Source organism: Gouania willdenowi, chromosome 7 (genome assembly GCF_900634775.1).
Source record: "Gouania willdenowi chromosome 7, fGouWil2.1, whole genome shotgun sequence".
Lineage (NCBI taxonomy): Eukaryota > Metazoa > Chordata > Actinopteri > Blenniiformes > Gobiesocidae > Gouania > Gouania willdenowi.
The window spans coordinates 2872850-2944938 of NC_041050.1; positions in this window are offsets into that span (position 1 = coordinate 2872850).

Genomic DNA, 72089 nt, shown 5'->3' on the forward strand with positions numbered 1-72089 from the left:
TATATATATATATTAAAAACCGCCTTCCCCCAACCTAATTATAGGTCACATTATATATTAATATCCATCAAATTAACACATTAAGCCGACTTTTAATGTGATGTCCCATTGGATGTATTTTATTGTAACTAACTGACATTTTTGTTTCTTTTTTAATAAGAAATTGAAGTAAAACCTTAAAAACAAAAGGGGGGGGGGGGGGTGGGGGGGGGGGGGGGGGTGGGGGTGTTCAGCACTTTTTTCAGCCAAAATATAAAACACTATCTGTGCAAAACTAGGAAACTAATTAATTTTCTGTTATGGAAAGAAATACCATATTTATTTTTGACATGTCTCAAACAACAGCAGATATTGGTGGAAAAATGACAAAAAAAACCCCCCAAAAACAATCATATAAGAGGATATTTACACCAATCTATCCCAACATTCTGCCCACTGACAGGTGAAGGTAAAGTATCACTGATTATCTCGATTATTTATCCTGTTAGTGCCTGGAAGGGTCGCAATGGGCAGAAAATGCAGGAAAATGTGACTAACGTGAAGATTTGTGTGAGTTTGACAGGGGCCAAATTATAATGGCAAGAGGCCTGTGTCCGATCATGTCTAAAAAGCTCTTGTGAGGTCTCACTGGTCTGGATTTAATAATGTTCAGAGGAAGGAACCAATGATTAGAGTCTGGGTAACAAGGTTTGTTGATGCACCTGGGGAGCTAAAGTGGCCAGGAGTGATAAAAACCCGTTTCCTCTTTCAATACGTCAAGGGAAAAGTCAACTACCCGACTATTGTTGCACAAGGTAGAGAAGTTAGACAGCGGAAGCAGGGGAATGGTTTGGTTTTGGGGGGGGGGGGGGGGGGGGGGGGGGGGGGGGCAACATTGAACCAGAAAACATCATTTGGTTTGGAAAGACGTTGAAATCTGAGCTGTGTCCAAATATTCCCTCCTATCTCCTTTCCGATCCACTTTTCCTAAACCCCCTGAAGTGTTTAAGTAGCGGCCATGATAAGGAGCGTTCCAATTCTCTTTAAGCTAAGGAAAGGAGGCTCAATGCTTCCTTTATAACCTCCTTTAACCTAGGAAACACTAATGCATCCTTTACCAAAAGAGAACACATAATGCTGACCCACAATTCATTGCAACGGCAACATTAAAAGGGACGTGCACACCTGAACGCTTACTCTCAAGATAACTGAAAAGGGACAGAGATCATGTACAGTAAGTTACCAATGTAATAATATGCCTTGAACAACTTTAAAGAGTAACTAAACCCCTGCTTTCTGCTGATCTACCACTAGGGGGAGGAGTTCAAAAAGTGCCTTGATTATGGGTGTTACTCCCGACACAGTAAAACACGCCCACTCACAGCGCACAGTAACATCTGTGATCAAATACTATAGTCACACACACACACACAATCCCCACATCAAGCTGCACCCACGCACACACAACACTACACACACTATCACTGGCCTTCCAGCGTCTGTTCATGGCTCAGTGGAGGCTGGAACGCTGTTTATACACACACGCACACAGGAAGACGCACACACGCGAGAAAAACGTCCGCGCACACGGAGAGACAGACGGGAATACACACATGATGAGCAGACAGCTTGATAAACACTCTGATTAGTGCAGAATATGCTCTTTATAGAAGCGCAGAGTCAAAACTGTCAATCAATGCTCACTGAGGGCTGTGATTGGAGGAAACCCTCATCCCTCCTTTCAAGTTTTAAAAGAGGGGCGGGGCCAACAGTTGATGACAAACGGGACTCTTAAAGAATCCATTTCAGCCAATAGCAAAATTCACTTGTAATAACTGGCGTTCAACCCTTAAAGGCCAGAAACTCTGTTATTTTACAACTAAATATGCAAAATTAAAATACTTTTACTAAAATGTGAAGAGTGGGACTATAATTAATAAACAGCACTACTTAATACCTTGAAAGAAGTGGGTTTGGGGTAGGGTAAATAATCCAAAATCCATATCCAAACTATGAATGTTACGGGGATGTTGTAATACGAACACAGTAAAGTTAACTTTTTGTGCAGGGATAAGAGATATTTTTAGCCCCATTATGTTTTATTCAACATATTTAATTCACCTAGGAATGCTTTGTGTGGTTGTACATGTGTATGTTTACAACGTTATGTAGGCCTATATCTGTCATAAATGTAACATATTCATAAAATCATACTTATTTTTGATAAATGTTGAGTAGTGATTGGAAGGTGAGTGTGAGCAACCATTCTCAGTGTGACTTTTGTTCCTCGTAGCCTCTTTTCATTTGATTATTTATATCAGCGGTTAGACACACAGGGGAACGTGTTATAAATGCGCTTTTAGGAGTTATTTTTCAGAAATGTGTAGTTTTTTCACCTAGTGGAAGTGCGTCTGATTGTCAAAACAAAGTGAACCATACATGAACTGCTGAGTGCAGTGTCGTTTCACCATTTATGCAATTACGCAATAGAAGAAGAACCAACCTAAAGTCTCAAAAGTTTGGGACCATATCACTGAAAACTTATACTACACACCTGAGGCAGAACTAACATCTGTGACATGAAACTAACAGTAATATGTTAGAATCAAAGCTGCAGAAAACTATTATATATATATATATATATATACATATATATATATATACATATATACACAGTATATATAAATTTGACCACGAGGGGGCAATGCTCCGCCCGCCCCCCTGCCCCCGCAAACTCTGTGTCTGAGCTAAATCTAATCAAAATATAAATGCAAACCACAATGTGCCCACACAAAAACACACAGGCATTCACACACACACGCACTCCCACATTTTTGTGTGAAATTGTCCATGATGTCACACCAGAGGTGGGAATCTTGATGGTTCGATGATTTACAATGAGGGCGGCTGATTCATGACCTGCACACACACACACACACACACACACACACACACATACACACTCAGAGCATCATCATCATCATCATCATCGTCAGAGAGGGAGCAAGGCTCATAATTGGACGGAGGTGTCTGTAGATAATGAAGCCAGACCTCACACCTGCCAAACCTTGGGGATTTCACTTTACTGGCCACTTAAATCTTCCTCACTCTGCAGGTCTGGAGGGCAAGAGACTGAGTAAGGAACTAATGGAAAAAAAGCATGCGCTACAGGGAGGATCCCTGTCAGCATGAGTGTACCATGGACCCCCCTCCCTACACACACACACACACCTCACTTCACTTCACTGTAAATCCTCTGGTGTCAAGGATTTCAGATGGAAACGGGGAAATGCTGCACCAGCTATTTTGTTTCAAACTCTCAAAACACTCGCTTCTCTCCGACTTGTCTTTGGTGACAGCGCGCTGTGCGGGATGCGTATTGTGCCAGCTTTTAGCGGGGTGTCATTCGAGGTGCTGAAAGGAGAATCGGGTAGATTTCCCTTTCAGCAGAACGGGAGAAATATACTTCCCCAACGCAACGTGAAAAGTTTACCCGACAGTCATCAGTGAAGGTGTGACACGATATCACTGCTAGCTAAAAGCTACACCAATTAGGGCTCGAGTTTACGCTGGAAAAATCTCAAAAATGTATAAGTAACAAAATGGGATTTCACTTCATCTTTCCTCAGGAAGATTAACTGACAAAGTTCTGTCTTTTTTTTTTTTACTGGAGAATGGTGTCAGTCTGTGTGTTCTTCTTAGGAAGAATAAACTGTCGTATTTAACCCTCCTATTATCCTCAAATATTACTAACACAATTTAATCTTGGGATCAATCTGACCCCAGGGATATTTGCCTCCAGAAAATCTTTTTCAGAAAATTGTTGACCAAGTTTCTGTGTCAGTTTTTTTTTTGTTGAATACATAAATAACCTCTTGGTGTTGAAGCCTGAAAAGCTTGGGGTCAAATTGACCCCAGAGGAACATGCAATATGAAATATGAAAAAAAACATCATAATTATAATTTTATGGCTAATCAATTGTATCCATCAGATTAGGAGAATTCATGAAATATGAAGCACAAAATCCATCCATCCATCCATCCATCTTCTCCCGCTTCGCCGTTTCCGGGTCGCGGGGGCAGCATCCTCAGTAGGGAGGCCCAGACTTCCCTCTCCCCGGCCACTTCCTCCAGCTCTTCCGGGGGGACCCCGAGACGTTCCCAGGCCAGCCGAGAGACATAGTCTCTCCAGCGTATCCTGGGTCTTCCCCGGGGCCTCCTTCCGGAGGGACGTGCACTGAACGCCTCACTAGGGAGGCGTTCAGGGGGCATCCTAATTAGGTGCCCGAGCCACCTCATCTGGCTCTTCTCGATGCGGAGGAGCAGCGACTCTACTTTGAGCCCCTCCCGAATGACTGAGCTTCTCACGCCCAGCCACCCTACGGAGGAAACTCATTTCGGCCGCTTGTACCCGTGATCTTCGGTCATGACCCAAAGTTCATGACCATAGGTGAGGGTTGGAACGTAGACCGACCTGTAAATCGAGAGCTTCGCTTTTTGGCTCAGCTCCCTTTTTACAATGACGGACTGGTGCAGACTCCGCATCACTGCAGACGCCGCACCAATCCGCCTGTCGATCTCTCGCTCCATCCTTCCCTCACTCGTGAACAAGACCCTGAGGTACTTGAACTCCTCCACCTGGGGCAGAACCTCATCTCCAACCCGGAGAAGGCATTCCACCTTTTTCCGGTCGAGAACCATGGACTCGGATTTGGAGGTGCTGATTCTCATTCCGGCCGCTTCACACTCGGCTGCGAACCGATCCAGTGAGAGTTGAAGGTCACGGTATGTTGGAGCCATCAGGACCACATCATCTGCAAAAAGCAGTGATGCAATATTGAGGCCCCCGAACCGGACCTCCTCAACGCCCTGACTGCACCTAGAAATTCTGTCCATAAAAGTTATGAACAGAATCGGTGACAAAGGGCAGCCCTGGCGGAGTCCAACCCTCACCGGAAACGATTTCGACTTACTGCCGGCAATGCGGACCAGCTAAAATTGACGTGGTCTTCCAGTATCCACCGTGTGTAAAAGATTAATGCACGGTGAGACAAGAAAAATACACAGGCAGGAAGACAGATATACTGTATATACGTATATATAGTAGTGTTATACTCAAGACCACCTTTGGGAGTCAAGACTGAGTCAAGACCAAGACTGTAAAATAAACAATTTTAAAAACCATGACAAGATTAAGCAGTTCAATTGCATTCTCTCTCTCTCTCTACTTATAGTTTTCTTTTAAATACATTTGACAGACAAAAACAAGGAGTCTGCAACTCTTTCAAAGCACAACATACAAAATATTTGTTGGACTAAAGTTTGGTTAGAAAAAAATCAACTTGCATGTATTTAAAAGCCACTGATGAGTCCTTAATTATTTTAAATATGTGGAAATCAGATGTTTATTAGTCAGCTGAATGAGGCCTAAAGTCAGTGATGAGATCAAAGTAAACTTCCTGAAAAAAGTTTTCTGAATAAATGAAACTTTAACACAAGTGTTAAACTCGATATAAACGTCGTATTTGTGCGTCTCTCCAGGATCTCTGTTGTGAAGTTTCTTGCAGCGCACACAGGGGGGCGGACTTCACCTGCTCAGTAGCTGATTCTCTTCTACAGAGCGTTCAGGAAGCAAATATTTGTTTTGCTTCACCTCTAATGTGAGGATGTTGATTTTTATCTTGTAAATCAGAGATGGGCAACTTCTATCACAGCGGGGCCACAAAAATGTGATTGTCTGATTGGAGGGCCACATTATCAACATTCATGTCAGCATTTATTAGACAAGATTGAAAACACATTTTGTGTGTTTTAAAATTCATTTGGTAGATTTTCTCCTCAATATGGTGCATTTTTGTTGCCTTTTGTGTGTTTTTTCAAGACTTCGTGTTTTTGTTATATTTTTTCTGTTGTTATGTTGTGTAATTTTGTTTGTCTTTGAAGTTCTTCTGTATATGTTGTTGTTGTTTTTGTATTCATTCTGTGTGTTTAAGTGCTTGTTTAGTGTGTATATGTTGTCATTTTGTGTGTTTTATGAATAATTGTTTGTATTGTTTGTGGTATTTTTGTTACTTTTTGTATTTTTCTTGACATTTTGTCCATTTTGCTATCCTATCGGTTGTTGTTCTTTGTATAACTTCCAACTTTATGAATTGCAATGTGGTTTTGGGGCCCACACACACTGAGGGCCGTACATGGCCCCCAGGCCACCAGTTGCATATGTCTGTTGTAAAGGTTTATTATCTTGTTTGAACTCAGTGGGCGGGGCCTCAAAAATAGGAGGGCGTAACAAGTTAATGACGATCAAATTCAGCCACTGCATTTATCAACACCTGATCATTTGTACGCCGGGATTGGTCGGATACCAATGTTTCATGAATCACACGTTGGTCCTGTTCTACGACACAACGTGATCTGAGATTTGCTTCGGTTTTCACGCAAGGTTGATAAATGAGAGCCACTATGTTTTTTTTTTTTGTCCTCCAACGTCCAGGACAGCTAGCCGAGCCCAGGTGACAGTGAAACACAGAGAGTAAAAGTTGAGCAGTGGAAACAGCCCAAACCAGGCTTTAGTGGAGATGGATGGACCTTCACTCTGGCTCTGACCCATCATGGACTGATAAAAGCGCTGGAGCATTGCCAGATTCCCTAAATGGACTGTAACCATAGAGGCCTGATCATCGCCGCGCCATCCTTTACCAGCTCCACCTGCCACGGTGGTGGGGTGGTGGGGTGGGGGGGACACTTTAAATATGTGCTAAAGTGGATCTTCTTTCCGAACGATAAGCGACACAGGAACAAAATCAGACGGAAACACAAAGCTTATCAAGATGAAACTCTGCAATAATACAAGAATTATCCATCACCATCCGTCATGTATTTGTTTGCAGGAAACCGATTACACGGGTCTTAATTGAAATATTATTTTACGTGCATTTGAATTATTTATGGCCTCACTGACTGCCTTCATACCTCAGAGAACAACACCAACACATGATGCAGAACGTATGTGTGTGTGTGTGTGTGTGTGTGTACTTTTCTCATTTATTATTCAAAGTGTAGAGCAGACATAGGCAACTGGCGGCCCGGGGGCCACATGTTACCCTTAGTCAAAAATGTTATCGGCCAAGAAGTTGGAAGGAAGATGAAGTACACAAAAAATGACTCATAAAATAACAACAAAGACAGACACAAAAACCACTTAAACAAACAAAATGAATACCGAAAAACACAAAACAACATGTTAGAGAATAGCTCCAAAGACACACAAACTGTTAAAATGAAACAAAATTACAGGAAAATTCAGAAAACCACAACAAAAATACAGAAATTCACCCCAAAAATGTACAAATCGACAAGAAAAATGCAGAAAATGGCAGAAAAATACACATAATTAAAACAAGAACACAAAAAATCCCCAAAAAACATACAGAAAGTGACCGAAAAAATGCAGAAAATGACAGAAAATATACATAATTAAAACAAGAACACAAAAAACATACAGAAAGTGACCAAAAAAATGCAGAAAATTACAGAAAAATCCACAAAATTATAAAAATATCAAAAACACTCATAATGACCCTTAAAACACACAAAACGACTAAAAACTGAGAAAGCATCAAAACTACATGTATTAATGCTCTGACTGGTCATCATTCCAAATGCTGACATAATTGTTGATAATGTGGCCCTTGGATCAGATCAAATATTTTTTATTTTTGTGGCCCTCGCTGTGATAGAGTTGTCCGTCCCTGGTGTAGAGGAAGACTTTAGTGTGGTGTAACCATATGAAAGATATCAAAGGCCTGTCTTTGATACAATTTACTTGAGATCCACTGGCCAGAGCTGAGCTGTCCGTTGGTTCTGCCACTGCTAATGAGATCGGGGGGTAAAATTGAGAGTGGTGGGCTGGCTGTCATCTGCTAGGTGATGGTTTTAAGACTAAGCAGTGATACTTCATTAATTAACCTTCACATTCTATGTAGATCTGCTCATCAAGATGCAGTTAATTAAAGAAAGGTCATTCCAAGGGCTGCTGGGAAGCGGCATTATTACAATGGAGGGATGGCTCTGCTTTGAGCGAGATAACACAAGCGAGGGGAGGCGGGGGGGGGGGGGTGTGATCACCTAGTGAAATGGCAGACAGCTTTCCTAAAGCCAGCTTCTTGAACTGAACTATGTGGACTTCTACGGACAAATGCATTTTTCAGTTGTTTGTGTTTTTTTATTTCTTATGATCCTCCCTTCACACACACGGAATGATACTGTTGAAAAAGCTCTAATGGAGAGAAAGCCCCACTAAAATATTCATCACACTCAATCGACAGCATCTATCTTTTAGCATCAGCTCATCTCGCTATAGTTTCCCCCCCCACCAACTCTTTATTTTCGCTGCCTCGTATTTCTCTTCGGAAGTTTTTTTTTTTTACTTTTCTCTGACCTTGCTCAGCCATCCTGAGTAAATAAAAGGGCAGGAACGCTGCGGCATATGAAATAGTCATGTGTCATCCATAAAGTGAAATCCACTTCTGCCTTGTTGACTTATTTATTTTGATTCCTGCCGATATCTGAATTTGTCTTTGTCAGTCTCTGCTCGAGCGTCGCTCAAACTGAACGAGGGCTTCTTTTTTTTTTTAGAAAGTGGAATAAGTGGCGCTCGTGTATAGAGACTCTCCTCTACGGCTCGTATCAATCACAAGCTGTGTTTCCAGTACCCTTGGAAATGCGCAAAATCTTAATAGCACAATAAAATCTGGTGGTGGAAACACCTGAATTAAAAAAAAAACACTCAAATATCATACTTTTTTTTTGATTTCATGAGAAGGTATTTCAGACATTTCAGTATTGAAATGTATCGCAAAAGCTCTAATGAAACACTTTTTACACAAATACACGTCCAGTACGTGACGTACCTGGTCACATGACCACTTCTCTCTGAGGAAACATGGCGTGGTACGTGTGGACAGAAGAGGAGACGCAGACATTTCTTAGCATTAGACTAAACAAGTTTGGAAGAAGTACAGCGGGGCCCGCAGAACGTCTCCGCCCAGAATAGCACGTACCACATTCCCAAGAATTCAGTCAAACGACGGTTCCACCAGGCGCCATTTATATATTGGTATGTGTCAATGATTCGGTACCACCAACTGTTGCAAAATTTGACTCATAAATCATGAGAAAACTACTTTATTGAAAATTGAAGGGGTCCCAAATCGAATTGTGCGAGGCATAATCATAATCTACGTTGAATTACCTTTGAAACAATATATCACACAACTATGTTCCCATACAATTGGAAATTTAAAAAAAAGGGCTCTGTGCGTCTCATCATATTCATTCATAGAGTATTCATACTCGGGACCCCCTGGCGTCCCCCGTGACACGTACGGAGGTAATGGGCTCCATTTATATATTGGTATATGGGCCAATGATTTGGTACCACCAACCGTCATAATATTTGACTCTCAAATAAATGAGAAAGTGACTTTTGTTTTTCGGGCTCTGAGCGTCGATGCGTACACGTCCATAGATTATAGCTACCAAATTTCAGCCCAATCCATTCACGAATAACAGAGGAGTAGTGATTTTAACCAGTGTACACAACAACAACAACAATAAAGTGAGTGGTGTTTTGACTCACATTAAAACGACCGTACAAAACACATAAGAAAACAACAGGAGGCACTAGATGAGAAAAAAAATTTTAAAAAATGAAACAAAACAATAAATGACACCAAAAAACACATGAAACAACAATACAAACGTATTGTTGTTTCCTGTATCAATGCGCAGATTGGTCATTATTCTAAATTCTGACATAAGTGTTGATAATGTGGCCCTCGGATCAGAAAATTACTTTCTTATGTGATAAAAGTTGCCTACCTCTGGTCTATATATTTAATTCTCAAACTAAGCCATTTCTTCCTGTAAATGCTTTTGCCAACTTTTATCTTTTGATAATGGCCGCCCCCTCCGCCTCTCGCCACTGTCTTGTTTGGAAGCTTTGCTGTCATTTTTTATTTTTTTCCTTCTAAATGTTGCTTCACTGCAAAATTGTAGCGAGACATCAGCGCCTCCCCTGTGTCCACTCAGTCCTGCTGCACTCATCCCTGAGTGTCTTTTGGCATTGCTTTCAATGGCAGGTGTGGAGACAAACGAGAGGCAGGCCTGCATTCAAGCGTGTGTGTGTACGTGTGCGTGTGTGTGTTTCTATACAGTAACTGCTGACCCCGGACACAGTGCCATTATGGCAGAGCGGGGCCGGGCTCCCCTGGCAGCGGCTGGTTGCTAGGTGGAGAGACATTACCGCGGGCCTCTGCAATAATTTATCGTAAGAGCGCGGCGAGCCGTCATGTAGCCCCCCCTGACAGAGAGCTGCAGTACTTTATCAGCCTGCCTGTAAATCAGCCATGTGTGGGTGCAGACGGCAACATTGTTTGATCTTTTTCAGACACTCTAATAATCTGCTCCCCTCTGATTGATACCTTCACACAACAAAGCACATTACACCAGTAGAACCACTGCTGCAGCCATCAGTGCGTGTGTGTGTATGTGTGTCTGTGGTAATGTTTGTCTATAAAAGAGTGTACTGTGTGTGTGTGTGTGTGTGTGTGTGTGTGTGGTGGTCATCTGTATCGGCAGTAGTCAGGGGGAAGGGATGAATTACTCTTCTGCAGAAACACAGGGAACATTTGGAGTCGCTAAACTGACGACAGGCTAACGGGTTCAAAACGATGACTGGATGAAAGGAGGGGCTCAGAGTAGAGCAGAGAGAGAATACACACACACTACAAAGCCAATTTTACAATTTTAACCCCACTATCATCCTTGGGGTCAATTTGACCACAAGGATTATCATTTAAAAAAACCACAGTTGACTATTTTTCTCTGTTTTTCCGTAATTTGATGGGTACAATTGATTAAGCATAAAATGACCATAATGATATGTTTTCAATGTGTTGAACACATCGGAATGTGAAACTGGCTTTTTTTTTGAGAAAGGAAATCGGTAATCTTCTAGTTATGCTGCTCTAGGTTTAGCTGCTGGGGACTTTGTTGTATTTAGCATTGTATAAATAAATAAATAAATTGAATTGAAGCCATACTAGGGTACCACTCATACTAAGTTTAAAGTCAAAATGTAGTGCATTCACATTAAATAGTATAAAAAGATTGAGTATGTGAGAAATACCTAAATATAAATGTAAACTATATGGGGACATTTTTTAGGTATGCACGGTGGGCACACTAGTCATAGGGTGTGTCTGAATATTCCCTTTTATCTCCTTTTCTATCCACTTCTCCTTAACCCCCGGAAGTGTTTAAGTGGCGGCCATGATAAGGAGCATTCAAATTCTCTAAAAGCAAAGGAAATGAGGCTCAATGCTTCCTTTATAACTTCCTTTATCTTAGGAATCACTGATGCATTCTTTACCAAAGGAGACCACATAATGCTGACCCACAATTCCTTGCGGTGACAACATTTAAAGGGACCCGCTCATCAGAGTGTTCAGGGAAACTCATGAAAACTGAAAACAGACACTCTGTCATTTAAGATAAAAGGGATTAGAGAAATGTTTAGCCACATCATGTTTAATTCAACATATTTAATTAATCTAGGAATGCTTTGTGTGGGTGTACATGTGTATGTTTACAACGTTATATAGGCCTATATCTGGCATAAATGTAACAATTTCATATAATCCTACTTATTTAATTTTTTTCTTAATGTTAATTTGAGAGTGTAAGGTGAGTGTGAGCAACCATTCTCAATGTGATGTTCTTCTAGTTTCACTTTTGTTCCTTGTAGCCTGATAGCCTCTTTTCATATTTGAGATTATATCAGTGGATAGAGGCACAGGAGAAAGTGTAATAAATGCTTTCAGTAGTCCATTTTTGAAAATTAGTAGTTATATATATATATATATTTTTTTTTTTAAACAAATCAAAGGGAAATTGTAAATATGCATGCATGTTTTGGAACAATATTACACATTTACATGCATTTTTTCACTGTAAACGGCTGGCAAAGAGAGGAAAAATGTCTATTCTCGCGCAAAATGTGACGCCTATGGCCAACATTTCTCCGTTTTCAACCATGTAGAGATGGAGAGCAGCAGACATTTGTCCTTTTTTGAGCCAATAGCAGCAGAACAAACCAAAGCAGGGCTGGTTCTCGATGCTGCTGGAGGACGGTAACGTATTTTCCTCTAGTCTGTGAAGACGGAGTGCTCCGCGGGGAGGGCGAGGGGAGGATAAGTAACTATAGAAGGTGGTAATGGTGTTGATATGGGCTGGTGTTGTTTGCCCTAGCTGTATTGAAGCGACGGTCCCTGAGGAGCCCGGCACAGGGAGCCGGGTTTGTCAACCTTGTCTGAGGGACTTAATATGAAAACAACACTAATGAGAACCATTTCCATTGCTCTGTTTATTTTCAGAGATGCATTGAGCGGGGCACACGCATGGCTCAGTGATCGCACGTTGCATTGCATTCATTATGGGGCCCTGGATGGGCTGCTGATACATTACACACAAACACACTTATAATTGCATTTTTTTTTTATTGTTCAGAGCTACTTTTTAATGCAGCACTGAGGCAAAACGGGCTGCATATAACCAAACACAATCATAAGGTTACGCCTGTGGTTGACTCCTGGTTTTTATCCTTTTAGAAATTATAATTCAGTGCTTTTTCTTTTTTTTTTTAAGCTCATGAAACGGAGGCAAAACTGTATATCAGTGCATACACTGTAGATTCTATAGTACCCGCTTCATCAATAAATGACAAGCTTCAGCAGACAAGTATCATTTCCTCAAGCAAAATGAATCTCCCCGTGTCCATCTATTCCGTCAGAGACACGCCATTTAAAAAAAAAATAAAAAAATCTCTCCAAAGTGACATTACTCCAGAGATTGAAACCTCTATTTCATTGAGCAGAAAATTGCTATTGAATTTGGGGCTGAATAATTGGAACCCGTGTTCCATCGCAGCCCCGCAAGAGAAAGAAAGAAATAAAAAAAAAGAAAAGGTAAGTTATGTTTTATTGTCACACTCAAGCCAATGACATTCTGAAGCTGAGCGGCACAAATGGTCGGGGTATTGTTGGACGGGACATTGCTCTCTTTTGTATATGAGCCGTATCAAGTGCAGAGTTGGAAGGCAATTTGGAAAAGGATGCAATTCACTCTGAGTTGATAAAAGGCCGTGAATGGCATAAAAAATATATATAAATACCAACATTTGTAGTAGGAAAACTGACGTTTTGTGTTCGCCTCAAATGCACATTAACATTTGCACCCGTGGAAATAGACAGATTTATTCCTTTAGGGCTCAGCAATGCAAGGGTTTGTCCAGGACAATGAGAATAATTAGCGTGAAAGTAAAGAAGAAAAGATAAATAAAACTGAGATGCACAGGGACAAGATAAATGTCACTGAAATTAAACTAAATCAAGAGGAGATACAATATTCTTTGCATAAGGTCAGCCATTTGTCCTTGATAGAATGATTTTCCTGTTTGGTGCTGGAGTCATTCCCAGTTTACCCATAGCAGGTAAAAGATACGGCACACCTAGACTGGGCACCAGTTCATCATTAGAGGAACACACAGATCTTCACTCCTGTGGCCAATTAGGGAACTCTTATATCTGTTTGATTGTAGCAGGAAACCGAGCATTCGAAATGTCCCACTAACGTACGATACCAACAAACTTAATGAGTATATACTATCTACTATATACTATAAGTATATGATGATGAGCATTCCCACTGAAGTATACTTAATAGTTTCCCAAGATGCATTTGGAACCTACAAGGACAAAAACCTTGTTCACACTGAGGCTAAATATCTCTGTTGATTCTCCACCTTTACTTTGAAAGTTCTGAAAACATTTGAAGTGAGAAAGTGACCAAGTACAATATCAACATGTGCTCATTTGATCCGTAAAACTTATTTAATTCCGAAATTTCAGGGATTTTTGAAAACCCTCCATTGTGCTACTGACAAAACCTCCTGTTAATTTCAAAATAAGATCCCTATTTACAAAAGTGTTAAAAAAGTCATGGAAAACGAGAAGAGATACTTTTGTTTTGAAAAGGGGATGTTTGATTTTTATCTTGAAGTCTGTTCCAGGACCATTTTACATTCCGCTCGCAATGCATCATGGGACGGTTGTGTATGGGTGGGTCCTAATATTCCCTCCTATCTCCTTTCCTATACACTTTTCCTTAACCCCGTGGATGACGTCACAGGTAAAGGAAAGGAGTTAGGAGACGTCCTAAAGGAGTTAGGGAAAGGCTATCACGTTGTTTTGACAATCAGACACACTTCCCCTTGGTGATGTAATAATCCGACGGCGGTGGAGGTTCGTGACGTCTGCTGTGGTGAAAAAACAACACATTTCTGATAATGAACTGAAAGCATTTAAACCACTTTCCACTGTGCGTCTAACCACTGACATGTTTAGTTTCAGTTACATTATTTACGTTATTTATGATATTAACGACAACACAATGGCTGCCATGTGACTAAACAATGAATGCAAACTGAGAATAGTCTGCATAAAGAGTTTACTGTGTTTGTTTTACAACATCAGCACAACATTCATAGTTCAGATATGGGTTTTAGATTATTTCAAGTTATTTAAGGCATATTATTGCATTGGTAACTTAAATGATCTGCGTCCCTTCTCAGTTATTGTGAGCTTCCGTGAACGCTCTGATGAATGTGTCCCTTTAAATGTTGTCGCCGCAAAGAATTGTGGGTCAGCATTATGTGGTCTCCTTTGGTAAAGGATGCATCAGTGTTTCCCAGGCTAAAGGAGGTTATAAAGGAAGCATTGAGCCTCCTTTCCTTAGCTTAAAGAGAATTGGAATGCTCCTTATCATGGTCGCCAATTAAAAACTTCCGAGGGTTAGGAAAAGTGGATAGGAAAGGAGATAGGAGGGAATATTTGGACGCAGCCCATTTCTGTGAACACATGCTCAAGCTGGAAAGTATTCCAATCACTGTTAGAGACAGCTTTTAAAAAAGAGCTGAAAAATGGTCAAAAGCAAATTAGTCATGATGATCTATAAGTTTTTTTTATACAATAAATTACCTCGGTTGGTAGTAAATAATGTATATATTATGTCCATGTCTGTATCTTTTATCGTCATTGTCTTAAATATATATGAGAAATATGGATGGAAAGTTGCTCATGGCTAAATCTGGTACGTTTACACAAAGGTGTTCATTAATGTACACCAGACATAGGCAACTGCCGTCCCGGGGGCCACCTGCGGCCCCCAAGAGCAGGATTACTCCAAGACTAAACAAAATGACTACAAAAAACATACAAAATTACAAAAAATATGCAATAAAGGACAAAAAGAAAAAAAAAAAACAAGACGTCAACAAATTAATTCATGAAAAATATACAAAACTACAAAAATGACTCCAAAACACACAAGATAACTCATAACACACCAGACAACCAAACCATACAGAACGACAACAAAAATGCAGGAAATGACTCCAAAAAACACAAAACAACAACAAATACATACAAAACGACAAAAGAATTTAAGAAAAACACACAAAACCACAGCAAAAATACACAAAACAACAACAAAGCTACAAAAAAATACAGAAAAGCACACATGATTAGAGCAAAAATACACAAAACAACAACGAAGACACTCAAAGCCTCAGAGAAGATTGATCTTCTTTCTAAACAATGACATGAATGATGATAATTTGGCCCTTGTGTTGGAAAAATCTAATTTTTCTGGCACTGCTGGGATAAAAGTTACTGATCTCTGATGTACACACTGTCCTCTCCAAATAAACAAATAAAGTAAAGAAAACAGAGAAAATATGTGTGTGTGTGTGTGTGTGTGTGTGTGTGTGATAGAAGGTATTTTGTGCTCCAGAGACGTTTCACTGCTAAAGCTGTTTAGCAGAGAGAGAACAGGTGTGCGGAGCTTCTGGCTTCCACCATGTGTTCCAGTTGTTTCATCTGCACCTGTTTTTCCTCCACTCTCGTATACGATGATCAAAAATATTCATTAACCGTAAAGTGCTCTCTTACAGATGCCACACACCGCCTCCGTCGAAGAAGAAGTGACTCACGCATAGAGGCTGTTCTCATCTCAGAAACCATCAGGAAAATAAACAATAAATAGGGATTTGCTCATATCTTAAGTTTGCATTGAGATTTGATTAACTAGTTAAAAAGCAAGAAAAAAGGGCATCAAAGGAGAATTTGTCCACTATGGCCTACCTGCTTTTTCCACTACAAGGAAAAGTGCAGGATGGTTAAAATATATATAAATATCTAAATTAAATTATTATATTTAAATTAAAAAAATATCAGCCTTTAAAAGTATGACTGTTTTTAGACTACAGCAATTTTCAAGAATATTTAATGCAATTATTATTTCTGATAATCAGTTTGATTAAAAAAAAAAAAAAAAATGTCAGGGAAAAAGTACAAAATATCTGTTTGTCAAAAACAAATCACTGAATTTTGTTTTAAAATGAGAGCAATGAGAAATATTATTTTTTTGTTGTTGAATGAACCGATTGACAATTCATTAGGTTTAAATCAGAAATAAAGCTGTAACACAGAAAATAATGAGTGTTTTTAGTGTCATTTTACATATTTTTCTGTTATTTTTGTGTATATACATACAGTACATATTTGTTTGTTGTTTTGTGCATTTTTGTTGTTATTTTGTATGTTTCTGTTATTTTTGGATATAAATATGTTTTCTTGGAGTCGTTTTGTGCACATTTGTTGTTGTTTTCTATATTTTTACTCCCATTTTGTGTGTTTTTTTTAAATCATTACCTCAGCCAAAGAGATAATTTTTCCACTTGTATTTGTTTCTCTGTTAGCAGGATTACATCAAAAGTAATTAACAGATTTAAAAACAATTTTTTAACCAAAGATAGACCTTACACCATGGAAGATAGATAAAATTTTTTTGAACAATAAACAATGAAAGGGGTCAAATTGACCCCAAGGATAATAGGAGGGTTAATAAAGCGGTGTGTAGTTTGGTTCTTCTAGCTGTGATTTGCCAGGCCACATCACACTGCCCCAGGATACTGTAAATATCACCTTTCCTGTTATCTTTTCCACTAAATAGGGCAACATGTAACTTAAGATACTGTGTCGAGCCATTTGCTTTCAGAGGACATCGAGGTGACATGACTTAGTGGCCCCAGATTGAACATAAAGATGAATAAGTAATGGCTGTATAAAGGTTATATTTACACTCAGATATCACGTTTGTTAGATTAAAGCTTTTGATCATGGAGAAGTTTGTAATACAAAACGTGCTGTAGACGACTGGAGGTCTGAAATCTCAAGACCGATCAAGCAAAATTTAGCTACTTTGGTGACATTCGGAGAAAACTTCCTTTTTCTCCTCTTTATTCTTTCTTTTTTTTTTTTTAGAGTCGTTCCTTCTGTTTCAGCATATACACTAGAATAATGAAGAAGCCACGCCATGCAACTCACTCACACGTGCTGTCCCTGAGAGACACAAACTGAAGAAAGAACTTCACCGAGAAGTAGTGTTTCATTAGGAACTTTGTAGTTCATATCTTATCTTTATGAAATATTCCAATCTGTCCCTTGCAAACATTCCTGGCACAAGTTAAGTAGAAATCCAGTGATTGTCTTGGTTCGTCATCTTTACGTCAACGTTTGAGGTGACACAAAGCTAACTCAAGGCTAACTGAAGATCAACTCAAAGCTAGCTCAAGGCTAACTCAAAGCTAACTCAAAGCCAACTCAAAGCTAACTCAAAGCTAACTCAAAGCCAACTCAAGGCTAACTCAAAGCAAACTCAAAGCCAACTCAAGGCTAACTCAAAGCTAACTCAAAGCCAACTCAAGGCTAACTCAAAGCAAACTCAAAGCCAACTCAAGGCTAACTCAAAGCTAACTCAAGGCTAACTCAAAGATAACTCAACACTAACTCAAAGCTAACTCAGGGCTAACTGAAGATCAACTCAAAGCTAACTCAAAGCTAACTCAAAGCCAACTCAAGGCTAACTCAAAGCAAACTCAAAGCCAACTCAAGGCTAACTCAAAGCAAACTCAAAGCCAACTCAAGGCTAACTCAAAGCTAACTCAAGGCTAACTCAAAGATAACTCAACACTAACTCAAAGCTAACTCAGGGCTAACTGAAGATCAACTCAAAGCTCACTCAAAGCTAACTCAAGGCAAATTCAACACTAACTCAAAGCTAACTCAAGGCGAACTGAAGATCAACTCAAAGCTCACTCAAGGCTAACTCAAAGCTAACTCAAGGCTAACTCAAAGACAACTGCAGGTTAACTCAAAGCTACCTTGAAGCTACCTCAAAGCTAACTCAAGGCTAACTCAAAGCCGAGTCAAGGCTAACTCAAAGCTAACTCCAAGCTAACTCAAAGGTAACTTAAAGCCAACAATAAGCTAACTCAAGGCTAACTCCTTCTTCCCGTAATTCTACGTGTTTTTCGTTGATATTTTGAAAAGTGAAATGCTGTGGATGGATGCGACGCCCCCCCCTACAAACACCCCCCGCCTATGGTGACTCAAACTAGCTTGCATGCTACAATTTATTGACAATAACGATAATATTGAACCGTTGGTCCCACACTGTGAAATGAAATGGTATTTGGCCATCCCTTGTAATACTGTTGTTGGTCCCTCTGGCCTTTTGTAATTTGTTGCAGTGTTTGTGTTCCCGTTCACACTTTAATATCACAGTATTGCTTCAATTTAAGGTCCAAGATAAAGTTCTATTTCATTTTCTGGGATTAACTTAGTGGGTAGCGCACGTCTCCAGGTATTTGTTGTGTTTTGTTGTTATCTCTGAATTATTTAGAAGCTTCAAAAACCAAGAAGAGGTTTTGAAGACGGTGGGTTGTGTCTCAGTCACATGTTTAATTTGGTCTGCTAGTTTAGAATGGCTCTCACCACAGCTGGGATTAGGCAGCGGCCTGTGTAATTTCCCTAAAGAAGGAGCATGCGGAATTAAAATAAAAAAAAAAGTATGGAACATTTGATGCGAGGAAATGAGATCTTATTGTTGTTAGCTGGTGCTTAAAAAGGCAGAGAATCATAAGTTTGATGTAAAAAGAAAAAGAGTGCAAAGCAATAGCTGGAACACATTTATAGACGACGACAGCCTGAATCCATCTTTTACATCCAACGGATTACAATTTGTACGGCCATGAAACCCAACGCTGGCCCGAAGGTTTTTACATTGGTCAATAAAGAAAAATAAAAAAACAAATAAATACTGTAGAAAACAGGCCAAACCAGATTTATTATTTTTCCTCACAGGATTATTCTGGTAAACTCACAGGCCAACGAAGTTTAACTCACTTTGAAAAGCAGGAAGTGAAAGGATTTTTGTTCTGTTGAGATCACATGTGTCAAACTGAAGGTCCGGGGGCCAAATCCCACCCTTTAGAGTATCCAATTAGGCTCATTTGTAAATTACCAACTAATTCAGTCATAAATATCTCCATCCCTCCAAATATTTAAATTATTATTTTTTGTCTGCACATGCTGTCAAAGTTCAACACTACAAGAAGTGGAATCTTTTTAAAGACAGCAATGCATGTTTTATTATTGCAATTAAATTAATTAATTTATTTTATTGCATAATTGTGACCGTCACCAGCCCTCCCTAAGGAAGGATAAGAAACACTTTATTATAGGGAGAATTTAAAAAGTTACACCTAGGTGAGGGGGAAGGGAACAGGGAAGAGAAATTCAGGGTAGGAAATGGAAGGGGTGGGGAAGAGTTGACTGTTTTGAACTGAGAGCGAGATGTGATGTTATAGTTGTGCATATTGTGCTTATTGTGTTGTGTAATCAAGCCAGTCTGGTGGCAAGTGTGGAGAAATTGAGATGGGTGACAAAGCACCTAGCTTAAGTATAACTGGTGGTGGCTGTGGACAGAGGGGAGGAGTTCATGGTAATACCTAAAACTGGTATTTGGGATCAACGTGTCTAAAGTTAAGCCCAGTACGAGTTTATCCCACAGCCCAAGGCCAGTGCGTCCATGACCAGTGTAAGAACTGTTTCTGCAAACCCAAGATGCAGCCAGGCCGGCAGAAACGACGAGAGCGCACCCCACACTCCGCCACCGACCCCAACCTCCAACGCCCCCCACTAATGCCCCCCGCGCCCCATTACCCCATGGGGAGGGCCCAGAGAGCCCCCCGTTCGAGACCCCAGCGGAGGAGCAAAGGTCAAGAGGTGACCAGGACCCCAGTGGACAGGCAGCTAGCGGGCACCCAGAGTCAGCAGGGACCGGAACCCAGGCCAGAAAGAAACGGAACAGAAACAGCACTGACAGTAGCCCACCCAAGGACGACGGCCACACCCCCAGCCACCCAGGGCATCAAGGGGACGCTGGAAGTGCCACCCAACCCAGCGTGCCCATTGCCCATCCCACACATCTGTCGGTCTCAGAACATTTCCAATCTAAGTCAGGAGCAATTTGGAACCGGAGACATCACAAACCAGGGCTTTAAAAGCACTGAAAGCACAACAATGTGTTGCTGCTTCATTGTTGAATGTTGGTAAAGAACAAAACAGTGAAGGAAGAAGTTAGTGAGAACTCTACAGAGCTGGCTTTGACCCATAGATGAGAAGCTGTTCTTCAGGTTTCTGTTTCTATGTCTAGAGAAGTTTCTACTACAGTAACGAACCCTCCACTGGTTAGCTCATGGAACTGGTTACAGTAACTGGTTACAGTAACTGGTTACAGTAACTGGTTACAGTAATTGGTTACAGTAATTGGTTTGCTCATGGAACTGCACTTTTGGTACCACTTAACTTGAAGTTTTATACATAAGGTTGACAAATTACGCTGACATTAGCATGAAAGTCCTCCTGGAGCCAAAAAAAAAAAACAACAAAAAAAAAACATTCTCAATAAAGACAATACAGTGTTAAGATTCTATACAGTTAAAATAATATCAAATAATTTTATGAGTTAATGGAGTTGAAGGGCTACAAAAAATAATGATGACATGTGAGTGATCATGTCGGTCAACACATGCTAATAGCTAATTTCTTGCAACAAATCAAGCATGCATTATGCATATTAAGCCGACATGTTGGCAATTAAATAAATCTTTTCCCACACAATTAAAATCTCTATTTTCTTCCAAAATAGTGTTTTCGTTGGATTAGTTATCTTACTAGGGATTTAAAACTTAAGGTTCACCACAGGTGCAGGAAAGTTGATGATCTGTAGATGTTGCAGGAGGTGAAGTAGGATGGTGGCAAAGTTATTGCACAATGTGATTCATTTTTAGGGTAACCAATTCTTTTATCATAATTTTATTTTAAGTTATTGTCATTAATCATCAATACCATATTTTTTTAAACGCTTCAAGGAGCCATTGCAAAAGAGTCAAAGAGCCACATGTGGCTCCAGAGCCGCAGGTTGCAGACCCCTGGGTTAGGGTAACAAAGGGTTAGGGTAACGAAGGGTTAGGGTAACGAAGGGTTAGGGTAATGAAGGGTTAGGGTAATGAAGGGTTAGGGTAATGAAGGGTTAGGGTAACGAAGGGTTAGGGTAATGAAGGGTTAGGGTAATGAAGGGTTAGGGTAATGAAGGGTTAAGTCAGGGGTCTGCAACCTGCAGCTCTGGAGCCTCATGTGGCTCTTTGACTTTTTAGCAATGGCTCCCTATAGCTTTAAAAACTAATATTGAAATAATGAATTGTTATTTCTTATAGAAGATATTGATAATTAATAACATTAACTTCAAATAAAATTATGATAAAACAATTTGTTAACATCCCTACTTCACCTCCTGCAACCTCTACAGACCATCAACTTTCCTTGCACATGTGGCTTTAAATCCCTGATATCTAAACTAACAAAAACACTATTCTGGAAGAAAATGGAGATTTTATTTGTGTGGGGAAAGATTTATTTGACGGCCAACATGTCGTCTTAATATGCATGCTTGATATGTTGCAAGGAATTAGCATATGTTGACCAACATGATCATGTGTTATCAAATTCAACTAACTTTTTGTAGTCCATCAAATCCATTAACCCATAAAATGATTTGATGTTATTTTAACTGTATATCATTTTATACATTATTGCCTTAATTGAAATTGTATTTTTTTGGCTCCAGAAGGACTGTATTCCAGGTGAGATTAAGCAAAATGGCTCCTTTGAGAGTAGAGGTGGCAGACCCCTGGGTTAGGGTGACGAACGACACTTAATGACAACCTTCATGACACCTTATTCAAGCTAATGACAGATAATAACAGCGTAATGTCAGGCTTTGAATAAAACTTCAAGTAAAGTGTCACCAAACTTTCATTATTACATGTACTTTTTTCTTTTTATCATCTCTACTTTCATTGTAAAGTGTCTGAGAAGATAAAGTTTGTATTTATATCATCATTATAAAATGATCAGCTATCTTCCACCCATTCGGACCGAGTCCGGGACTAAACCGGTAAGAAAACACCCTGAAAAGTCTGTAAAACAGCCAAATGGTTTTACATAATATCTAGAAAACAGATAAAAGACTACTTGATGTTTCCATATTTTCCTTTCTGTTCAGCAGTCGCTATACGTAGCAATCACTGTATTACATTACATGGTCTATGTTATAGGAGTTATGACTACAAAGTTGTGCACTTTTCAACGATACACCATCCATTTACTGTTATTTTACCTTTATGGGATCACCGTTTGATAAATGCTCGTACAGTAAATGGCTGCGGGAATTTTTATTTCCTCTAGTGGTGATATTAGAGTCTCTGCAGTTGCGATCTTTATTGTTTGCCTAGTGATGGAACAACCTTTACACAGAATGGATTTGTCATTAGGCTTTTCTGCAAATAATACATAACACTGCAGCAGCTTCAAAATGAAGTGCGTAACCAGTAGATGCTGCTGCTACATATTCAAGTCAGGAGGAAGGAAATGTTTTTCAAGGTGATTTATTTATTTATTTATTTTTTAGAAACACATCCTAAAGTTCATTGGGTCGATTAATGAAAGAAAGCCATGTTTTTCACCGTCGCTTTTTAAAAATGCTAATGGACTCCAACAAGCACCTGAGCAAGGATGAAAGTGTGCCCTAATTCCTGCTCAAAAGGTCACTGAGATGAGTTATAGTGGAATAAGCACCTGAAAGCAATTCCCATGCTGGATTTGACAAAGGGAGGCTGCCATTTCCTCCCTTTAAAAATAGTGTTGGGTTATAAATGATCATTTGTGGAGTGCTGCTGCTGCTGCTGCTACCGGCTGTGGTTCACACTGATTTACACACCAGAAAAGTTGTCCCCAAAATATTTAAAATGAGGATTTTATTCATGATGTGCCACAGACGGCGGCGACCCAAACACAGGAGATTTTACCCGGCGCTACTGTAACTAGTCAGCTATGAAACATAAAGAAGTGGAGGTTTTTACAAACATCAGACACCATTTAACTCAACAACACCTTTAGCTTTTTAGGTGTATAAAGTACTGATATATTCTAAATAAATAGTACTCACAGTAAAAGTTATTAGTTACTTTCACCCCCATGTTTATTTTTGGTAATAAATCGTTGCCACGGTTCCCTTACACAATTGGAACTTCATTTATTTTCCACAAAGGCATCTGTATAAAATAAAAGCTTTGTCAAATATGTACAATTCTTGTTTAAATGAATCAATACCAATGAATTCAATTCAAATTTTTTTTTTTTTTTATGTTTTGTGTTTTTGCTGTTTTCTACATTTCTGTCGTTTTCTGTATGTTTGTCGTCATCTTTGTGTGCTTTTGTTGCCATTTTGTATATTTTTCTTCAATTTAGTATTTAGTTTTAGGAGTCCTTTTTGAGGTTTTTTTGTTTTATATTTTTTTTTGGTTTTGTGTGTTTTTGTCATCATTTGTGTGTTTTTGTTGCCTATTTTGACATTTTTCTCTCATTTTGTATGTTTTGTTGTCATCAAAATGTACGGTTTTTTTTCTGAAATAAAATAACACCAATTAATTCAATAAAACGTTACGTTTAATCTGATTGGTCGGCTATGATGTGATGCATTTGATTGTTGTCTGGACATTTCATTTTTTCTAGTTTCACAATGTCTGTTAATCATTTTAAAACAAAAAACAATAATCTACCCAGTAACAGTTGAGTGTGGAAATGTAACAAATTGTTTTACTTCTTTTAAAAATTCACTTAAGTACAAGAAAAATGACTGATTTAGAAATATACTCAAAAAAGTACAAGTGCAAATAAAAGCAACTCCATTACAGCAACGTCAGTACTTGTAATCCATTACTTTCACCGGTCTTGAGATAAAAGTGTTTTATATTTAGAAAGTGCAACGTTTGTCTGAGCGGACATGAGTTCTTCTTTGAAGGTCTCCAAAAGGTGGTTGTGGTGTATAAGAGGGCCCACGGAGCAGGGATCACAGTGACAGTTTCAGGTAGAAGAGTCTATTAATAGTTGAGCTCTCAGCCAAAGCCTTTAATCATTCCTGGTGTCTGAGGGCCTCCTGCTTCAAGTTATGCATCTCAATCTACACCTTCATATTTCATGTCATAGGAGATTATAAATAAAAGGACAGACTTTGACCCGGGCCATTAGTTACTCTAGATCCTGTGGGTTGATTGTACTTTGTCTTCTGTCAAGATTCTGGTGTTTTTCCATCAGAAAGCAACAAGATTACAATCAAAGTCTTCAAGATCTCATAGAAGATAAAAACCTGCTGCTGCTCGGAAGTGAAAAGAAAAATAATGTTGAAAAAAAAACCTAAAAACAATGTGTCAAAAAAGAGAAATCAGGAGGGAACAAGACTGAAATAAAGTATGTACTGTAGTATATATAATGCACCGACAATCTCCAAGCAAAAGCGTGACAAACATTTGTTAAATTTGGGGAAATCTTGTCAAATTATTTGAGGATTAAGCAGGATTTTGGGTAATTTAAGTTTCTTTCAACAATTTGAGGGTAAAAATGACTTCCATTGTAAATTTGTACTTAAATAAAACTGTTTAAATGTTGCGTTTTATTAAAAAGTGTATTATTTTGCATGGACGCCAATATAAATGTTTGGATATGGTATAGTGATTTAAAATTACTCCCAATTTCAATAAATAATTTCAATGAAAAGTTTCTATTTTTTTTTTTTTTTTTACCATTGATATATTTTACACGTCTTTTCATAAGATACACACAGCTACATTATTTGGTAATTCACACCATTTTTTTGGCCTTTTTTACTTTCACCTCCAAGCTGATCTGGATGTTTTAAATAAGAGTGGGAAAAAAAATTGATTTTTACAATATATCGCAATTTCTTCCCAGAATCAATTTTTTTAATTTTTTAATTTCTTGATATTTAATTGATATTTTTCTTATTGTGTTTTCACATTTTTGTGGATGACTGCTGAGTGGGGGTCATGCACCAACAGGTGATTGTACAGCTGTGATCATTTTCTTGTGATTATGAGGAGGAAAATGCCACCAAAATACAAGATGAAATAAATGTAATTCTTTAAATAAAACTTTATTTTTCTCTTTACAGCACTGCATCAAATGGTCCATGAACCGGTGGTTGGGGACCACCGATCTAAAGCTGAGCACACAAAGACCATCAGGCTGTGTTTCTGTTTATTTTCTTCCTTCCCGACCAAAGCAAACGCCACATTATTTTATCCAATAATATTGTTGGATTAAGCGGCTCTGTAACAGGTCGGTGCCAACAATCGTAAATATTAAACTGTGTGTGTGTGTGTGTGTGTGTGTGTGTGTGTGTGTGTGTGTGTGTGTGTGTGTGTGTGTGTGTGTGTGTGTGTGTGTGTGTGTGTGTGTGTGTGTGTGTGTGTGTGTGTGGAAAGCCAACAATTCTGAAATCATGATACTGTGATTTGTGACGTGGAACAGAATGTAGCCAATCAGAGACGAGCTGACTGAGAAACATGTAACGCTGCGTTCATGATGGAAATTTCAATCTTCGTGTTCAACTGAGTTCAGCGGCAGCTCAACGAAATATCTCAGACATTTATGATCAAATATGATTTATGATCGCTATAAGAGTAGATTTTTCCCCCGTGTACGAGCTCCGACTTCAGGTGGTGTTCCAAGTCACTTTTTCAAGTTGGAAGTCGGATAATCCTGATGTCTGAGCTGTTTGAAACACAGCATTAGATCAAATTGTTAGATCTCGGTTGATTACGTGATATTTCTGTCAGAGGAAGATTAGCGCTGGGACAGAATAGTGTGTGTGTGTGTGTGTGTGTTTAAATTATCAGAGCTCACACACACACACGACACAATCAAAACTTTTCTATCTAGATTATCTTTATGTGTGGAGTCTGTAATGCAGACATAGGCAACCAGCGGTCCAGGGGCCACATTTTGCGGGCCCCAAAGCAAATCCCCCCAAAAAATGTGATTCAAGAAGTTGGAAGGAATATGACGCCCAACATAATACACAAGATAATTTCCAAAACACACACATTGGCAGCAAAATGCACAAAGTACACAAAAAATTCCCAAAATACAGAAACTGACAACACGTTACAAAATATCTGCAAAGACACACAGAGTTAACAAAATTACACAAAATGAAAGGAAAATACAGAAAGCGACCCCAAAAACACACAAATGGACAACAAAAATGCAGAAAGTGATAGAAAAATGCACATAACAACCCCTAAAACACACAAAAAGACTAAAAACTGAGAAAACATCCAAAACACAGAAACAAAAAAACAGGACAAAACCCTTTATGCTCAGATTGGTTGTTATTCTAAATGTTGACATGAATGTTGATCATGTGACCCTCAGATCAGAAACAATCACGTTTGTGGCCCTCGCTGTGATAACGTTGCCCATCCCTGGTGTGACGGATAAAACATCTCTTCAGATTTAGAAAACTCTGGTGTGTACCCCACTTAACCCCCTTGTTTTGACCACACAGTCTCCAGAGACGAGCCTGGATGACAGAGCGATGAGAGCAGCGTCTCCTCTCTCACCTTTCCTCTGGTCCGATGGACGAGCTCAACATATGCCAGAGCAGCAGCCTGTCAGCGCGGATGTTGTTGTTGTGCAAACCTTTGATCTCAAACAAATAGAGAGAAGAGTCTCAGCTCACACGTCTAGTGGGATCTTTGAGAAATATGGACAAAAGGGACCTGGAGCAGACACTAGTTTGATATCTAGTGGGGCGCAAACTTTAGACGACGGGAAAAAAGGGACTTCCACATTATTGTCTTCTAGTTTGTACATCTATGTGTAAATAATATCTATATCCAAGCAATAAATGACAGATATGAGACACTGCAGGATCTAAATTCCTTGATCTTAAGACACATTTTTAGGGCGGGGCTACCGGACTGAAAATGCCCTCACTTTGTTGTTGTTGTTGTTGTTGTTGTTGTTGTTGTTGTTGTTGTTGTTGTTGTTGTTGTTGTTGTTGTTGTTGTTGTTGTTGTTGTTGTTGTTGTTGTTGTTGTTGTTGTTGTTGTTGTTGTTGTTGTTGTTGTTGTTGTGTACACTAGTTATAATCACTACTCCTCTGTTATTCGTGAACAAATCGGGCTGAAATTTGGTAGCTATGATCTATGGTTATGTACGCATCAACGCTCGGAGCCCATTTCTTGATTTGGGGCCCAAGAAAAAACAAAAGTCTCATTTATTTGCGAGTCAAATATTACGACGGTTGACGGTACCAAATCATTGGCACATACCAATATATAAAGGGGGCCCATTACTCTGTATGTGCCAAGGGGGCGCCAGGGGGCCCATTTTTCAAATGACTACTCCTTCGTTAGTTCTCTTGATCAAAATGCAGTTTGGTATGAATATTAATATTATTCAGAGCCCTTTTTTAAAATAGGGTAAGGGCCCCAGGGGCCCACCCCCCATTTCCGGTAATTTCCAAATTTATGGGAACATAGTCGTGTGATATATCGTTTCAAAGATAATTCAGCGTAGATTATGATTATGCCTCGCGCAATTTAATTAGGGGCCCGAGGGGCAATTTCCGCTAAAGTTGTTTTCTCATTTATTTGTGAGTCAAATATTGTGACAGTTGCTGTTACCAAATCATTGACACATACCAATTCATGAATAGGGCCCAATACTCAATATGTGCCACGGGGGCCCATGACTACCCCTCTCGGAGCCACCCCCTTTTCCAGTAATTTCTAAATTTATCGGAACATACTCGTGTGATATATCTTGTCTTGCTTTGTTTGTTTTTCTAGTCATTTTGTGTATTTTCTAGCTGTTTTGTTTGTTTTTGCAGTTTTTTGGAATTGGTTTTAGTTAAAGATAATAAAACAAAGAAATATGGACATTACGGAGAGTTACATTTAGAAGGAAAGCATGTAAGAATAAAAACTTTTTAGCTTCAATGAATAATCAGGGGTCACCAATATGGTGCCCATGGACACCAGGTAGCCCGCATGGACCATGTGACTGGCCCTCAGGCCTGTTCTATAGCTCTCGTCTCCAATAAGCAATATATATATATATATATATATATATATATGTATATTTTCTGTAAATATTATACGTTTTTGTACTAAATTGACTTTCTTTTTATTCTGTAAATGTTTATTTTTACTGAAACATTGTGACAAATGTTTTGAAATATTTTATGAAAATCCACTTTTTAAAAAACGTAATGGTTTAATTGTACAAACATGTTACGATTACTTAAAGTTGTTAGTGTTTAGTAAAATAGAAACATGATGGTTTCCTGTGAAAAATAATGAAAATTAAACAATTGCATGAATTAGGAGAAATAACAAGTGTTGCATGTTGAAACTTAAAGTGAAAACGTGATATTTTAGTATTTAATAAGTGCGTGTTAAACTGGTGCTAGCCTTTTATTCGCTAGCTTTTAAGTAGCCCACAGTTTCATAAAGGTTGGTGACCCCTGCTTTAAATATTGTCAGACATGTTTTAGATATATATTTCTAAAGTTTATACATCAAATCTTCACCGTAAAACCCCTCTTTGATAAAATAATTGTGTTTTCCTGCACTTGCTAACCACCCGAAACCTCACACATTGACTTTTCTTCCAATTACAACTCATCCATTCTTTTTTAATTGTGTTCATTTTCTCCTGGGTCTCACCGGACCTGCCGCCGCGGTGGTCGTTGTCATCCGTCTGTTCTGACAGGACGAGAGCGAGTGAGAAAATGGCTCCACGCCACGTCCACGTCCCACCCCAAGCTGACGTGTCAGGCTTATCACACAGGCGAGCGATCCGGAGGTGACACCCTCCACTGAATCACTGACATTTCACGGCCGGTGCAAATCTATCCGTCTTTGTCAAGCATCTGCCTGGATTTTAGCATTAGCTCGAGTTAGCATATTGATCAGTGTGGAACGCATGAGTGAGGACTTGTTGTTTTTCTGCCATCGTGAGTCCACTGGACTCGTCTGTCAAAGTCATCTGCAGCTTTTTAGAATTAAATACCATTTCACTCAGGAGTAAAAAACACAGCAAATACTTTCCTTACTTTGCACCACAGTTGGGGTCAAATACAATTGTAATTGCGTAATTGATAATTAATTACAATTAGGGCGTCATTATAATTGTAATTATAAAAAAATCGTAATCAAATTGTAATTGAGTTCAGATAATCGACTTTGTCATAAAAATTCTATAAGAATTGTCAATTATAATCTAACGCAAAACTGGGGAACCATGTTACAGTTCTATGTACACAGTTCTACACATTTATAGTTAACAATTATTATTAAAATATGTTTCATTTCAAGCTTTCCCACATTTTACCTTTTAAAAAAAATTGAAATATAGGGTTATACTGACACAAAAAAGTCTGAGGTGCCCACACTAAAAATATTAAAAACCTATATTTTCATTGATTAGGAAGCATAACAGGTAATCAATAGATAGGAGAGAAATTAGATGATAGATATTTGTTATTAGTGTATTTTACACCTGATTTAGGAAGTGTTAGCATAAGAGATGCTAACAGAAAGCTAACACAAGACTAAGGTAAACTTTTATTAGCTTATTTATTTCAGGCTCAGTAATTGTGATTATGTGTAATTGAACTTTAGTCATTAAGAATGTAATTGTAGGATAAAAAAATATTGTAATTTAATTGTAATTGGGGAAAGAAATGCTGGTGACTGTAATCGTAATTTAATTGTAATTGAACAAGGGTAATTGGAAACTTAATTGTAAGTGAAAAATGTAATTCACAATTTTTTGGTTGAAATTCTTTGCACCTCAATGTAATTATTGTGGTAATTTTTACAATAAAATATAGAGAAACGTCACTAAAATACTGAGAATTTTGATTAGCAGAGACAAAAAAACAACAAACAAAAACAACAGGGATCATTTATTAGTCAGTTATAAGTTTTTATTGATCATATACAGTATTATTTAAATTCTCTTCAATGTAGGCTTGTAACGATTCGTTTTAGCAATGATTCCATTTGAATCACGATTAGTTGTTGCAGATTCGATTCATAGATGATTTAAATTATTTTAGAACGATTTGATCCAAAAACATTCAGTGTTTTGAAATCGATTCAGTAACTTTTTATCCAAAATAATAATGTAACCAGTGTAAATATGTGAAATAAATCCCTGGATACTGGACGGTACCTCAAATTTTTGTAGTCAACATTATCAATTATGTTATTAATTATTTTTGCATTATTATACATGTTACACTTAACGTGGTTGGTGTGAATCTCAACATGGTTTATATATTTAATTCTATTCCCTGGGCAAGAATCTCAAACTCCGCCTATGATAAATGTGTTAAAATCTAATAATAATAATCCTTCTTTGTGCCCATCAGTGGATGTGCTGCTAAGCATGAGCGCATCCTCAAAGGCATACGTCACAGCGACCTGGGTCCAGCTGTGAGTGTAAACCACAGCAGCTTTGCTTTATTTGTGCAATATAATAATAGATTAATAATGCAAAGCTTTAGGGAGAACCGTAACCCCTAAAATGAGGGGCGATGATTGTGCTGGAGTCGAAGCAAATCAACAGCGACAGATTAGCACCGGGGATTACAACATCTGCAGTCTGCGGTGTCGGGGTTAACTTGTCCTGTGATTAGAAAACGCATTTTACCCCAGGAGCAGGTGTTTCATTGACTCTGCTCACACACACACACACACACACACACACACACACACGCACACACACACACACACACACACACACGCACACACACACACACACACACACACACACACACACACACACACACACACACACACACACACACACACACACACACACACACACACACACCAGGGGGTGCAAAACCCGCACTTTCATTAAAAAGAAAACTCATCCCTCTCATAATGATTCATTGTTGAAAACGTATTGATCCAGTTAGATTGAGTGAATAGTGATCAAGCCAATCACAGCCAGACATTTGACGAAGCTGATGTTCAGAGATGTTAACAAAGAGTTAACAGTGATGACCAAAATGACAAAAAATTAGTAACAGGTGGCAAAAAAAAAGGTCCAAAAGTGGCAAAAACGTGGTAAGAAAAGAGTAAAAAGTAGTCAAGAGTGGAGAGAAGAGGAACCAGGTGGTATGTAATGGCAAAAGGTCGCTTAAATTAGCAAATTGTGGCAAATAATAGTGAAAAAGGGCAAAAAGGTGGAACAAAAAGAAATTCAGTGTTATTTATTAGGCAAAAGGTAGATTATTTGGATTAAAAATGGCAAAAAATGGTTTAAGAATCGACAGAAATTGGATAAAGGGGCAAAAATAACTTACAAAAATGGACAAAAATTTGGAAAAAGGGACATTAATTGGAAAATGGAAGCTAAAATCAGAAAAACTAAAATGTATCAAATTTCAAAAAATTGTCCCAAAGTAGATAAAATGTGTTAAGAAAGGAGTGAAAAGTAACTAAAATGAGGCAAAATCTGTCAAAAGTGTCAAAATGTGGCAAACAATAGTGAAAAAAGGCAAAAATGTGGAACAAAAAGAGATAAAATTTAGGGAAAAAAAGAAACAAGTGTGTGAAAAGTGGCAAAAAATGCGCACACGCACGCACGCACGCACGCACGCACGCACGCACACACACACACACACACACACACACACACACACACACACACACACACTAGTGGAGCATCCAATCACACAAACAGGGGTGTGAGAGAAGGAAGAAATCATTGGCTGCTTCTTCTCTAACCGTATGCTTTTGGCCTCTGCTTGTGAGACCTTGTGTGAAATAAAATAAAAAAAGAATGAATGAGCAGCCAGCAAATCGACAGGGACAACAGATCTAGTGTCTGGCAAATCCAGTGCAGACTGACATGTTCTCCATGTAATCTCCTGCATTGTGCTGGGAGCGGAAAGATTATCCCTCTGACTGGCTGGTAAAAGGTTGCTTTTACTGCTCCACTTCGTGTGTGTGTGTGTGTGTGTGTGTGTGTGTGTGTGTGTGTGTGTGTGTGTGTGTGTGTGTGTGTGTGTGTGTGTGTGTGTGTGTGTGGTGAGCAAGCGTGTGCTTCTGTAAACGATGCTGGATCGCCCTCCTCCTCTGTCAGAGGCTGGATTATACCCAACATCACACACACACACACACACACACACACACACACACACACACACACACACACACACACACACACACAGACACACACACACACACACACACACACACACACACACACACACACACACACACACACACACTGATAAAATGGTTTCTCTCTCTCTCACTGGATTTCACTGGAAAACTTCTCCATCCATTTTTGATGCTGGTTAAATATCTGGGGGTGGATTAGTGGAGGCCTGTGGGTGTGAAGGCTATACACTTATTACTCAAACACATTTATGGTCATGTCTGGGGCGACATATTGCACACAGGGCTGGATTTACTGAAAGTTTGCGTTTGTATAAACTATTGTACCGATACTAGTATGGGGAGGGGTCTCGATACGGCACTAAAAGGCTGGCATCGATATTGGCAAGTTCTAACACAATGATACCATTTACAGCAGGGGTCAGCATCATGGTGTCAGCGGGCCCCAGGTCGCCCTCATGGACCATGTGAGGGAGGAGTTAATAAGAAGCAATTAGTACTTAGCGGAGTAATAAATTACCATCTTTATATGTTTATTTTCACTGAGGTGTTGTAGATTTGGTGTATGGTCAGTGGTATAGTTATATATATACAAATGTTACATGTTATATGATCAGTTAAGAGGAAAATAGGAAGATGATCATTTTCTATGAAATGTAATGAAAATGAAACAATTGCATAAACTAGGAGAAAGAAAGTGTTGCATGTTAAAACCTTTTTAAGTTACTGCTGTCTATCCTTATTATTTTACCCTCTAATTAAAGTGGAACCGTGAACTTTTGGCCACTAGGGGGCGCCACACCTGTAACGTTCACATCAAGCGCCCCCCAGTGGCCACAAGCGTCGCAGCACTGTCGCAAAAATCAACAGTCAGTCAGTCAGTCAGTCTTCTTCAAATTTACATGGTCGGTATTTCAAGAGCAAAGCCCCGCTTGGAGCATTGATACTGTCAAGCACTGTGTATTGGCCTGAGGAATCATTTAAAATAAATATGGGTCAACTCTTTAGGTCATAAAGTCCACGGTGTGGCTTTAAGGAGTGCTTTTCTAACCGGTGGCCCTTCAGACTATACAGTATCTATGAAGTAGCTCACAGTTTCAGAAAGGTTGGTGATCTCTGGTCTACATATTGCACACAGAGATGGATTTGGTAGAGGTTTGCTCAAGGTCCCGATACGGCACTAAAAGGCTGGCATCGGTATTGGCAAGTACTAACCATTAACACGCTGATACCATTTATAGCATCAAACCTTTTTTCAAACTACTTTCGATACGCAGTCCGCCGAACGGAAGAAGAATCTGCCGTACACCAACAAAGAAGAATCCACCGAAAGTGTTTGCGTTAACTCAGTGGTTCCCCCCTCTCCTCACCGAAGGGTCAAGGGCCACCCCGCTCCCTACGGGGAGGGGGTCTGGGTCCCTATTCACCCACAGACGGCTTCGGTCCCTCGAGCAGTCGGCCTCCCCCACCAAGCTCCAAGGGCCACAACGAACTCCCCGAAGGCGCACTCGTAAGGGGTTCGCCAAGGTCCGCGGGGGGTGCGCGGGCACCACCCCCTGCCAGGCTCCGGCTCAGGTTGCTTTCCGTCGCTATTATTATTGTTAACCACGTACAATGTGTGGTGGAAAGGTTTCTGATTTTATCCTATACCTGCTGCTCATCTGGACTGATTGTTCCTTATTGTTATTACTGTGATCAGCATTTTTTTCCAGTTACCTTTAAAATTACAATTGTTTTTTACCCTCAGAAAGTCCATTTCAATTATGTTCTCAATTATTTTAAGTTCAACTACAATCAATCACAATTACTGAGCCTAAAAAAGTAACATTGCTCTTGTGTTAGCTTTCTGTTAGCATCTCTTATGATAACAAGTCTTAAATTAGCTGTAAAATACACTAAAATCAAATATCTAATTTCTGTAATTGTTACCTTGGTATGCTTCCAAATCAATGAAAATATAGGTTTTAATATTGTTGGTGTGGGCATCTGAGCCTTTTTTGTACTGATTACTGGTACTTGAGTACAATTTCAATCAAATAACAGTATTTTATACTTGAGTAGGATATATCAGTAATCTGTACACCTCTGATTATTGGATTTACTCGTGCTACTAGTGACACTTCTTACTTCACTAGTAAAGCAAACTACTACACGAGTAAATGTATGATAGATTTTAACTAATGTTGATATCACAGATCTCAAATTTATGCTCCAACGATGTTCTGTAACAGTCACCTTCACAGCCAGCGACCGCCTCTCTACGTCCACCATGTCTGTTCCCTGTGATGACAGAGAAAGGCCCGTATCTGTAAATCCAGAGGCAGTGAAGCGGCGTGGAGTGTGACAGAGGTCTGGCTTTGGGCAGGTGGGAGACGAGCAAGAACCAGTTTAGACTCAGTTAATAACGCCTCAGCCGGTTCCTCAGTCTGCCCTTGGAGATCGCTTACATCAAAGCACCAATCAAAAACTAGTGCAGATATAATTTGTCATCAGGGATTTCCTGCCGGAGAATTATAGAGAAGATACAGGCCGATCGATACTATGGATTTTCACTGCAGTGGCTGATTGTCCAATTGCCGTGAAACATGTACTGAGATAAAAGGGCACGCCTGCCATTTTCTAACAGACTGCCGAGTCAGCATAGGGCTTGTCAGATACTTATAGGCTGCTGTGATAGAAAATTATCATGCTGCAGTGTCCAAGTACTATTTAACACATTTCTCCCTCCGTGCCGCACGATTCATCACAGATTCCTTCTCTCTACACTTGTGATGGGGCATCACTCTGCGTCATTGTCAAACGCGGCTTTGGCCACACATGGACGGTGTTTGAAAATGAGCACGCACACACGCATGCACACACACACACACACACACACACACCCGTTTTTATCACACCGTGAGTCGGCGTCACGGCGTGAGTGATATTTCAGGAGGTGGACCCCACCATTGTAGAAAAACCAACACACACGCACACGCACACGCACACACACACACACACACACACACACACACACACACACACACACACACACACACACACACACACACACACACACACTCCTTTCTCTGGAGGGTGTCAGCGACAATTAACAGACATTTGGGGGAGTAACACTGACCATTTCAACCCATTCATGTTGACTCTCAGCAGAAATACACACATAGTGTAAATATATCAATGTGGGATGTCATTTTAACTATTTTTTTTTTTGCCACTTTTCATCCAAATAAGCTACCTTTTGCCCAATAAATACATTTCCTTTCCTTTTCCCTACATTTAGTCTCTTTATGTTCCACATTTTTGCTTTTTTTCCACTATTGTTTGCCCCATTTTGCCCATTATTTTTTTCCATTAGTATACCACCTGTTTCCTCTTTTTTGCCCATCTTTTTGCCACTCTTGACTGCTTTTGACTTATTATAGTCACTTTTCACTCGTTTCTTGCCAAGTTTTTGCCACTTTTGGGCCATTTTATGCCACCTGTTATACATTTTTATTGTCACTTTATTTACACTTTAATCATTGGTCATGGACTTTATCACCATCGGGTTCCGATACTGAGTCGGCCTGCTTCTCGTTTGTCTACCGACCCTGCTGACAAAGCTGCTGGGGTGGTGACTTTAGAGGGATTTTAGGAAATTAAGAAACTTGTATGTCAAAATAAACATTGAAAAAAAACAACATAGTGGACTAGACCGGTCTACCAGGACGATGCCCAGTATGTCAGAAGACCAGTCCACCCCTGGCTGCTTCTCACAAAAGGTTTAAAATCACCACCATTGATGGACGAGTCTACCTCGGAGTGAGATCTATCGTGATTGGCTCATTTTGGATGGACGCTCTGACTGGATGGCAGCACAAATGCTTGAAGCATCAGTGGAAGGTGATTTTTTTAAACAACAGGCTGTCTAAGAGTCTCTGCCAGTGGTCCCATCATAACGCTGTGGGTTGCCAGGTTTGCTGTACATGCCTGGGGTTACCCACACTGCATCCAGAAACTGATGACTGTGCAGTGTGTGGTTATGGTTGCAAAGGGGAAGACAATTACCGGTACATTTCTACAGGACAGGGACTTAAGCTTGGGAATTTATGAAATATTAGTTATTTTAAAGCTAATTTTCTTCATCAGAAAAGGAGTATGGTGGTTCCTGGGATTTTACCTAAATCTGCGACACTTTCAACTTCGGCTAGATTATGATCCTCCAAAGACAAGAAATCACATTAACAATGAAGTTAAAACACCTACGCTTCTGTCTACGTTCACAAACATTTGCTGTTTTTTTTCCCGTATAGTCGCATAGAAAGTTTCCAACTTTAAAAATTCACTGAAATTTTTTAGGCAGTGGCTATCCGTACGATTAACGTATCAATATACCGACATTCTATCCGTATGCAGCGCCCCTCATTGGCCAGTTTAGGTCATGTGACTAAAACTAAACCTAACCGTAAACCTAACCCTAACCCTAAAAATTGTTGAGATATAGGGTTATAACCTAACCCTAACCCTGACACGCTACGTACGCATACTTCGGTAAACGTACCAATAGCACCAGGGGTTGTCCGTACGGCAATCGTACAAATAGACACTTTCAATTTTTCAACTTTTTAACCCTTGTTAAAATGTTATGATTTTTTAATTGTATTATTTTTGCATGGATGCTAATATTTATGTTTAGATGTAATGAAGTTTTTAAAAATTCCTCCAAATTTTCATTTAAGGATTTAAAAATTCCAATTAACAGTTTCTACTTTTAAATATTCCCAAAATTCACTAGCTTAAATTCCCAAGGAAACCTACTGGAACAGTTTATTCCTGAATAAGTTTCAAATAGTCTCAATGAATATGAACTCATAAATTAGAAAAAATATTGAATAAAAGATTTTCAAGATACACCAACGCCAAACATAAAAGATTTGACCTCATGGTGGCGCTAGAGAACAAGGCAAGGTTTCATTATCAAGGAGTTATTTATGTTTTCAACAAACAAAGTGTCTGACACAAAAACCTTTCTGGAGGCAAATTACCTTGAGGTCAGATTGACCCCAAGGGTAAAAAGTGTTAGTAATATTTAGGGATAATAGGCAGTGACGTGCCGTGACCACTAGGGTTGGGTAGGCACTGCCTACATTGCCTATCCTGACGGCACGTCACTGATAATAGGATGGTTAAGCAACTGTAGTCGCCAAAGTCGAGAGCTACGAATCATTGTCAAATGTGTGCGTAAACATCAAGAGAAATCAATCAAATCTTTCTGAACATGGTTATTGTCTTGTTTTCTAATTAACCAAATATTCCTGCTATTGGAAATACTAAAGCTGCAACAACATGAATAAACATGAATCTAACTTGGGTTGTAGTGTTGGTATCAACAACTGCTTTCTGTTGAGTTCAGATTAAGACGTTGACATTGATCTTTGTAGTTTTTATCTCAAGGCTTTTCTGATTCCTGCTCCTTGGCAGCACTTCTGAAGGTCTAAAGTGTGTCTGCTGCTTGTGCAGTGAATGGTGCCCAGACACGTCTGTCTCTGTTCTGTATCTGTAAGTAAGGCGGTCGTTAGAGAGAGGGCGGCAGATTGTAGGGCCCAATGCCAGAGGAGTAAATTAGAGAGAGTAGAACCAATGACCTCCCAACATTCCTTTACTGTTGACACAAAGAGATATTATTGCTTTTCTGACCCAGACTGGTCACTTAGTGCTTCCACATTGGTCGCCTTCCAGTTTGGTCTCATATTAAAACAGTGATTGTTGTAGCAGCACATGAGATATGCCTCCAATGGATGCCCCGCCCCCTTCCTTTGGTCAGGCGTGAAACAACGGCTGTTGCCGTACCTGGCGCTCCATTAGAAAGAGTTGGAGTATCAATTACAACTATAATCGCCATAAAATGGGCTGAGCCTGACCGAATAAATAAAATTTCAAATCTATGAAAACAAACCTGGATTTATTCGCGAGTCAAATATTGCGACGGTTGGTGGTAACGAATCATTGGCACATACCAATATATAAATGGGGCCCATTACTCCGTATGTGTCACAGGAGGCGCCATTTTTCAAAAGACTACTCCTCTGTTAGTTCTTGTTAGATCAGAATGCAGTTTGGTATGAATACTTTTTGAATTAATATCATCAGATGCTCGGAGCCTTTTTTTTTATTTTTTATTTTTTTAAATGGGGCCCAGGGGCTCACCCCTTATTTGCGGTAATTTCCAAATATATGGGAACATAGTCGTGTGATATATTGTTTCAAAGGTAATTCAATGTCGAGTACGATTGTGCCTCGCACATTTTGATTATGGGCCAACCCCCTTTTTTAGGCAATTTCCATTAAAGTTGTTTTCTCATTTATTTGTGAGTTAAATATTGTTGATGGTACCAAATCATTGACACATACCAATATATGAATGGGGCCCATTACTCCGCCAGGGGGGCCCTGTGGCCTCATTTTCCAAATGACTACTCTTTTAATGTTTGTTGAATCGGGCTGTAAGTTCACATGAGCGGATGTCAAGAGCCTCGCTGAGACCTTTTTGAGAGTGGGGAGGGGGACGGGGCCCATCCCCCTTTTACGGTCATTTCTAAATTTATCGGAACATAGTCATGTGATATATCATTTCAAAAGCAATTCAACGCAGATTACCATTTTATGTCACACAATTCAGTGCGTGAATCATTTCACTGAATTCTCTAAACATGGTACGTTCTATTCAGTGCGAAGACGTTCCGTGGGCCTGGCCGTAGTTCATCAGAACTTGTTAACCATATAAATCTGGTTGTGTTCTAAAACACAACCATCACAGCAAACACACTCAAAAAAAAAAATAGCGACATAAACAAGCCAGCACTGCTCACCTTTAAAGTGATGCCATGTCTGACTGAATCCATATATTCCAACAAAAGTGGTCTCAAAATATTCCTGAGACATTCAAAAATCCAATGAATCCCAGCATTTAGTCCAAAACACAGTAAAACTGAAGTAAAAAAAAAAAAACAGGTCACATGACTTGAGCGCTAAAAAATAACCTGTATTTTTAAATGAACAACAAATTCATATTTATTTTGTAAAGTCACTGTGTTTTATGATACTTAAAATATGTGTATATTACGTACATTAGATTAAGAATTGTAATATTTCAAATTAATTTGAATGAATTTTCACAAACTGCATATTAGGTTAACAATAGTAGTAGTAATAATTGATTTTACTCAAAATTAAACCACAGAACTGGAAGCATTTTATTCATAGAATATTTAATAATCTCTTTATGACATTCAGAAGGAATATAATCTATAGTGTCAGACCGCACACAGCATAGGAAACACAATTAAATATGTAACATTGTAAAACCATACAACAAATAAAATATAATGAAACGGAATATGAAAAAAATTAAAACATAATGTAAATTGGAATATGACAGAATAAAACAAAAATAAAATGAAAAATTACAAAATAGATAATAAAAAAAATAAAATGGAAAGTGGCAAAAAAAAACAAAACTGAACATTATAAAATTGATTAAAAAAGAAAATATAACAAAATAAAATGGACTATGGCAATAAAATACAGCAGAATTTGACACAAGTATAATCCAATGTAATGTGGAAAAAAGAAAACAAAATAAAATGGACTATCACAATACAAAATAAAATAAAATACAACAGAATATGACAAAATAAAATGCAGTGTGACAACTAAATAAATTAAAATGGAACATGACAAAAATATGAATAAGTTTAGAGAACACTGATTGTCCTGAGTGTTTTAATCACTGGGGGATACATGTACATGTGGTAAAACCAGACTAAAGGCGGATAAAATAAACATAATAATTATACGCTTTACAGGATTTTCACAACAACACTCAGGACATTATTAACCATTTATTTCAGTTTTCATGTAACGTCCTCTGGGTTTTTTTTTCTTTCCTTTTTTAGTAAAATGTTACCAACAATGTTTTTAAACCGTATAAACGTTTGTGTTGCATAAAGACTGACTTGTGAAAATTGTTGCCAGATCAAATCCCATTACTAACCCTGAAATACATCAACTATTCCAAAACTTCTATATGTGTGTAGATCCAGTGCATGAAATGCCAGATTCCACGTCACACCACCTGTTTTACAGAAACTTGGACTGCCAAGTTCTTGCTGTTCTACTCAGAATTATTGAATTTCTGCCGTTGGATGTTTATAATTAGTTTTATAACATCTTCTTTAACTAACAGCACAATCTGTGTCAGTTTCAGCTTCTTAATGGAGACTTAAACATCAACTAAAACAGAGATGGGCACATTATCAACACTCAACATTTAGAACAATCACCAATATTACCATTTATACAGGAAAGAACAGTGAGTTTGTTCATTTTTTGTTATTCGTTGTGTTTTTAATTCATTTTTTGGTTGTACTTTTGTATATTTCCCTAATTTTAATTTATTTTTATTGTACTCTTATATTTGTTTACATTTTTTTTCTTGTGTTTGATGTGTTTTTCTTCACATTTAGTATATTTCTCCATCATTTTTGTGTTGCTTAGTCATGCTTTTGTGAATTTCTAAGTTATTTATTCATAGTTTTGTGTGTGTATAGAGGGCCAATTAAAAATGAATAAAAGACTACAAGTAAAAATAAAAATAAAATATATTTGTATTTTCTTTTTTTATTTCCACTTTTATTTATCAATCCATATTACATTTTTGGACAATATTTTTCTATTTTTGCATTTTTTAAACTTTTGCAATTTTCTATTTTAAATTTAAATTTTGTTATTTTTCATGTTTATTTAGTTATTGATTTATTTAGTTATTGAGTACTTATGTGTATATTTGTGTATTTTTGATTTTTATTATTATTATTATTATTATTATTGTATTTACTAGTTTTCTGTAATTTTGCATGCTTATTAGAGTCTGTGTGTATTTATGTTGGCCTTTTATGTTTGTTTTCATATTTTTCTTGTTTTTGGTGTGTTTTTCTGATCATTTAGTAGATTTTTATGTCATTTTTGTAATGTTTTGTCATTCTTTTGTGTATTTTTAAGTTATGTATTCATAGTTTTTTGTGTTCATGGAGTAATTATGTGTATATTTGCATATTTTTATTTTGTTTATTATTGCTACTGTCCTTTTGTGTATATACTATTTTTCTGTAATTTGCATGCTATTTAGAATAATTGTGTATTTTTGTTGTACTTTTTGGTGTTTTTCTTCTCATTTAGTATAATCGTCATTTTTGTGTTGTTTTGTCATCATTTTGTATATTTTTAAGTTATTTATTCATATTTTTGTGTGTATATTTGTGTCTTTTTGTTAATTGCTGCTGCTGTCCTTTTGTGTATTTACCATTTTTTCTGTAATTTTGTATGCTTTTTGGAGTCATTATGTGTACTTTTGGTGTTATTTTGTGTATTTCCTTGGTAATTTTATGGATTTTTGCAGTTGTTTTCTTTGTTTACTTTTGTGGCTGCTCAAAATTAGATTGAGGAAGTTAAAACTCCAACGTTCCCAGTAAGTAACCAATGTAAACCATGGGTTTGTGGATGTTTCTCCCTAAAAAGGTCAAAAATGGCAGCCGTTATCTATTCGTTTTCCATCCTCTGCATGGTGTCTGTCTCACATGATGCTCATGGACATGGGTGTTTGGGGGGAAATATGCACAGTAAAATGAAATCAAACTGTAAGGTAATGAGGACTTGCATGAGCTGCAATTGTTATTATTGCCTGACACAAATTGAAAAGCATAACCTGTGTGACATCAGCTATCAGTTGTCATTACGTGGGAAAAACATGCCCTTGTGTGTGTTGACCCCTTAAGTAATTGAGGAGATAGTTGGAGGCTCTCAGAGGGGACGACCAACACTTGATCAGAGCATTTTTATGTCTTCAGAGATGCTGTGATTTCACATAATGTCTATTTTATAGCCAGACACGTTATTCATTTGCATGGTAGCAAGCCAAAATGTGACATTTTTATTTATGTTTGGAGAACTATTGGGAGCTGTTTTTTTTTTTTCTGTCAGTCTATCAGAGCATTATTGTCTCATTATATCATATCTAACAGAGCGCTGAATAGCTGCTGCTCTGTCAGGTCAATGTGGAACTCTTTAAGCAATGACAGCAGAGAGGGGGCGGGGCAATAAATGCAGAGAGGGGGCGGGGCTACGCTATTGACAATAAGATGATGAGCCCACAAGGAACTCTTTATTGGTTATCAACAGCAGAAATGTATAGAATACTATTGATCCAGCTTAAAGGAGACATATCATGCTTTTAAATCTATATAAAGCGGAACTGCAATGCTTGGGTTTGAATTCCTCATTATTATAGCTCCACCCCTTTTCTACACTTTTCTGATGTGCTTCTGAGAGCAACTCATTTTGGTGTGGTCTCTTTAAATGCAAATGAGACACTTCATGCCCCGCCCCCTCTCCAGGTTGCAGAGGTGACACTCGGTTCAACTCCACCCTATTCGGCCATTTTTGTAGTTTGATAGAAGAGATACGATTGTCTAGCGGCGCAGAAACTTTTTATTCACACGTTATTTCCAAAATGTCAACAACGTTAGACTTGTCCATCCAGCCTTACATGTTCCAGCCAGAGTCTGACCCAGCGGAGCGAGATTAAAATGAAGATGATGAACCTGCAGAACCCTAACAAGTGAGCTAACACAAGCACCGAGCTAACGCTAGCGCCAAGCTAACGTCACGAAATGCATTTTAATACAGTCTTTTTGGAGACAAAAACGGCAAAATGAAATGACTAATGAAAACTTTAGACTTAAATTAAATCACGTAGGCCATATCATCAAGGATCTAAAACGAGCACACAGCGCTAACATATGAAGACGGTGCAACTGCTAATGCTAACAAAACAATGACAATGGGCAAATCCTTCTTTATACTGGTGGAGGTTGCTGAAGCAGTCGTCCTTGAATTGCTTCGCGCACACAAAAATGACCTTACCCACAGATGTGGGTACATTTCCGTGAAAAATAAAACTCAACCAGGCACTTTGAAAAGGTTCTGATGCTGGGAGACGATGTAATGAAGCGTGTGGGTTACTACATCCAACAACCCAACATTTTGATTTATCCTCTCGTAACTTCTGCATCCTTGAGCTTGGACTACAAAATAAAAGTGAGAAATAAAAATGGCGGATTGTTCGAAGTGTTGGGCCTGGAGTCGATGTCCTAATTTGGCAGTTCTGCTGACGTTATTGTTCAAAAAACGTAATAGAGAATCGAAAAATCGAAACAGATTGAAAAAATATGACCAAAACAGAATATAAAGATATCAACGGAGCACCTGAAGAGATTAATTTGAACTTTTCTGTACTTCTAAACACTCTAAATATACAACAAAATGCATTTAAGGGCTAAAAAAGTGGATTTAGCATGATATATCCCCTTTAAGGGTTGGTCCTTGGTCTAATTTAGTGCATGTGTAATGTCAGCTTTTATGTTTAACACTTTAAGTAAAGTTTTACCCAGTTTTGAGTAGATCTGATAATGTTTAAATACATGAAAAATCACTTTACACTGGGTTATTTTTTTTAAATTTTTTTACAAATGAACACAAATGATAAAAAACTAAATAATATGGTTTATTTTTTCCATTAATTTTGTGACAAACAAACATAAACAATAAAAAAGTAAATATTGTGGTTATTTTTTCCATTAATTTTGTTACAAACAAACAATAAAAAACTAAATATTCTGGTTTATTTTTTTCATTACTTTTGTTACAAACAAACATAAACAATAAAAAAGTAAATATTCTGGTTTATTTTTTCCATCAATTTTGTTACAAACAAACATAAACAATAAAAAACTAAATATTCTGGGTTTTTTTTTCATTACTTTTGTTACAAACAAACATAAACGATAAAAAAGTAAATTTTCTGGTTATTGTTATTACTACTTTTGTTACAAACAAACAAACAATTAAAAAGTAAATATTCTGGTTTATTTTTTCCATCAATTTTGTTACAAACAAACATAAACAATAAAAAACTAAATATTCTGGTTATTGTTATTATTACTTTTGTTACAAACAAACAAACAATAAATAAGTAAATATTCTGGTTTACTTTTTGTTACAAATGAACATAAACAATAAAAAAAACATGTATATGTAATATGCACTGTAACTAGTAACTTTAACTTTGAGTACTATTTATTTTAGCTACTTCTTACTTGTACTTGATTATTTGTACTTGTACTTGAGTACAATTTCAATCAAGAAACAGCACTTCTACTTGAGTAGAATATACTGTATCAGTGTTCTTTACACCTCTGCGTGATGTCTATCATATTGTTTAGTATCGGGATGTATCGTATCGTGACATGCAAGTCGTGAATCGTATAGTCAGATTCGTAGCAATGCCCACCGCTACTGACCAATGGTCTTTTTCTCTGTCATTCCTTGCAGGAAAACAAGTCAGGTCTGTACTCAGTGCCTGCAGCGCTGAAGCTAGAATGTGGGGGCCTCCTTCACATGGGCGGGAGCCAAGTATCGGCACTCGAGGTGAAGGGCCGAAGCGCTGGAGAAGTAATTTAATCGGAGGCTTTGTCCAATTCCCTGGGCGGCTGAGTTTAAGAAAGGTCACGCGGAGAAACCGGCACCGGTGACCTCCTCCCAATTAGGGGCGCTACAGCAGAACGTATCACAGCCCCGTCCAAAGTGACAGTCATTTAGCAGCAACTCATCTGAGGGGAGGAAGCGGGAGATGGATGATAAGGAAATAAAAAATGATTTGCCAGGACCTGTTAGACGCTTCTCTACACAGGCCCCGACTCCTCCCTGTCTTATTCACAAGCACTCATCTACTTCTCTCTCCTCCCTACCCTTCTGCCCATCTCCCTCCTGCTCCACAGACACGTGACGACTCTGCATGATTATTGGCGCAATCACTCATGTAACAGCCTGCCCAGCTTTCCTGTGGGGGCTTCAGTATTTGTCACTGTCACTTCCCCAAGTGCTCCGCCATTGTCTTGGAAATTGTATGTGTAAGGCAAGAGATGCCGGTGACCCACTTCGACAAGGGAGCCAGCGATGTGAGGGCGCTCATCACACACACACACACACACACACACAAAAAAAAAAAACAGCAGTTTGATGTGTCCTATTATGTGTCCCGGCAAGAGCCATAAATAATTGTGACAAGTTTTTTGTTGCGCGTGAAAGTCCTTGACTCTGCCTCCTGTTCCAGCACCTCCTCTCCGGTACGGAGATGCTGCCAAGCACCCCCGATGATAGATGGCACGGTGCGGCAAATGACAACGGGATAGATTTTTAGTTTGTGCTTTGGAAGGGATCAGTAATGGTGCTTTGCTGTACAAAGCAATAAAAGAGAAGGACAAGAGACGGAGGGGGAGAACGAGACAAAAAACAAAAAAAGAAGGATCTATCGGCGAAGAGAAATGATGGCTGCTGGTGGCTCATGATTTTTGGACATTTCAGCACTTCACTTGGAAGTATGAAATCAGGTTTTGTTACAACGTCGGAATGGTGCAATGTTTGCGCGACAAAATCCATACAAAAGGCACGTCAGGGTATTATATCGTCTGCTGTGGCTGGCGAAGAAAAGTCGTTTGTCCAACAATCTGTGGACAAATTGATATACACCACCAGTACAGCTGCATTGTTTGCTTGTTTGTCTCGACTTTGGAAAGAAGTGTTTGCAGTTGTGCAACCCGTCACTGGACTATATTGTTGTTGTTTTTTTCCTCATAGAATGTTTAGCAGCGGGAAAAGTCTTTGGTGAAAAGTTGACGCGGGCAGACATTAGGTAAAGTTCTCCACCCGGGGGTCCAATGGTGCCAGGTGGTATGATGATCCCTCATGCTAATGAGCACCAGACTTGACTTGCACGTGTTGAATTATGTAACTTAGAGGCTGAGAGACATCTTCAAACCAGGCCTCAACCATCACTTCCACCTCTCTTTATCTCTTCAGTCAAGCTGTGAAGTGATTCACCCATTTTTCTTTCATAAACTGTTTCATATCCTCACCCCCGCAGACAAGGAGGTCGACATATATCAATCTAGATCGGGCAATAGTTTACTGTAAATTCATGATAAAATCAGCTTTCTGCTTCATTTTTGCTGCAGTACCAAACATGAACTGCTGGGGGCAGTGTCACTTCACCATTTACATTGTGAAGAATAATTGCACAACAGAAGAACCAACCTAAAGTCTCAAAAGTTTGAGATCGTTTCACTGAAAACTACACACCTGAAGCCAAAACATAACAAAATATTTAATACATATTTTGTACAGTCACTGTTTTTTTGTTGGCACTTGAAATATTAGTATATTATGTACATTATATTAAGAGGTGTATTTTTTTCAAATGTATTAAGGAAAACTGTAATAAAAACTTTTGACCACTAGGGGGGCAATACTCCCCCTGATCCCCACAACCTCTGAGTATGATTTCAACGTGTCGGAACGCTTTGAGGACAAAGATCAGAGTTTTTGAACTTGGAAATGCTGATTTCCCAGTTATTTTGAATGCAGCATCAGCCGTACTGCTTTAGGCTCGTTGTGGACTTCCGGTGGGGGGTGAGAATATCTAGCGGCCCTTTAACTTGAGCCACACGAGCAAAAATATTGAGAAAAAAATTGAGAATAAAAAAAAAAAATGAATAACGTTGGATAGTCAGTAAATAATATTTAAAGTGTAAAATACACTATGATTTAAAAGTGTAAGAAAAAATAGACTCGGCAATATATCGCAGTATTTCAATGCGCGATTATCGAATTGATTAAAAAAAAATGTGCAAATCAATTATTTTAATCATGTTTTTTAATAAAAAAAAAAAAATAAATAAAAAAAAACATTTAATTGCACTAACATATACAGTACGTAGCACGTAAACACCCAGTCACTGGACATCAATGAACGCACCATCAGACCTTGTTAAAGTTTCTCACTTTAAATTCATAAAACATACTAAGCACTTTTATGTATGTGGTTACTTTAAAAAAAAAAAAAAAAAATTAAGAACTTAACAGAATCAGAATCTGTTTTTGTAAAAACCGTAATTTGACAGTTTGATAAACATACCACTTGTTTTTTCATATTTGTCCTTGAGTTACCGTTAGTTACCATTTATTTGTTATTGCAAGTTTATAAAAATAATTATTGATATTGTGATATATCGCAATGTTTATTGTATTGTTTTGTACCAGAATATATCGTATTGTGACATGTAAATCAGTAATCGTATCGTCACAATAATGGAAATGCACAGCCCTACTATGATTGCTTACATGCTACATTTAATTCATCTTCAATGAGGCCTAGGACTCATCATCGGGGGCCCCTAAAGGCTCATGGGGCCCCTATACAATTGCATAGTCCGCATATATCCAAAAACGGCTTTGCATTTAGGTTAATTATTAATCACTTTATTGAGTTTTTTTATTATTACCATAGTTTTGTAAGTGATGTAAATAATTGATAATGGGGGTCTCTCTTTGGTCGTAAACAACTGGTTTAGTGAATTCTCCTGAATAATTAAAGCTAACAAATAAAAGTTTGTTTACACAGAAATATTCAGCAGAATCACTGATCTTAATGTAATTATATTTGGTTTCATGGTGACCACACATGCATTTACTGATTGTATTCCACTTCCCTCTATCATTGTTATTAATGTTTGGAGTCATTTTGTGTTTGTTTCTTGTAGTTTTGGTGTTTATCATTTATTTTTTGTGTGTATTTTCTTGTCATTGTGTGTATTATTTTTTGTCATTTTGCGCATTTTTGCAGTTAGTTTGTGTGTTTTAGTTGTCATTTTGGACCAGTTTTGGATAGATTCGTTGTAGTCTTTGCATTTTTATTATTGTATGTATTTTTTGAGTCATTTTGTGTATGTTTGTTGTGTGTTTTTTATGCATTTCTTTGTCATTTTGTATATTTATTTGTCTTTTTTCACGTTTTTGTTGTCATTTTGTGTCTTTTTTTGTGCGTTTTTGGAGTCATTTTGTACATTTCTGTCATTAGTCTCGTAAGTGATGTAAATAATTAGTTGTAAACAAATATTTAGACACAACTGGTTTAGTGAATCCTCCTGAATAATTAAAGCTAACAAATAAAAGTTTGTTTACACAGAAATATTCAGCAGAATCACTGATCTCAGCAGCAACATGTAATTATATTTGGTTTCATGGTGACCACACATGCATTTACTGATTGTATTCCACTTCCCTCTATCATTGTTATTAATGTTTGGAGTCATTTTGTGTTTGTTTCTTGTAGTTTTGGTGTTTTTCATGTCTTTTTGTGTATTCTTTTGTCATTTTGCACATTTTTGGTTTCATTTTGGACTATTTTTGGGTGATTTTGTTGTAGTTTTTGCATTTTTATTAAAATTTTGTGTGTTTATAAAGTCACTTTGTATGTTTCTTTGTCATTTTACGCATTGTTGTAATTTTGGACCATGTTTGGATAGTTTTGTTGTAGTTTTTGCATTTTTATTATAATTGTGTATATTTGGAGTGATTTTGTGTACGTTTGTTGTGGTTTTTGTGTTTCAATGTATTTTTGGACTCTTTTAGGGTAGTTAAGTCATAGTTTTTGCGTTTTTAATAAAATTTTATATATTTTGGAAGTCATTTTGTGTACATTTGTTGAGGATTTTTGTGTTTTTGGTGTATTTCTTTGTCATTTTGCGCATTTTTGGGTAGTTTTGTTGTAGTTTTTGTGTTTTTTGGGCTTTTTTGGAGTCATTTTGTATATTTCTGTCAATAGTCTCATAAGTGATGTAAATAATTGATAATGGGGGTCTCTCATTGGTCGTAAACAACTGGTTTAGTGAATTCTCCTGAATAATTAAAGCTAACAAATAAAAGTTTGTTTACACAGAAATATTCAGCAGAATCACTGATCTTAATGTAATTATATTTGGTTTCATGGTGACCACACATGCATTTACTGATTGTATTCTACTTCCCTCTATCATTGTTATTAATGTTTGGAATCATTTTGTGTTTGTTTCTTGTAGTTTTGGTGTTTTTCATTTATTTTTTGTGTGTATTTTCTTGTCATTGTGTGTATTATTTTTTGTCATTTTGCGCATTTTTGCAGTTAGTTTGTGTGTTTTAGTTGTCATTTTGGACCAGTTTTGGATAGATTCGTTGTAGTCTTTGCATTTTTATTATTTTATGTATTTTTTGAGTCATTTTGTGTATGTTTGTTGTGTGTTTTTTATGCATTTCTTTGTCATTTTGTATATTTATTTGTCTTTTTTCACGTTTTTGTTGTCATTTTGTGTCTTTTTTTGTGCGTTTTTGGAGTCATTTTGTACATTTCTGTCATTAGTCTCGTAAGTGATGTAAATAATTAGTTGTAAACAAATATTTAGACACAACTGGTTTAGTGAATCCTCCTGAATAATTAAATCTAACAAATAAAAGTTTGTTTACACAGAAATATTCAGCAGAATCACTGATCCCAGCAGCAACATGTAATTATATTTGGTTTCATGGTGACCACAGATGCATTTGCTGATTGTATTCCACTTCCCTCTATCATTGTTATTAATTTATCTCTTAAAACCGCTGCAGCAGTGATGATCATTCATGTCGCTGCATCCGATAGTTAAGAAGTCGGCTTCCGTGAAAATCCATCATGTACATCAATGCACATTACTGAGGTAATTAAACAGGAGGTAATCCTGCCAGATATCGTAAAAAAAAACCCAAGAGGTGATCAGCCGCCCCTCGGCCCTGCTGAGACTGTGCCGTGGGTGAAGGATCATCTGAACTCAATCCAACAAATGTAAAGATAATTTATCTTTTTTGTAAAAAAAATACTGATTATATGAAATGTACTGATTACAGCTAGCTGAGAATTTGGCATTAAAATAATTACTTGAGAGTCCGCTCTCTGAGTTTGTGCGTTTAGCGCTGTGCCGCTATTAGGAATAATCTGTCCAATTAAAGGTTGTGTAATTAATTAAGTGCACGTTGTGTGAAGAGGAGAGGGGAGAGGATTCATCAACCTGCTGAAATATGACCTATCGTGTCCAAAAGACTAATATGTTTAAACAAAAGATGAAAATTGATGACAACATTATTTGTAACAAAATGCTCACTGTGCAACTATGATGCATCTGCGCTGGATTTGGCTTTTGGAGGATTGGTCCCCACAAACACTGATGTATTACCCCCAGGATGCCTGTGTGTGTGTGTATGTGTGTGTGAAGGACCCTTTGCTTTGCCTCTATATACTGAAACATGACCTGATTCTAGCCCAGAGAGGGGTAACTTTTATACAAAATGTGTGTCTGACCCAAGGGCCACATAACACACATACTGTAGAATAATGACCAAACTTAACAATAATACACTGTTAGTATAAGAACAAAGGGTTTTTATCCTCATTTTTTGTAGTTTTGTGTTCTATTGGAGTCTTTTTGTGTGTTTTTGTTGTCATTTTGTGTAGTTTTGTGTTATTGGGATTCATTGTGTGTTTTTTGAGTAACATTCCAGTCTCATTGTGTATCTTTAGTCGTTTTGTGTGTTTTTGGAGGAATCTTTGGTTTTGATGTTGTCCATTTTGTGTGTTTTTGTTGCCATTTTGTGTGTTTCTCGAGTCACATTGTGTATCTTTAGTAATTCTGTGTTTTTTTTCCGTCATTTTGTGTGTTTTTGGATGAAACTTATGTTTTTGTTGTCCATTTGTGTCATTTTGTGTGTTTTGTTGCCATTTTGTGTGTTTTTTGAGCACATTGTGTATCTTTAGTCATTTTGTGTCTTGTAGTATTTGCCTTTTTTAAATAATTGAATGTATGTTTGGAACTTTGGACTTATTTTGTGTATGTTTCTTTTAGTTTTGGTGTGTTTTGGTAGTCATTTTGTGTATTTGTCATTTTGTGAATTTTTGTTTTTAGTTTGTGTGTTTTTGTGTGTTTGTTATCATTTTGGACCATTTTCGGGCCGTTTTGTTGAATTTTTATCATAATTTTATGTAAGTTTGGAGTCTTTTTGCGTATGTTTCCTGTGGCTTTTGATGGAGTCATTTTGTATATTTCTGTCATTTTCTGCGTTGTCGTAGTCAGTTTGGTGTATTTTTTTTGGAATCCTTTGTTATTGTGTGTGTCTTGCTATCAGTTTGTGGTCGCTAACACCTAACTGTGCTGTGAGGAGGGCTGGGGTGGTTCAGGGTTGGACTGTAACGACTACATTTTGTGTCGTGTAAGTGAGTTCACTAAGTGGAGTGATGGTTGGAGCTCCGTGGGCCCCGTGGCCCTGGATGGTGGAGGAGAGTGTCTCACTGATCGATCCCTGAATGCCATCCAGCTGTCAGCTCCCAGCCAGCACAGCCAGGACGCAGAGGGAGACATAAATCCTCCGTCCTATATAAAAAGAAATACAATCCGTGTCACAGAAAGGTGCGATGCACCTAAAATGAATGATAACAGACTCATTAAAAATAACGGCTGCCTAAATGATAAATAGCAGCGACTAAAAAGAGCTCAGGACAAAAGGCTGGAACAAATTAACTCCACAGTCTCTGTATTTGGACGACTTTAAAACCTCTGTCAATTCACCACATATTACACATATTTTTCTTTTATTTTCTATGAATCAGATCAGGAGTTTATCATCTATACCAGGGTTGGGGGTCAATTACATTTTTCAATTAGAATTACATCTTTAATTACAACTCAATTATGATGACAAGTTTTTTTTTAATTTTTTTTATTACAATTTAATTTACAATTATTATTTTTCCCCTGAAAGTCAATTTTTTTCAAATTATTTTCTCAATTTCTAAAGTTCTATTACAAATACTTTCTTTTTATTTTATTTTTTTGCTTTTCTTTAATTTTTCTGATTTAGATTTCTTTGTTTTCATTACTGTATTTGCTACTGTTGTTGTTTTAACCTGTAAAGTGTCTTTGAGTTTCTTGAAAAGCAAGTTTAAATAAAATGTATGATTATACAGTAATTATCATTATTATAAATAAATAATCTTATAAAACTTAACATGTTCCTATTATAACAAGCTGGTTTTGTCCCATGTCTTAAATTAGCTGTAAAATACACACAAAAATATTATATATCATCCAATTTGTTTCTCATCTCATGGTTACTTTGTTTGGCTTCTTTATCCATGAAAATATAGGTTTTAATATTTTTGATGTGAGCGTTTGAGCCTTTTTTGTGTTTTTTGTGAGTGATATTTTAATCATTGTTAACTGTAACACTGGTTCCACAGTTTTGTGTTTAATTAAAATGCAAATGATAGTTTTTATAGTATTTTCATACAAATTACAATTACAGTCAATCATCTGAACTCAACAGCAACAAATTTTCCCAAATACAATTACAATTTTAATTACGTCATAATCGTAATTAACGATTACAATTATAATTAACGTCAACCCTGATTAACACAGTTTTACCACAGAAATGATTGATTGTTCCAAAAAAAAAACAAACATATTTTAACTCACGAGTTTTAAACTCCTTTTAATATAGTTACATTTGGTCAAACATGTAAAACGATCATTTATAAATAATTTGATCTCTAAATTATTATATTTGTTTCAGTACAAAGAAATATTGATACATACTGTAACTCAGATATTGGCATGATATTATAAAAAAAATATATAGAAAAATAACAGCAATTCCACCAATAATATTCCTCACCATCTCCACATTAAAATTCACCTTCAAAGGCAAAAAAGATTATTATTATTATTACAACAGAATTTACAACAAAAACTCTGTGACGTAGGCGTATACGCTCGTGGAAACAGTGCGCCCCCTATGGTCAAATAATGACATCACAGTTAACTTTAATTTTACTTTCTTCTCATATTTGGCAAATTCACCTGGCGTGGTGTGTCTGCCGAATTGGACCCTTTGGCGGGCTGGGTCTGGCCTGCACGCCGCATATTTGACACATTTGGTTGAACTGAAGGGAATTGTTTGTTTTATTTCACTCATCCATTTTGAATTGTGTTTAACCTACTATTTATTTCAAAGAAATTGATACAATTGTAAACTTGGTACATATCAACTACAGTTATTCATCATCATCATCATCATCATCACATAAAGAGCTGATGTTTGCGTTTGACCCCTGGGTAATTAAATCACACGTATCACAGGTATCTCCTGACCTTTCTTCTCCTTTACTCCTGTATCTGTCTCGTTGTGTGTGGAATGCGTGTGTGTTTATAGAGGAGGAGGAGTCAGTAGATGGTGGACGTCCATCACTTCAGAAGTCAGAGACATTCATCCATTCCTCCGTCTCTTACCCAGTGACAGGCCGTAGCTCTGTCTGTTCTCTGCAGTATTTACAGCAGTGGAATCTGCTGGTGTCACACAAATGTAAATGTTTGTACTTGATGAACATCAGCTGAGCTTTTACACCACAGGGCGGGGTGGTGGACACATACTTTCTCACAATTTACTGACATCTTTAGGAATGTGGGAGACGTCTGTTATTTAGGGTGTGTCCGAATATTTCCCTCCTCTCTCATCACGTTGTTTTGACCATCAGACGCACTTCCACGAGGTGACGTAATAATCCTACGGTTAGTGACGTCTGCCGTGGTGAACAAACTACAAATTTATAACACGTTCTTCTGTGTCTCTAATCACTGATATAATCTCAAATATCACAAGGTTTGAATATAAATCAAAAGAAAAGAGGCGACCAGGCTACGAGGAAAACAAGTGAAACATTAATAATCTTCGTTCTTTAGTTATTCCGTAATAAAACCAAATAAAAAAAAACAAATTAACATTGGCCACATTTACATGGGAGCTTTAATTCCTCTTTAAAGTGGAATAAAAGTGAATTCCTCTTTGACCTGACCTTGTAAACACATAATTCCTAATGCTAATTTAATTCCGAATTAAAGTCAATTCTGAATTATGTGGCTGGTTTATTCCGTTTTTAATTCTGAATTAGATAATTCCTCTTCCTTGTAAACACTTCACTTGGTTAAAGCCGCTTTAACTTATTCTTATCGTTTTGCACATGTGCGACTTGTGGCGATGATGCGCTGGTGACGACATAATCCAAGATGGCGGCGGCCAGGACTCCAGCTGAGACTATTTAATAAGAGCCTTAAAAGACATGGATATAATGAAAAGAGTGGATGGACGGAGGCATAAACATGCTGACTTTCACAGGGACGTATTAAACACGCACGGACATCCGTAAACGTGGTAAATGGAACAGGCTTCACCGATAACAGGCACTAGTGTGTTTTTCCTGATAGACGTGATATGTCACATTCTCCCCCTGTCCAATCACAGCCTTCCACACCCCCAGACCTAAAGCGGAATGAACCTGTTTTCCATGTAAACCTCATTTGGGAATTACTATTTCCATGTAAACATGAAGCAGAACACTTTAATTCCGAATGATTTCAGAATAAAAAAAAACATCACGTAACCGTGGCTTGTAGTTATTTTGTTTTACTGATTTAAAACCAAAACAGAAAAAAAGAAAAACCAGATAAGCAGCAGTTTTTTACTTGTTCTGTTTGTCTCCTCACACAATAGAACTATTGAGGATTAATTTCAGCAGTTTTCTGCTCCTGGTCATGTTTTCATTCAGTCTGTGGATGTTTTAACTCATAAAAAGCTGCTCACGTTTATGTTTTGTTTTGCGGTGTTATGGTCCAAATAGTATCCAGATAAACTGGTGACTCTCGACTGTGAGGAACAATAGATGTTAGAACTTCTACCATTTGACACTTTAGCAAAAGCAATGACTGCTTTTTTGAGGGCAGTAAAAATATTTATTTTGCACGTTATAAAAACCGCTAACAGCAGCCGTCAACACACGTAGAAGTTGATCACAAGAAACAAGGAGCACCAGTAGATTCATTACACCACCTCTGGTTCCACATATCATGTCCATGTCTTATGTAACATCCATGTTTTGGTGTTGATGTCATTTTGTTCACTGTTTATATTGCTGTGTGTGTGTTAAAGTGTTTTTGTGTGTGTGCCTGTGCTAGACATTAACTTAAATGAATTAAAACTCTTATTCAGCTACTAGCAGTGATATGAACACTGCTAGTAGCTGAATTACACTTATAGGTTATAACAGCATAAATACATAGTAAATGACACAAATACCATGTCTAAGCTAATGTTCATTTGAACTGTTCTTATGATTATTTTTGTATGTAATAGTGTATTTCTATAGACATTGAGTCTGCTGCTAAGACATTCATTAAACACTTGACGTTTTAATGTTTTTTTTTTTACATGATGATCTTTTTAATGACGTCCTTGCTGTTGCAGACGTGTAGAGCTGAGGTAAAGGTAGCACTGCCTTGGGCCACAGTGTTTGAAGTGGGAGCCCCCTGCCATCAACACCTACAACATGACACATGTCCACAGCTACATGATGGAGAGTTGGTTGAAATGAAATAATGACAAAATTCTTGTTTTCATTTCTAATTTCTGGTTGATTAAAACTAGCATTAGGAGGCCACAGTGCAGGGAGAGCTGCTGGTATGGTGGTGATGACATCATTCTGAAGGTAGAAATCAAAGTTAAAACAGGACAAAGCCATGTTAAAAAGGGCGCAATTTTTTTGCGCCTGAACGCATCAGGTCACTAAAGTCTCACTCTTGTCATTTTCTGAAACTTGGCGGCCCTGTGCTAAGCTAACCGTGTCTCCGTGTCCGTGAGTGTTGTTCTCCTGCAGCAGAGGCATGCGCACGCAGACACATGCTCACATGTCTTTCTGATCTATTTACACGTATGATTTACACCGTAGCTAACACCAGAGCGCAACTGTTTACCTTCCTATCTAGAAGTGCAACGTTGAAAAGGGTCCGATCTGAAACGCAGCGTTCTGGAAGTTGTGTAATCAAATACACCGGTATGGCGGTATATTAAAAATGTATATCATAACGAAAATATATACCGGTATTTGGTATGAACCGGTTTACCGCCCAGCCCTAGTAGATCCTTCATTAAAGGTTTTGTTACTTCCTTGAATTACTGTAACATCTCAGTCAATGCATCAGCTGGACAAAGAAACCTGTTCCGTTCTGACATCATGTTATCTATATCTCTATATCTCATCCTAGCATGGAAACATGCTAGCTCTGCTAACAAACATTGACCTCGTGGTGAGTTTAAAGCAAAGCTGTGGCAGTCGAGTAATTTGGTGGACCTGAGGTGCACGGGAGGAAGAGGAGAATCATGATGATGATGATGATGATGATGATGATGGTGCTTTCTGGGCTTGATTATACATAGCAACGCTGCGATAAGACTTCAGTGAAATTTACAAGCAGCAATCTCCAGCATACGGACGCACCAAATGGAGATCACAGACTGGCAAAAGCAATCAGCTTTTTAATTAACGGAATTAACAGTGCGATGTTAAACTATAATGACAGCAATAAAAACAGTTGATGTGACAATCAAAGTGCACCAAAAACATTCATAACCATTATTTTCATTAGTCGGAGACAAAGACAATAGCAGAGTGGGCTTATATTGGAGAGCCCCCCCCCCTCCGTAATAACATTAGAATTAGATAGTGACACTATACGCTGTAAAACGAGGGGTCAGAAACACTCGTCTGGGTTTATCTCAGACTCTTTATTAGATGTTTGTTCAATAACTAAAACAGCAGCTCTTAACCTTCTTTTTTCATTGATGAAGCCCCTCCCCCCGTGAGGTAAAGCTTCTTTACCTACGCATAGGACAAAAGAAAGTTTGAGTAGAAATGTTTAGTGATATAAAGCACAGTGAAGCTCTACTAGTGACTACAAACACACAAAACAACAACAATTTTACAGAATAGCTCTACAGACACACAAACTGTCAACAATATTACACAAAATGACAGGAAAATACAGAAAGTGACCACAAACACACACAAATCAACAACAAAAATGCAGAAAATGACAGAAAAATCCAGAAAATTAAAACAAGAACACAGAAAAAAAAACAAAAACACACATGTTCCCTAAAACACACAGAATGACTAAAAACTGAGAAAACATTACATGATTCCAGAGGAAGAATATGAAGCCCAACATAATACACAAAATAACTCCCAAAACACACAAATCGGCAGCAAAATGCACCACAAAGTACACAAAAATACACAAAATGACAACAAAGACAGACACAAAAACCACTTAAACAAAATGACTAGAAAAACACAAATAAACAACAACACGTTACAGAACAGCACCAAAGACACACAAGCTGTTAACAAAATTACACAAAATGACAGGAAAATACAGAAAGTCAGCCCAAAAACACACAATTAAAACAAGAACATGACAAAAAATAACAAAAACACACATAATGACTAAAAACTGAAAAAACAAAACCACAGACAAAGACTAAATTCCTTTTTTCCCCTGTGTTAATGCGCTTACTCGTCATTCTTCTAAACCAGGGGTCACCAACACGGTGCCCGCGGGCCCCAGGTAACCCACATGTACCATGTGAAGGGCCCTCAGGAGCTCTAGTCACCAATGAGCTCAAACTAAAATCTGATTTACTTTTTATGATTCAAACTCACAAATATAAATACATATGACAGATGTAATAATTAGTAGAGTTAAATAAAGTTTTGTTAGTTTGTTTTGTGTTATTTTCAGTTTATTTTTATTTTTTATTGCTACTTTTTTCTATATTTGTATAAAACATGTGATACTGAACTGGTTTGTAATTATGTAAATTTATTGAAAATTGTATCACATTGAAAGAGCCCATAATAAAATAATTATGAAAAAAAAAGAAGAAGAAGAAAAGTATCAAATTAATCATCGTAAATTGTTTATTTCCACTGACCCTTGGATCAGATACAATCACACCCGTGATATATTTATACATGTAAGAGCTACAGCACTACATGTACAGCGTACTGTATATTCACCTTCCCTGAGCAACATTATGAACCTCAAATCTGGTCATCAGCTGAAAACCTTTGACAGAAAATAGCACTATTATTGACTGCTAGTGCACACACACACACACACACACACACACACACACACACACACACACACACGCACACACGCACACACACACAGTGACACAGTGACACCAACACACTGGGAGATAAACCACATCCAGGGCCAACGCTACCTCCACGCTACCTCAGGCACACAAAAGAAAAGTCAAATTATTAGAAATAATGAAAAGCCATCAATAAGAATTCAGCAGAGACTCGTTTCATTCTGTTCTCAGCAGCGTTTTCCAGCCCATTATTTTCTGTAAATGTTAACATCGCCCGGCCTGCCTATTGATTCTATTATTTTTGACCTTGCATTAGTGTCGGCTAATCTCGCATCGCTATAAAATTTCATTTCATAGTGAAAAATACTTCAAGGCCCTGAGGGTGAGTTACACACAGTTTGCAGCACCCCTGGGAATCATAAGTGCACATGCGGGTAAACAAACCGTACATTTAATGTTTCTTAGATGAGTGAGCAGCGTTGGGGAAAAGGGGGGGTCATTTCCACCCAAACATCACCATTATTTCCCCTTTTTGCCTTATTTTCTTTGAGGTTTCAAACCGTAAAAATAAGGGGGAGAGGATTATTCATTGAGTAATGGAAGCATCTTCCAGTGTAATATTGTGCTTTGACTTATTTAAGTAGTCCTCTGACACACACACACACACACACTTCATTTATAAGGCATCACACAGTGTGTTTTCATCACATCCCGTTGGGTTCTGACCTAAGTTTGACCTGGATATGACGTAACTGTGCCTTTAAAGTTACTGTTAAAACATTAGTGCGTGTGTAGCGGTCACTTCAGGGTTGGGGTAAATTACATTTTTCAATTGCAATTAAGTCTTTAAATATGACCCCATGTGGTGTCACCTGGAGTTTAAATGAGGTTGCTTGAAATTTCAGAAAAATTAGATTACATTTTTGAATTTTTTTAATTAAAAAAAAAACAAAAAAAAAACAATATTTCACTTTGTGAATTGAATGAAACTAAAATTCAGTTAAAAAAATAAAAATAATAATAATAATAAAAAAAAAAAAAAAAAAAAGGTTGCCAGAAATTGTTGATATCAAAATCGGATCACGATCCAAAAAAAGGTTGAGAAACACTACATACAGCAAAATACACCAAATATAAATACTTGGACTAAAATATCAACAACACTACTTCATAACCAAATGCATTTGTTTTCAGCAGAAAAATGTAGTATTTTTGTGTTTAAAATCAAGGTAATTCATATAAAATAAGAGCAGAGTTCATAACCTGTACATGGTGAGGGACTGGTGCTAGGGGTGCACGAGCCAGGTTTGCAGCGGTGTTGCATTCACTGACCCTAGAATAAATAAGATTCAGCGATGAGTGGTGTTTGTGTGTTGATGACAAGTGGAATCACATTTAATTTGACTCAAGTAAAGACTTGTGCAGACATTTCATGCACGAAACGTGGGTTTACACCTGAATATTTCTGCACAAGTGAAAAAACTAAACAAATGAAGTGAGGACAGCTTGAATTATTATTTAAATTAATTATAACTATAGGTCAATAAGTGTAAACACTTTAAATAAGCAATTTAGTGGCCTCTGGTTACAAGGCTTGTAGCTTTTTATGAGCTTTTAAAGGTGTTAATCCAAACTTCCTCCAGGAATAGGAAAGTAATAATGCTGATAATTACAGTAGTTTCACTTTGTGCCACATCAGCAGATCTTAACCCTGCAACAAAGAAACAACTTTGGATTTTTTTAGTTGTAGTTTACAAGGGTTAACATTTAACATAAAACTTTGAGAAGTAGCAGAGTAAAGATTTAAAGGAGTGTTGTTTTTAATCATAGTAAGTCATTATTATCTTGAAGTTTAATGCAGGTCAATCAATCTTAGCCTAATGTGAACCAGGACACCAGCTTCGCCTGCGACCCCGTACACCAGGGGTTCAGGGGCCAAATACGGAGCAGTTTGATCTCAAGTGGGCCACAGATTTTATGCTGGAAAACGAGTGATTTTCCACATTATTGTGCCCTAGTTTGCACTTCTACGTATACATAAAATACAAAATATGTAAGAAACCGACAATATCCAAGACATAAGTGATAAATATCAGTTCCTGCAGATTTTTCACCTTAAATTTCCTAGATTTTGTGACCAATTTCTATTTATTTAAGGGAAATATATCATAATTTGAGGAAAATTTAAGGATTATGTAAGAATTTGGAGTTTTTTTCCAACAGTTGACTGCAATCATGCAATATAATCACTGGGAAAACTGTGAGCAGTTGCAAATATTGTTGAGTTTCATTTATACAATGATTCATGTTTTCTTCGTCATGTTTTACTTTCTCCTGCGGGCCGAATGGATGCAATAAGCAGGAAATATGGTGAAAAGAGGTTAAAAGTAACAATATTGGGTCAACATATGTGACGTGGAAGAAAAGTAGAAAAGTGGTGGAAAGGGTTTATAAGTGCTGAAAAAAAACTTGAAAGTTGAAAAAAATTTACAAAAAAGTCATTGAAATTTGATGGAGAAGTGTCAGAAATGGGAGAAATGTAGCAAAAATGCATTAAAAGGAGCAAAATATGACAAGAAAAAGTGACTAAAATAGGTTAAAATATGGAAAGTTTGGTGTAGTTGCAGAAAAAGGGTAAAAATAAGCAAAAATTGGCCTAAATTGTTAAAAAAATAATAATTCCCACTTCCTTAAAGCCCCTCCTAGTATCCTGCGACCCTAAGGTTCAGAAACATCGGCTTAGGTGATCTCACAGCAGATAAATAAGGTGTGATGGGGCGTCACATGCGTATGGTTTTATTTGTATGGAATTAGGCTCCTCCTCTCTTTACGCAAACAATTGTGCTCCTATAATCTTCTGAAGAGTTTATTTTTTGTTCTTTTGTGTTGAAACAGAAAAAAAAGTGCCTGAATAATTGAGTTTAATGAATGTGACTCCACTCTACTCTACTGTACTCTATGATTTGATTGTTAGATAATTTGATAAGTCGGGGCGTGATCATCGTCCCACCTTGTTATGCACTTTTTGCTCCATCCATTTTTAATGCCTCCTCTACCTTATCACACTTTTCAATCTAGAACTTCTGACACAAACATGCAGCAGCACTTTAGCACAGCTCCAAAACTAGAGAAGACCTGAAAAAGAAAAGAACGAGAGGCACTCAGTGATTTTTTTAATCCTTTCTCCAACTGTGGATGCCATGTTGTGCGTATTCTGTATAATGATCATTCTTTGGTTATTCCGTTTTAAAACTAAATCAAAAAAAAACAAATAAAGTGTGGTTATTTTTTTTTACTGACTTAAAACCAAAACAGAAACATCAAAAACAAGCAGAGTTTTAATGTTTTAAAATGAAATATTCTTCTGTTTGTGAGATACTTGGATGTTTAAGGGAAAACTATAATGAGAGCTTCATGTTTTAATCCCACCACACAGAGGGGACCCACGGACGGGGGCAGACTTTTGCTCCCGGACAAAAAAAAAAGGAGCAACGCATAAAGTCACATTGAAACATTATTAATAATACAGAAATAAATCAAAACAAAGAAAATGGATACAAAAAACACACAATATGTGATTAAAGGAACCAGAGGTGATGTAATGAATCTACTGGTGCTCCTCGTTTCTTGTGATCAACTTGTGTCAAGTCGTAACGTGTCAAGTCGTAGAAGTTATAATATCTACTGTTCTTCACAGTTGATGGTCAGTCACCAGTTTATTTGGATACTATTTGGACCGTAACACCGCAAAACAAAACTAACAGCTTTATTTTAGCTCAAACATCCACAGACTGCATGAATACAGGAGCAGAACATGAAAACTGCTAAAATAAATCCTAAACAGTCCTATTGGGTGTGTGGACACCTGGTCCAGGACCTGGGGAGGGAACTCAGGTGCAGTGGACTTCAGTTCTGGTCCTAATTTCCCCATAAACATCAAAATATCACAGAAACAGCACAAGATTTTTGTGGTATTTCTGTTTTGGTGTAAAATAGAATAAATAAAGAACGAACAGTACACGGATTCTGCGCGTCACTTTGGTTAATAATCTCCTAGGAATCCCTTCAACATGTGTGCACGTTCTGGATGCTTCAAAGCATGAAAACAGCTGCTTTGTGGAGCCCCGACTGTCAGGGTCTCCTTTCCTGTCCATGATGGAAATATCAACGCAGCGAGCCGTGCAGTGGACGTCTCAATCTGAATCTCTTCAGCTCAGATAGACCCGCACTCGTCCTCCCACTGATAATTCATGCAACATAACATACACTTTCATTAGTAGCACGCTCAACCATCCCCACGCAAACCCCCCCCTTTTCCTCCTTTTTGTACTATTATGCAGGCAACATTAGGCTCTGTAATTCTGTTAAACTTGAAATGAAATGGAGTTTTTCCATTTGGTGGAAGCGGCTATCACACTGATATACAATTGTCCAATGAGCATCAATTCAATCACTCAGGTCACAGCACTAGCGTCCATTTCAAATATTGAGCCAAAAAAAAAAGCAGATGTAATGAAAAAAGCCTGAGTTCAGTTGTGTTATTTATCTGGAGGAAAACCTTCTCTCTCACAAAGGACATTGTTCCACTCAGAAAATGAGAAGTTTGGGCCTCGATGGCATCAACATCACTTCCTTTTCATTACGTTTCTTCTTCTGTTGCACAACTGTCAAACACTCACGCCTCGCCATTTATTTTAATCATCCCAGAAAAGTTTTAAAAAAAGGGGGGGTAATAGGTGCAATCTTCCATGAGAAGCACAATCAAAATTCATGTCTCAACATTTCCAGGTTATTCATCAAATGGAAACAAAGAGCTCCTCTGTATCCCTTAACCCTTTGTTGGGCCCCGTGGGAACTTATTTCACCCCATGATTGTTTAAGGACGCCTCAAATCTCTGCTGCTTTTATAAATAAGATATATGTATTCATTCTGAAAATTATTTAAGCTTTGAATGAAGCTTAAACGCCAAGTCACAGGCACATTAGTGCAGTTTTTAGTACTAACAGTTTTGCAATGTTTGTAAAAATGTACATTAGGTGAACATTTTATCATCTTATTGTAGTTAATTAGGTAAAACACGTAAAACATAACAGACCAATACTACCTGCAAGTGTAAACAAGACATTTGGCCCTCGGTTCTAATTTTGTGCGACTCCCATAGTGAATGTACAAAATCACAGAAATAGACACAAAACAAGAGCAATAATACATTAAAAAAAAAAAAACCTACAAAGAATTACAACATTGCAGGGAAATACAGGAAAAGACAAGAGAAAAACACAGAAAATACTCCAAGAACACACAAAACTACAACAGTTATACACAATTACAGAAATGATAGCAAAAGTACACCAAAAGACAAGAAAAACACCAAAAATGACACTGCAAACCCACAGTACTAAAACAAGCAAATGACATCAGCGATACACAAAAATTACTCCAAAAAACGCAAAATGACAACACAAATACACAACACGACTCCAAAAAACATATATTTTACAGGAAAAACACACAAAATGACAACAGAAACGCACAAAATGCCTCACAACGAGCAAGACAACAAACATACACAGAATGAGAGAAAAACAGCTGATCCTAGGACCATTTTACATTCCATTCGCAATGCATCATGGGATGGTTGAGTATGACTAGTGTGCCCACCGTGCATACTAAACAAGTGTCCAGATATAATGTAGTATACATCCGACTATGTCTCGCATACTCAATCTTTTCATACTGTCTAATGTGAACACACTACATACTCATTTAGACATCAGACCTAGTATGAGTAGTACGTTGGTATGAGTAGTATGTTAGTATGAGTAGTACGCTAGTATGAGTAGTACGTTGGTATGAGTAGTACGTTAGTATGAGTAGTATGTTAGTATGAGTAGTATGTTAGTATGAGTAGTACGTTAGTATGAGTAGTATGTTAGTATGAGTAGTACGTTAGTTTGAGTAGTATGTTAGTATGAGTAGTATGTTAGTATGAGTACTATGTTAGTATGAGTAGTACGTTAGTATGAGTAGTACGTTAGTATGAGTAGTACGTTAGTATGAGTAGTATGTTAGTATGAGTAGTATGTTAGTATGAGTAGTATGTTAGTATGAGTAGTATGTTAGTATGAGTAGTACGTGATTATGAGTAGTATGTTAGTATGAGTAGTATGTTAGTATGAGTAGTACGCTAGTATGAGTAGTACGTTAGTATGAGTAGTACGCTAGTATGAGTAGTACGTTGGTATGAGTAGTACGTTAGTATGAGTAGTACGTTAGTATGAGTAGTATGTTAGTATGAGTAGTATGTTAGTATGAGTAGTATGTTAGTATAAGTAGTACGTTAGTATGAGTGCTATGTTAGTATGAGTAGTACGTTAGTATGAGTAGTATGTTAGTATGAGTAGTATGTTAGTATGAGTAGTACATTAGTATGAGTAGTATGTTAGTATGAGTAGTATGTTAGTATGAGTAGTATGTTAGTATGAGTAGTACGTGATTATGAGTAGTGTTAGTATGAGTAGTATGCTAGTATGAGTAGTACGCTAGTATGAGTAGTACGCTAGTATGAGTAGTACGCTAGTATGCGTAGTACGCTAGTATGAGTACTATGTTAGTATGAGTAGTACGTTAGTATGAGTAGTATGCTAGTATGAGTAGTACGCTAGTATGAGTAGTACGCTAGTATGAGTTGTACGCTAGTATGAGTAGTACGCTAGTATGCGTAGTACGCTAGTATGAGTACTATGTTAGTATGAGTAGTACGCTAGTATGAGTAGTACGCTAGTATGAGTAGTACGCTAGTATGAGTAGTACACTAGTATGAGTAGTACGCTAGTATGAGTAGTACGCTAGTATGAGTAATACGTTAGTATGAGTAGTATGTTAGTATGAGTAGTACGTTAGTATGAGTAGTACGTTAGTATGAGTAGCACATTAGGATGGCATTTACAACACAGCCAGACTTATTTTTCCCAAAATGATGCCACAGAAATATATTTTTTGCATGTCGTGAACTCTACTGCAGGCTAGCATTAGCATATTTTCTTTTATAAATATATCGCAGAGTATTCAGTTCAATCTATGAATATCAAACAGACCTGACCTATCCAACCCTTTTTAGTAATTTGTGACAGTGAAGCTATTTCTTAACTTTTTATTAAATTAAAAAAACTGTAAAATATCAGTAGATACTCCACAAAACCAGCCTAAATATTGGCTATGTACTGTATGTGCACAACATAACATCTCATTTAAAGATCATCATGGCATTTTCAACAGTGCTACATAAATAAATTAGCCTCATCTTGCCATTGCTTCCTTATATATTTATTATTGTGTTTCGTGGCTTTAGTGAAAGTTAAAACACAATGAATGTGTTCATCCCAACCATCAAAAGCACTGTGGGAAAAACAAGTCTGACATTTATAGATATAAGGGTTGTTTTTTTTTTAACTCTTTAAAACTTTGACAAAGTAGTTGTTTTTTCCATAAATGATAAATTGCCGCCGACGTTGGATTGTCTTCACTTGTGAAAGTGTAATCGATGCTCGTTAGATAATGAATATTCAGTTTTAAAGGAAGACACGACGTGAACTTGTAAACTCGGTGCTTTTTTAGAAGCTTTCGATGTTTCTCACTGAGAGATTCAAACGCTTCATTACGGCTTCGTCTTGTTTAGAGAATAAAAAGATGTGATTGTGAACTTAAGGTTAGGTGAATCAAAAGCACTAGTCACTGGAACATGATCATTATTTCAACTTCAAGCTTTTTTTTGTGCTCGCACACTCTCAAACAATAAAGGTTTTGTGTGATTCATCCACTTTTTTTTTTTTTTAACGCTGCCGTCATTGAGGGAAAATTACATGTGAAAATCAGGCGAAGCAGAAGAACAACAGCAGCAACAGCAGAAGAAGAACAGCAGCAGAAGAAGAACAGCAGCAGCAGAAGAACACCAGCAGAAGAACAACAGCAGAAGAACAGCAGCAGCAGCGTGAAGAAAAAACAGCTCCAAATACCCCCCCTCTCTTATTTCAGGATTCAAGAACTATAGATCATAATAATGGAATAAACGAGTGATAATAACACATTTTAAAGAATCTCATTTTGTAAATAAGTGGAAATTAACAGTATTTAGTGCATTGGTTTACAGCCTTTTTTGGATCGTGACCCCATTTTGATATCAAGAATTTCTGGAGACCCCAAAGAAATTTTTTTCTAGAATTAGTTTTTGATCATGTTTGAGCTTAGACGCTTTTTTTTTTTTTTACTACATTTTCGATGAATTACCATAAATTCACAAAGTGAAAATATAGAAATACAGTTGCTTAGGGTTGTATGTTGTTTTAATTAAAAAAAAAAAAAAAAAAAAAGAATAATTAAGAAATCTATTTAAATTTTTCAGAAATTTCAGGCGACCCCACATGGGGTCCTGACCCCAAGGTTGACAAATTTTTAAAGAATTTAAGAACTTAACAGAATTAGAATCTTTTTTGAAAAATGTAATTGAACAGTTTGATAAATACACCACTTGTTTTTTAGAATTGGTACAAAGTTACCATTTACTTGTTCTCGCAAGTAAAAAAAAAAAAAAATGAAATAAATTGTATTTCATAACATTTTATACTTGTAAATGTAAAATGTTTAATTATTTACATCGCAAAATATCGCAATGCATATGGTTTTGTTTCGCAATATATCGTATCATGAAACGCGTATCGTATCGTCATTCATGGCAATGCACACCGCTCGTCAAAATGTTCAATACTTTATCTTAAAGTCAATAATATTGTGCATCACTAATATAAAACCAGTTCCCTCCAGTTTGGAGTTTTTGCTCCTCCATTGCAAGGATTATTTTTTGCTATAGATGTGTAATAATATCAGCCAATATTAGCCATAAGACGTAAAATTGGTTGAGATCAGTATCAATTATAATACCGATATGTGTTGTTGTTGGAGACATTACTGAATTATTAGAAGTAGCCTCAACCTGTTATTTCCATATATACTGTATATATTAGAGCTGGGCAAAAAAAAATCGATTTATCAAATTTGTAGATAAAAATAATTTTTATTTTGCTAATTCGAGTTTAAAAGATAGTAATAATTTATTATTTTTTTTTTTTACCGTAGCGTGATGTGAGCCAGCCCCCTCTTTGTTTATATTTGTTTACCCTTTGGGTAGGCTATATGTGTGCCACATGCATGTTTCATGTTTTAGTTGCACTATGCTGAGATGCTAATATAAGGGAAGAGTTTATTATTTTTTATATTGTAATGTTATACATGATAAAATATGTAGTTATCTGATTTTTTTATTCAGAAAATTGAAGCTACTGTGAAGTTGCTGTTACACTTTTTCTTAAATCCTGGTTAAAGCTTGAAATTGTTGAATGTCAGAGTCTCATTTACTTTTTATTTTGGGATTGTTCAATGTATTTTAACTCTGGAGGACAATCACAGCAATAAAGTTGCACTTTTGACAATATATCTGATGTCTGCAGTCATTTTTAAGTGCACTGAAGAAAAAAAATCAAATATTGAATCAAAACTTTAATTTTTATTTTAAAAAAAAATCAGATTTTTTCGAGACAAAATTGCCCAGCCCTAGTATATATATGTATATGAGCTGGGTTTAGACTGTCATTAGACAGATTAGTTTTACCCTACTGATGATGTGTTGTTGCAATAGTAAATATATATATATATATATATATATATATATATATATATATATATAATGTGACCTATAATTAGGTTGCGGGGCAAGCGTGTAGGTATATATTGATATCAGTAAATATTGTAAAGTAAGAAATGTATCCACATATTGAATATTTTCAAAATAAAACCTAATATTGAACATCCCTAATTTTTGCCTCAAGGCCTCATCGACTGAAGGAATGTAATTAATAGCTGTATCAGACGTAGGTAGGTGAGACATATGGTGAGACGGAGAGAAAATTATGTCTGTCAGAAAATGATGAAAGTTACATCCCCGGTTTGATGACGGCTGTCTGTGAACGTCTTTCGACAACGGCGCTAAAGCTAAAAATGATCATGGAGTGGAGTGTCTGTTCATCCTGAGGCAGCAGAAATGGCTCAGTGTGAACCTGTCTTTAGAAACACAACATGTCAGGCACTGCAGGTACAAGAGTTGCCATGAATTTTTACTCCTTATTTTCACTTGGAAATTATGGAAAAAAAAGTCTCTGAATTGTATCACCTATGTCTATCTTTCCTTGCATTTAGTCACAGCTGGGCACAGACATGAGTTTCCCTTTATATGGGTGTAGAAACGCTGTCTCCACCTCTCAGGTTTATTTATTGTTACATTGGACAGGTATCAGAGAACACGTGGTGCGTAGAAAAGGAAATAAAATGTTCATGTGTGTAAAATCTCAGTCATGATGCAGCATTTTCACCTCAAATGAGACAGAAATACATCATTTCTACATGATTTAAACCAGGGTTTTTCAACCTTGGGGTCGAGACCTCATGTGGGGTCGCCTGAAATGAATTATTATTATTATTATTATTATTAATAATAATAATAATAATAATAATAATAATAATAATAATAATAATAATAATAATAATAATAATAATAATAATAATAATAATAATAATAAATAAATAAAAATACTGATTATTTAAAAAAAAAATATGGTTCTATTTCAAATTAAAAGCACAATACACAATCTTAAACAACTATTTTATACTTTTACTTTCTCAAATATGAATGTAGCTAAAACTAGATGCAGAATAAAAACATCTGAGCCGACGCAACGTAATCTATATTTGTAACACAGTAAAACAAAAATGACCAAAAAATAATTCCAGAAAAAAAATGATTAAAAATATTGATTAATTGATTGATTGTTAGTTTATTCCGAGTTCAATGTACATTACATATACAGACACGACTCTTTTCACATTAAAATACTTTCATATATACATAAACTTGAAAAGGACGTCCGAAAACGACATATTCTAGACATCCCAAAAAGACAGATTAGAAAGATGGCCTATTGTGGGTTCAATCCCTAGACCTTATGCTTTCAAGCACAATTCCTCACCAACTCAGCTACCGTAACCACAAAAACTGGCGAGATCACAGCATATGAACATTTTTCAAAGGGACATTGTCGGTTATTTGAAACCTATGACAAAATAGAGCATTAAAATACATTTATTAACTGTTTTGCACTGTAAGAGCATGCCATACCATTCATTTTGGGGGTATTGTAATGTTTATATGCAATTTTGACGTTCTTGTTGTGTGCGCGTTCGTTAAATTAACCTGACCCGACGACGTCTGAAAAAAACGTTTCAACGTTGACTTGCTCAGTGGGAGCTCGACATGAATTATTTCTTAAAAAGATGGCAGAGCATAAATGTTAAGTACACTTGGATATATACTTAGTGACTGTGGATAATACTGAATAATGTTTTTTAATAAACAGAAGCACACACACACACACGTGTCTGTGACTGAGTGTGGAATTGAAAGGCGTCAAACGTTGAACGTCATATCAAAGTCCAGATGAGGTCGTGGTCGTGACGTTCAGATGCCGACCTATTTTGGATGTTATGTAGACGTGCAGGTGTGTTATGAACGTGATCTGAAAGTCCGTGGATGTTGGACGTTTAGTGGGATGCTTTCATTTTCTCAAATATAAATGTAGTTTAATTAAAATGCTGTGTAAAGATACAGTATGAGAGCTGACTCATCTGGTCACTTAGTGCACTAATCGAAAATGTTTTTACACAGTATGTAAAGCTAAAAATGATCATGGAGTGAAGTTTTTGTTCATCCTGAGGCAGCAGAAATAGTGTGAACCTGTCTTTAAAAACAACATGTCAGGCACTGCAGGTAGAAGATGAATTCTCCTCTTTAATTTCGCATGGAAATGAGAAAAAAGTCTCTTAATTCTATCACCTGTGTCTATCTTTCATAATCTTCTCTAACCAGTGATGTTCCTGTCGTCTTATCCAACAGAAATCACTCAAAAGAGCAAATAGGAATGTTTCCCTCCTCAGACATCCAGCTCTATAAATAATCAAGGCCTTTTCCGATCCCTGCGAGAAATTATCTGTGTTCTCTGACAGCCACAGGCAGCAGCAAACTGACAGGCCTCCATGAGGGAGATGTTGTGTAAATTTTATGAGTGACAAAGGAGATTAGCAAAGTGACTTTGTACATGGAACTTTGACCTCCTTGGAGCAGTGCACGCACAGAGGTAAGAGGGGCCACGCCCAAGGACCCCCAACAAACACTAATTCAATATTGAACCCATGTTTGAATTACCAATACGAATTAGGGCCACATTAGAATAACAAAAACACAAGATTAAAGTCGTATTACTTCGAGAATAAAGTCGTAATTTTATGAGAATAAAGTTGTATCTAAATACATTTATGACATCAAAGTCATAATATTTCGAGATTAAAGTCATCACAGTTCGAGATTGAAGTTGAATCTTAAAACCGTAATTTTATGACATTTAACTCAAAACATTTCAAGATTAAAGTCATATTTCAAATATAGTCGTAATATTTCAAGATTAAAGTCGTAATTTTTCAAGATTAAAATCGTAACTTTATGAGAATAAAGTCATATATTAATAAAAACAATACATTTATGACAATAAAGTCATAGTATTTCAAGATTAAAGTCGTAATATTTTGAGATGTCATCATATTTTTAGAATAACGTTGTAATATTTTGAGATTAAAGTCGTCATATTTCGAGATTAAAGACATAATTTTATGACAATAAAGTCGTATCTAAATCAAACCATAATTTTATGACATTAAAGTCATAATATTGTAAGATTAAAGTCATCATATCTCAAGATTAAAGACATATTTTAATAAAATCATAATTTTATGACATTAAAATCATAATATTTCAAAATAAAGTCATATTTCAAATATAGTCGTCGTAATATTTCAAGATTAAAGTCGTAACTTTGAAAATAAAGTATTATTTTAATAAAACCATAATTCTATGACAAAGTCATAATATTTCAAGATTAGAGTCATCAAATTCCAAATAAGAAGTTGTAACATTTTGAGATTAAATTGTATGTCTTGTGTTTGTTTGATAGGTACGTTTCTTATTTGCAAAACAAATGCATTATCTGTGAATGATGTTTTCTTTGTGAAGTTTGTTCGTTAATCTTAGTCAAGGGTTAATCCCTCAGATTTGTTTTTTGTTTTAACGTGGCCTTTAATACGCCGTCGTAGATCACTGATCTGTGTGGATGAGAAGAAAAGTTTATTTGTGCAAAAAATCGAGTAAGAATAAAGGTGTAGACGGAAAATGTGCATCACTGTGTGTGATTTCACATTCAGTAATATTTGAGGATGATATAAGGATTAAGCACAAAAAAACCCCACCAAAATATTTCAACAACAAAAACTATCAAATAATTTTTGGCACGTATTTTCCGCCTTGCAGATTCACACACAAATGCAAATAAATCATCAAAGAATTGTCTTCTTTGTACTTGAAAGATATTTTTTTTTTGT